We start from the raw sequence: 60,948 nt of genomic DNA, 5'->3' as shown, positions 1-60,948 counted from the left end.
AAGATAGGTAAAAAAAATTATAGTGTAGATGAGAGGATCAACGAATAAATAAATATTAAGTGAAAGAGATAAACAATTAAGATAGATGATACGTATGTAATATATAACGGAGTTATATTTCTCACATCTCACATCTCTAAAGGAGAGACCAGGCTCGGAGGCTCCTCAGGTGGCCAAAAAGATTACTAGCTGCTTCTCTTGCCCCCTCATCAACATCTGACTTTTTGGATCGCATAATTAGCAGCTTGTTTAGTTTAGTTACTAATCAATTGATAGCACATGGCTGCTGCCTCGCGCACAGGCCGCGCGCGCGCGAGATCAACTCAAAACACCCGCGTGCCCGGCGCCTCCTATATATTCTCAACCCCTCCGTCATCTTCCTCCAACCCACCAAGCCCAGCTTCTCCACTCCACCTCCATCTCCAACAACTAGCTAGCCGCTCCGAGTTGATCGGAAGGCGAAAGGGGAAGACACCAGGGATATATATGGCTCGGCAAGGTGTCGTGGCGTCCGCGTTGCTGGTGGCGGTTCTTCTCGGGGCCTGCCTGCCGCAGCCGACCGCCGCGGGGGTGCTCCTCTCCACGCTGCCCAAGGCGCTCGACGTCGCCGCCTCCGCCAAGCCCGGCCAAGGTGCGTATCTACATGCTACGACTTGGCTGCAGTTCGATCCGTTGGCCGGCCTGTTGATAGCTCCGATTAGCAGTTCTTTAGATTGTATATTTGTGCGGAGGAATACAGTATTTTTAAGGGCTAAGGCATAAAGTTGTAGGCTTCTATAGCTGGAACCATGAAGAACGGGAGATCATGTATGATCTCTTAGTAGTTACTCTTTTTTTCTTTCTAAATTTGGATGAAGTCTGATGGGAAGACCAAAATGAATCTGGAGTAACGTGCGAAATGGGAGAATATATATGTTCCAGCTCCGTCTCTCTTCTTTTTTTCTTTCTAGCTGACACAGGAAAACTATGTTCTTTTGTCGCTTACAATGCGGCCCAAAAAGAAGAACAGAAAAAGAGAAACATTTTAGGAGCTATATATATCTAGGACGGCCAATAGCAGAAGCTTTGGGGAAGAATAGATACACTTTTGTTTATCTCTTCAGCGTGCTCAAAGATCAAAAGTAAAATTTCTTGTTGCCAAAATACTGTCTTTAACAGTTGACTTGCCGCGAATTATGCTATTCTTAACGTAGTGTTCAAGTGAACCTCGGGTATGGTTTAGATCTATTTGTATTTTACAGTGTGCAGGATGGATGGTCAAATAGTACGTAGTATTTGTGCTTTGATTGTAGAGATAATTTGAAATTTTGCACTAATTATGTTTGGTACTACAACTACTACTTTTACCTCTGACGTTCATAACCAACTTCATGGCCATGGGCAGTTCTGCACGCCGGCGAGGACACGCTCACGGTGACATGGTCCCTGAACACGACGGAGCCGGCCGGCGCCGATGCCGCCTACAAGAACGTCAAGGTGAACCTGTGCTACGCGCCGATTAGCCAGAAGGACCGCGGGTGGCGCAAGTCCAACGACGACCTGAGCAAGGACAAGGCGTGCCAGTTCAAGGTCACACAGCAGGCGTACACCGCCGGCGCCGCCGGCAGCTTCGAATACCTCCTCGCCCGCGACATCCCCACGGGTTCCTACTACGTTCGCGCCTACGCGCTGGACGCGTCGGGGACGCAGGTGGCCTACGGACAGACGGGCCCCGCCGCCGCCTTCGACATCGCCGGCATCACGGGCATCCACGCTTCCATCAAGGTCGCCGCCGGCGTGTTCTCCGCGTTCTCCGTGGTCTCGCTCGCATTCTTCTTCGTCATTGAGAACCGCAAGAAGAACAATTAGAGCACGGACGAGCCAAGTGGTCCGCGCATGGATGTAATCCGTGTGTGAGTTCTTCCGGTGCTCCGTGCATGCATGTAATCGTGTACGTACGTGTGTGTATGTGTGTGTGTGAGAGAGAGAGAGAGAGAGAGTTAGTGCCGGTCTTAATCAGTTTGCTCTGTGCAACCGAGACAGTACGGTGCATAAGGAGTAGTGCTTCAAATTGAAAACAATGCCTAATTAATTAAAGAATGCATCATACCCTCAATAATTCAGTTTCGTTTTGTATATACAATTATGATCTGCGTATATAACTAGCTGTTGATCATTATATTCGTCCGAGGCCACCTATCACTCGCATGACATGCCAAAGTGTTGGAGCATCATTAGAGTCGATATAGTGGCGGCCGTCTCGGCCTTCTACTACTTGCACGGAACTGGAATGAACCTTCATGCTGAACACGGCTAACATAGTCCTCCTGGCCGATCGGCCTCATTCACTCCTTAGCGAAGATAATCTACAAAATCCTCGCTCTACGCTTGGCTCCACGCATGGACTCCTTGGTTTCACGGTGCCAAAGTGCCTTCATGAAACGCCGCAGGATCCATGATATGATAACTTCATGGCGGTAAGAGACATGGCAAGGCATTTCCACCGGAATGTCACGCCTACCCTATTTCTAAAACTGGATATCGCCAAAGCGTTCGATTTAATTAGTCCGTTGGGAGTATCTACTCACCCTGCTGCAACACCTTGGCTTCCTGACATGCTGGCTGAGACTGAAACGTATGGCTCTTCGCCACCTCCTCCTCAAGAGTCTTCCTGAATGGAATCTCCAATGAGCCGATTCAACACACGGGCAGGGCTTTAGGCAGGGTGACACACTATCTCTGTTGTTATTCGTCTTGGCTATTGACACACTACAATGCCTTCTTGCTCTGAAGGTTGAATAAGGGCTCCTAAGCCATTTCATGGGACATAACCCGACAACGCACATCTCCTTATATGCTGATGACGTGGACATTTTTATCTCTCCAAAGCGTGAAGAGGCTTCAGCTCTTGTGGGAATCTTAATTGGTTCCAGCAACGCAACTAGGCTACGAATGAATGTGCACAAGTCTTCAGTAGTGCCAATAAGATGTGCCGACCTACACTTGTCTGACGTTCTAGAGCTATGCTCCCTACTAAGATTACTTGCTTCCCAACAAGATACCTGTGAGTCTGTGACTCCCCCTCTCTGCGCGTAGGTTGAAACAGGTAGATTTCCAACCATTAGACCATCTCCAAAGGATTCCCGTTAGGGATAAAATTCTTTTCACAAAAGGATTTTCGTTCCCTTTAGCGTTCCAACAGTTTACTTTCACGGTTCTCATCACGAAAGGATTTTCAAAGTCATTCTCTTTAGGATAGGATTCTCTCATTTTTCTTCGCAAATCCTTTTGAAGAGAAACTGTTGAAGATGAGAGAAAATAAAGTGAATGGGAACGGAAAGAAAAATCAGAAAAGGAATAAAATGAAAAAAATATGGTTAAAAATAATCTTACTAAACAAAGCGTTGGCAACCCTTGCTAGTTTGAAAGGGAAGCTCATTGCCCCGAGTGGAAGACTGACCCTCGTCAAGTCTGTGTTGTCCTCACAGCCGGTCTTCCTACTCACCGCCCTCAAGCCTCCAAAGCAAATTATCAAAGCGATTGACAGCATCAGATTGCGATTCCTTTGGGCAGGAACAAAGGATTTGGCGGGTGGTAAGTGCAAGGTCAACTAGAAATGGGTCTGTGGACCAATGAATTTTGGCGGATTGGGCATTATTAACATTGAGAACTTTGCTATATCCCTTCGTCTCCAATGGCTTTGGCAGCAATGGAAGACTCAACCTTTGCCTGGGGTGGGGTCAGAGATCCCATGCAAAAACACTGGCAGGCTATTGTTTGCAGCACACTACCATCACCATCGAAAACGGTGAAAATACATCATTCTAGCACTTTGCTGGCTCCAGGGGCAATGGTCGAAAGATATTGCGCTGTCAGTTTTCATGACATCAAAAGCGAAGGGATGTACCCATCGTGAAGCCATTATCAATAACTGCTGGTTCCCCAACCTCGGCTCCCTGACAAGCTTGATAAGCCGATACGTTGCAGAACTCGTAGACCTCTGGAATGTTGTCCTTTAGATAGAACTGCGGACAAACAGTCAAGATGACATAACTTGGAAATTCATAGAGACCAGTGAATATTCGGCAGCATCTGCATACAAAGGGCAATTTCGAGGCTCCATGGAAACAGATTTTCAATCTCTCATCTGGAAGGCCTGGGCACCGCCAAAGTGCAAATTCTTCGAATGGCTTGTAGTGCAGAACAAACTTTGGACTGCAGACAAATTGGTTTCTAGAGGATGGCCTCACAATCCACTATGCTCGCTTTGCAGACGAGCCCCGGAATCACACCACCATCAGTTTGTGAAATGCAGGTTCACCAGATGTATCTAGGACTTCCTTGCACGATGGATCGTGCAGCCGACCTTACAACCAAACTCGTGGTCACCATCCATGACCACACACCAATGGTGGGCATATTTAGGAATCAGCCAAAATGTTCCAAAAAAGGGATTGAAATCTCTCATCATTCTAACCTGCTGGGAAGTTTGGAAGGAGCACAACGCTATAATTTTTTAGAAAATAGAATGACCTACACATTAAATTGCCAAAAGATTAAAGAGGAGGCATGTCTCCGGACAATTGCGGGGCGTAGCGCTTGGGACACCTTTTTAGAGAAGAGTAGGCTTGTCGTCTGGGTCTGACCACTCTCTCTGTCAAACGACTACTTTTTTTTTTCTCAAACATGTAATTAACTTATATTTTTAATATAACATGCAGTTCTCCTGTAGGTTGGTGTTATAAAAAAAATGTGTTTTTGCAATGACAGTGAGCAGAGGAACATACCATTATGGACGGAAACAGGATATGCTCTTTGGGAGCTCCCGTCACTGCTAAAGTGCTAATAATATAAATTCAATCAAGTACATAACACTACCTATAAGTTTGCGCTAGCATATGAAGTAATATGAGAAGGCATGAAAATATATATATTTGTAGTTATTCATGAACGAAAAGGAAAACAAAAGAAACACCGGAGTAGTAAAAGATATAGCAAGACCAGCTTTGCAACGGAAAGAAACACCACACCTTTGGAATCAAATACCAGCTGCTGGCTTTGCATTCAAATTCCATTTCTGGCAATTAATTATACAGTATAGGAGACTTGCACATAACGTTTCAGCAGTGAAAACAATATGTGGAAAGGTGTCATGATATTTTGATTAGTTTACATATTTGCTCGATTGAAACAATGAATATATAATAGGCGAACGATGTAGGAACCGTTATAATGCGCGGGCACTTTACCGATCAATATAAGTTGTCGGATCGATCAACGTCCATCAACTATTACTATTACTATCTCTGTTTTTTTACTTATCATTTAGGACATCGACACGGTCTCTAACAAGTACGTTTGATTATTATTTTTTACAACTATCTCTTATTAAAAATTAATAAAAATTAGATAATATTAAAGTATTTTTTATGACAAATTCATTACTATTATTTTATATACTAAATACTAATAGTTTTATGTATATTAGTGATCAAATTTTTTAAAATTTAACTACACTAAAATGATATGAACGAAAGCAGTAAATTGTTTTTTTAAGCAGCGCTAGTAGTATAGATAGAGAGGAGACGGCGCTAGCGCTAGCTGAGCAGATCAGAAGCAGACTTGCATCGCGTTGTGTGGATGGTTGTGCATTCCATGCATGTCATCTCCCTTGGGGTTTTGCACCGTCCAGGCCGACAGCGCCCGCCATGTTGAGCAACGCGCTGCGAGGTGCCGCGGCACGGGTGGGTGCGCTGTCAGAAATCTTATTCTGTGCGAATCCTTGGCCCCCGCACCCGATGCTAATCTCGCAGTACCGTCGGCCTACACCACCGGGGTCACCGCGCCGCTGCATGCCAGCACCACGCGACAGCCACCGCTGGATTCGTCCCGGCTGCTGGTGACTCCTCCAAAAAAAAAAAAAAAAAACCCGGGATGATTCGCAGTTGCCGCATCTCACCCGACCCGGCCCGATCCGACCCTTTGGGGCCCTCTAAAAGCAAATCAGGTCCCTCGAGTAGTCAAGTGGCCAAAAAGATTACTAACTGCTTCTGCTCTTGCCCCCATCAAGATCTGACTTTGGATCACATAGTTGACTAGCAGCTTGCTCCAGCCTCCGGTCTAAAAAATTATCGTTTTGAATTACGTATAATTAACTCTTTAAATTTTAGTTATAACTTATATTTATTGTATTGAATTTAAATACTGAAAAATGGCATAATAGATTTATTTAAAAAGTACTTTTATAATAACATATTTTTAGTATGTTTTATCGCTATATTAAAAAATAGTAGGCAAAATTATATTTTAATAACTACATCAATATATAAAATAATACTTATTTCGAGCTAGAGGAAGTATCGTTGTATTTTCGCCCATATTGCAGCAAGGTCAACTAAGCGCCCCTCGGCGAACCCGCGCCTATATATTCTCAACCGGGTCCGTACTCTTCCTCCAACCCAAGCACCAGATTCCTCGCCTCCGTCTCCGAGCGACAACAACCAGCGAGCAATCAAGCCACTCCTGGTAGTATAGATCGACCCATCAGCAGGCGAAGAGGGTACGATGGCTCGGCAGCAAGGTGTCGTGGCGCTTCCGTTGTTGTTGGCGGCGGTGCTTCTCGCCGGCTGCCTGCCGAGTCCAGCCGCCGCGGGGGTGCTCCTGTCCACGCTGACCAGGGCGCTCGCCGTCACCGCCTCCCCCAGTCCCGGCCAAGGTGCGTACATATATACCTACAGCGCGCGAACACGCAGCTGCGCGTGGCTCTGCACCTGCACTGCAGCTCAGCTCCGTTGCTTCGCCGGCGTGAAAAGCCAACCACCATGGCTCCAATTAGCAGCCTAGTACTCCTCACCTTAATTTTCGGTAAAGTTCGATGAGAAGATCAAAAATGGGAGAATATGTCCCAGCTCGTTCCGTCCTTTTCCTTTCTTGCTGAGACAGCTAAACTGTGCTCTTTTGTCGCTTAAAATACGGCCCAAAAAGAACGGACAGAATGAGAGACACACACACATATAGAGAGAGAGAGAGAGATGGATACCGGCCAATAGTAGAAGGCCTTTTGGGGAAGAATAGAGACACTTTTTTTAATCAAAAGTAAAATTTCTTTGACTTAATTACCACATTATTTATGTGAAAAAAAATGATGTCATTCTTAATGTAAAGTTTGGTTTAGATTTGTTTGCAGGATGGCCAAAATATCCAGGATTCGTGCTTTATTTTGTGGCCAAAATCTTTGTGTTTTGCATCTAGAGTGTACCACTTGAGCTGTAACGTTTATAACGAATTACTCCATGGCCATGCGCAGTTCTGCACGCCGGCGAGGACACGATCAAGGTGACCTGGTCCCTGAACACGACGGAGCCGGCCGGCAACGACGCCGCCTACAAGAACGTCAAGGTGAACCTGTGTTACGCGCCGGTGAGCCAGAAGGACCGCGGGTGGCGCAAGTCCAACGACGACCTGAGCAAGGACAAGGCGTGCCAGTTCAAGGTCACACAGCAGGCGTACACCGCCGGCGCCGCCGGCAGCTTCGAATACCTCCTCGCCCGCGACATCCCCACGGGTTCCTACTACGTTCGCGCCTACGCGCTGGACGCGTCGGGGACGCAGGTGGCCTACGGACAGACAGGCCCCGCCGCCGCCTTCGACATCGCCGGCATCACGGGCATCCACACGTCCATCAAGGTCGCCGCCGGCGTGTTCTCCGCGTTCTCCGTGGTCTCGCTCGCATTCTTCTTCGTCATTGAGAGCCGCAAGAAGAACAATTAGAGGACGGACGCGCCAGGTTGTCCGCGCATGTGTGTCACTTCTCCCGGTGTTACATGTGACGGAGCCATGACACCCACTGCACGAAAATATTAGGTGTGCCTATGACACTATATGTACTGGTATTTGTGAATTTTCACTCAACAGAAAACTCAGCTATAACAACATCTGAGATTTTTTTTGGTTCTGTGACACCAAAAACCCCCTTAGCTCCGCCTATGATTACATACTACTGAAAATTGTAGCCGTAATTGTCAGAGTTGCATCCATTGATGGATACATACATGGCTGTAACCATTTTGATGTGTGCACTTTTTTCCTTGTCGTGTCCGTGAAAAATATGAAATAATTCGTTTACGATAAATTTGTCTGGTCAGATGATCCGGTTTGGATATGTGATGCAAGCGCGAACAAGCACAAGAAAGACCTCCACACACCTATGGTCGACCTGATCCACTTTCATCCCTATGAATCACGCATATTTATTCTTCTGTTTAGATACAAAAAATGAAATATCCAGGCTTAAAAACTAGTATGGTCTGGTATAAAATTTGCCAAGCATGCCATTAACTTCCTAATATCCGGTGCTCATTGATTGAGCTGTTCTGACTATCAGGGGACGTGTTAACTTGAGTTTACAGCAATCGTGACGGAACGACTTAACCGAGATTATCGCCGCCTATTCCGCCGCAAAGTCAACTGTGCAAAGAAGCGCAAGCAAATACTCCTTCAAGCGTCATCAAGGGCCAAGAGGATAGTGCATAAACATTGTTTCTACAGGGGTTAGATTATTATCCATCAGCATCAGTTTAAAGAGCTAGTCAACAATGTCCAGCTGCATAGTTTGAAGAGCCAGTTAACAATGTCAACCGAGAAGAAAAGTAATGCTGGTTGATCAAGACAACTCGTATGTGCGATGCAGATGTCTGGTGAGTTGCAGCTAGAAAGCAACCCATTTGCGTCCACATTTTCAGTCCAGCTTAGGCTTCTTAGGCTTCCCTTCAAGATGTTTCCGAGACGGATGGAACTCGAAGTTTTTTTTGTTGGAGTTGCTTTACATATTAATAAAAGGATACGCATGACAGCGTAACCTATCCCATTGGGTGTGGAGTAAGCTGGCATGCTGCTCTATTCCATCCTAGGTACAAGACTAGGCACAGCAAAACTTGGCAGCCAATGGAGCCAAGAACAACAACATACAAAGAAATTAAGGACGCCATACAACAAGGGACATGTTTGGATACCTGGAGATTAGAGCCAATCTCCCTTCAGACTGGCGAGCAACATGAACTGATTTCCCTACTAATCTGATGAGATTTGGTCTATTTCCCACCTATCCAAAACAAGCCTTAAATAAGAATGCTAAAGCATAATTACGCAGGAAGCAAGAACAACAGTCAGTCTATGAAAGGCTGGTAGCACTTGTTTTAACATGGAAGAGGAGGCAAAAAGAAAAATTACGAAAAAAAAGGAAACAGATGAACAACCATAAGGGTGTTAATTAACAGCTTGGTGCAAATTCATTTGTATGGTCTGCGGTCAATCTCCCCTCTTCCAAGCCAAACAAAATAGGAGTCAAACAGCATCAAGAACATAACAACTTATTTGCCCACCGATTAAAAACAAAGAGAAACATCTGACTGACAGAGCCTCACCATCTCTGTCCTGCCGACGACCTGAAATATAGGTAGACGCAGAGTTTATACTTTATATGTAGAAACAACTAAAATTCCATGAACAAGATTGAGAAAAGTTTGTAGTAACAAAATTTCAAAATGTTGAATCACTATACATGAGTCACATTGTGGTTTCTGCTAGCTGCTGCACATCGAAAGCACATTTAAGACTAAGGGATCTACACAGTAAAAATGATGGATACAATGAGCAGTAACCTCACAGGTGTAGTATTCAAAATCCTAATAGGACATAATGTGGGGCAGAAGAATAGCAATGCTTACTTGGGTGCATCTCAGGTGAAAACACCTCAATTATTGAAAACGGTGCAAATTCATTAAAAAACATATCTAGAAGCTCTTAAAAATTCTCAAAAATTCCTGAGTTGTACGTGAGGTTATGTTATACATCCATGCAAAATTTCAAGTTCAAATTCGATTTTGTGAGATAACAAAAAGACAAATTTCAGATGCAATAGCACTACAGGACAAAAAAATTGTCTGTATTGATATTGCACCTAAAATTTGTCGGGCTTCCTCCTTGACCTTTGCTAGCAAGGAGAGCGCAGATGATAATCACAATTAACAAACCATGAAAGTCAAAAAGTATTCAACTAAGTTTATGTGCATGTGTAAGTGCACAAGAATTGCAGTGAGTAGAATTTTGGTTGGAATGGACCAAAATCATAACAACATCAAGCACAAGAAATGAACTGACCTGTCAGAAATTCTGTTGCCACCAAAAGAGCCTCTATCTCTGCTCCCCTGAAATCCCCATCTTTCTTCAGTTGGTTTTGGATATTGCTCCATGCTGCTGAAGGAACGTGGCCTTTCCATGGACTCTTTTATTTGGGATTCAACTGCAAAATTAATTGGCGGTGATGCTGTAACCCTGCCTTCTCCAGAACCAGGTCTTTGCGAAAATCTGATCTTGTCATCCAACTCAAGTGTAAGAAGCTCCAGCTGCTTTTCCATCTGAGTTATCTTCTCGGACAAACTTTTTGCATCATCATCACTTATCTTGGCTTCACTTTCATTTAGCTCCAACTCAAGTAGGTTGATCTCTTCTTTCAACACTCTCTCTTCATTTGTCTCTGGTCTGAAATATTTGTGTCCATGTCAAATAAAATGGAAAATTATGCCTAGAAACTTTGAAAAAGATATTTTTGTGTGTTTTGTGTGATACATGTACATGTATTTAAACAAGAAAAACTAGCAAATTCTATTTACTTCAGCAAAGCACGTTGTAAATTAATTGGATCACCTAGAAATAGGCAACTAACTAGGTTGAGTTTTTTTAAGGACCGTCTAACTTGAGTTGAGGAAATTTTGAGAAACCAAGTTGAGATGCGTCTTGGTTTATCGTTTGTGATGAGTAATTAACAATGTGTGGCTTTGGTTGAGTGTCCATCTGATTATAAATGCATAGCTATGTATGCAATGATTGATCTTGTCTAACCAAAGTAGCAAAGAATTGAAGATTATGTCATTGTCTCGGTGCAGAAAGTTTACACTCACCGGATAGTCTGGTATGTGGCAGTTGTGTGCACCAGAGTTTTTTTAGCACAGAGGCAGAGAAAAATTCATTCACCAGAAGGTCCGATGTGAGTGAGAGTGAGCACCGGACTAATTCTTACAGAGAAAATTTTTTAAGGCTAAATTTGGAGAGAGCATCGGATGGTCCGGTGTTGGCAATGGATGCACACCGTACTAATGTTTCCAAAAGGGCTAAAATGTGTGTACCAGGAGCAGTTGTGCTCACCAGATGATCCGATGTGTGCAATGTTGAACACCGAAAAAATTTCAATGCAAAGGGCAAGTTGAAAGCGCCGGATGGTCCGGTGTTGACAATATGAGCACCGAAAATGGTCACCGGACTAATTTTTCCAAAGAGGAATGCAAATCGGGTTCCAGTAGAATTATACTCACTGGATGGTCCGGTATTGCACTGGTGTGAATGTCGGACCATCCGGTGTTCACATTTTTGTTATGTCTGATATTTTTCAACTTGATTTTAATTTGGACTAACATGTGATGATGTTATATGATTTTAAAGATGCATGTTTGCTTATCTAATTATATGCAGGTGTTGGATGCAACTTAATGGTCGACGACGGGAGATCGGGACCAAACGGGGTGCTTGGTGCCAGACGATCAAGGAGGCCGGATGGAGTCAAGAGTGATCCTAGTTGTACACATAGATGTCAAGAAAAGCATGAGGTGAAGGATAAAAACGACATGTTGACAAAGTCAGGCGAAGAGAATACCAGTGCAAGTGACAAGACGGTCCGAGGAATTGGGAGCGGGAGAGACTTACCAGCGATCAAGATCGCAAGACAGAGGACACGCACCAACATCGAAAGACTTGCTTGAGGTCAAAGCAAGAAGCTATGAGTCACGCCTTAAGAAGCGTGTGAGTCGATTTCCCGGTTTAGCCAAAAAAAGCGGGCGGATGGAGTGCGCTTGGCATCATCGCAAAGCTTGCGTCGAGACGAAGCTAAGTCGTGAAAAGTTATCACGGTCGTCCAATGAATGGAGGAGAAAATAGACCAAAATACCCCTGATGGTAGGTAGGAATGTACTACAATAGATGTGTATTTTGGAAACAATCAAGAAAACTTAGAGGTTAAGTTTTCTAGACTATAAATAGAAAGGTATGGCTGGTTGGGGAGATGTCCCTTGAGCCATCTACATAAGAGTCTTGTACTAGGGTTTTAGAGGAGAGGAAGATGAGTGTTTAGCCTATGCAATAGGTGAGAGTTTTGAGAGATAAATCTTTGTAATCCGTCTAAAATAGGGTTGATTTCTTTGAGTAATGAAGTTTATATATTTGCATATGTTTAAATTCTCCTACTTCTAGTTTCCGTCTATTGGTTCCCTTGCAAGTTCGCAAGCTTTTTGGTTTCCGGTTTTAATTTTAATTTTGGTTTTTGGGCTGAAATTTTAGCATATTGTGAGATCATTCTTCTTGTTGCTAGAGGTATAAAATTCACATACACACGCTTATGTTTTTTATTATCTTGCCTCTAGACAATCAATTTGGAGAGTTTCGTTACTCGGTGCTCATCTTTTCTTGTTTCTTTGCAAGTTGTGATCTTTCGAATGCTAAGACACATGTATTGATCTTAAATGGAATCTATGGTTCATATACCATCTGTGGACTCGTGTTGCCTCGATCTTCTCCTGTTAAAACTCCTCTCTATTTTTGCTTCCGTTTGAGTTTGAGGTGCGTTGGGTGATCCAAATAGGAGAAGATCATCGATTTTGCAAGAAATTTGTTAAGGCGCCTATTCACTCCCTCTAGTTGCCAATCTAGTTCCTACAAAATCTATTTTGTTAAACTAGGTACCTAACCACATAATAAAATTGGTTCACCCTTGCGACAGGCTATGACACAAATTGACTTATTAATTCTTCCCAACACCAAAGCAACACTTGGTAACCAACTGATAGATTATTGAAACCAGAGATGTGAAAAGCAACACAGAAATCCAAATGAAAAGCAACAGGCCTCGGTATCTAAATTAAATGAAGTATGTCTAGTAAACCTCTCAAGATTAGTTACTGTGTACTGCAGTCTGCAAAGTTCTTTCTGGAGTGCAACATTATTCAAGACCCTCCACATCTTAATCTGAAGATCAGGAACTCAGGATACTGGCAAAGGGACAATGTGTTCCAAAAGATAGAAATAGAAGTGTCAACCAGAACATGCATGAATATATCCATATACTGTAGCATTTGTGTATGAACATGAATTGTATCATTCGTGATTCCGTGCTCGTTCCAACCAAGTGCATGGAAGGCAGACTACCTTCCAAATGGCCGAGTAATGTCAACTTGGCATCACAATGAGAGACCAGAACCTTGTCACCATTTTTTTTAAGAACACTTATGGACTGTCCGAGAACTTGCTAACCATGACGAATAATTTTTTTTACTATATCATGTTGAAACTTTTCTTTCAAAGAAAACGCTGTTGCAAGCACAAATGGCCCTCGTAATTAAACACAAGTGGCAGGAGTGCTAATACATTCTACATGATGAAATATTAGGACGATCAGCAGGGAGTACATATAGATGTTATTCCAAATTGCCGTTATTGACAGCACGGTTTCTTATGATGGGATAAAAGACACCATATTCGGACAGGGTAAACTACTGTACTTCTAGTAGATGATAACCGCTCAAAAAACGTGGGGCAAGTGGTCAACTGACAAGGTGACTCAACCAAATAGCATCATCATGTTTTCCAAAGTGAATTTTACACATATGAAACAGCACACTATAAAAACATATTACATGAGGATTTCAATTTGCACTTAGCAGAAGAACCAAAAACATTATGTGAGAAACCTCTTGCAATGGAGAATGGAAAAAACTAAAACATATTTCAATTTGCACTTAGCGGAAGAAACACAAACATTATATGAGAAACACAGGCCTTTTGCAATGGAGGAATGGCAAATGAGCTTAAAAGGATTTATTATCTTACTAGAAAAAGTCATGGGATTTCTAAAACTAAAACTAAAAAGATAATATCCGTACTGCTGGCTTAACAAGTGTGTGCTAAAGTATTGTTAAAGGGAAACAAAAGAAACATAATACAGTAACCTATCAGTATCGGTTGAGTAGAATGGTGTTACACAAACCCTACTCACGCTAAACATTAGGAGAAAAATTACAGCGATACAGCATGGTCAATTATGGGGTCTGTTACTCTCCATATGGTGAAATCCTTGCATATACTACTGCTGTTTTGGTGAAATGATCATGCTGATATTTTTTTCCCCCTTTTGTCAGAACATTTCACCAAATATGAAGGTCTGGGGTGTTGTAATTGAGGTTAACCCAAAAGAAGTGTAGTAAGTCTTCCTGGTGGAATGAGAGGGTTTGTTCGCTCAGAGGATGTGTGCGACATTGCTTCACATGCAAATCTTAAGGTAGGTGAAATTTCTTTTTGAAGTATTTCACAATTTGTTTTTTTATCAGCGAGTTGCCGTCTGGTCAATCCAACTGACATTGTTGTTTTTGCAGGATAGCGAGAACAGTATATGTGCTGAAGTTGTTCATGTTGGTCAGCTTGTTCCTTGCATTGTTCTACGAGTTGATGATGAAAAGAAAGAATGTAAAGTAAACAGACGGGTCTGGTTGTCATTGCGACTAAGCCTACTGTACAAGGGCCTTTCTCTGGATGCTCTGCACGAAGGAATGGTAGTTTTTATTAGCCCTAGTTCTGCATATGCTTCATATCACCTGAGCTCTTGGATGGATTTTACGACCATGTCAGTGTTTGGTTCTGGATTCAACTATTGATTATTCTAGCAAAATGATTAATTGAGCAGAATTTCATGTTTTCTGCAAATACTCTGTATTATTTTGGGAATAAAAGTTCACATGCAAAAATCATGACCACTGTTAGAGCAAGCACCCAAGCATGCAAATGTGTAAGAGCATATACCAAAGTGCCTACACCCAGGAAAAAACTATTTTTCTAGCGAAAAAATATAATACCCTCACATAGACACTACTGCCCCTTCTTTTTTCCCTTTTTTAGGGACATTCATCATTTTCCTTTGGAAAAAAAGTCTCATTGCCTCCCTCCCCCTCCCATGACACATGAACGAATGTGCCTCCCTCTCCCTCCATATAAGGAGAACAACAAAGCCTTTTTGTCCCAAGCAAGTTGGCGTATGCTAATCTCTCTTGTTTATCTGAATAATTTTTGTATAAATAAATAGGTTGTTTGTTTGATATCTTAACCAGCCTCTTCATCAGTGGAGAAGTTTGGCCAAAAAATAGCTGAGTTCTTGGTGGATCCACAGGGCTTAAAAAACTAGGAGCACCAGACTGGCAATGAACCAAAACAACATGTGCAAGATTGTACTTGCTTACCTTGGGGTTAAGTGTGACAGTGAACTAAACAGTCTTGCAAGAAAACAATGAGAAGTTTGACAGAACATGTATGGCGATATTAAGTTGTTTTTGCTCACCCAATTGCTTCTAATGATCAACAGTCTGCTAAATGAACTGTTCCTTATTTACATACCCCTGTTTTATAGTTCTCATATTAGATGGGTTGGATTCTGAGCTGACTCTTTTATGTGTAATGGATGTGCATGCATATGTTTCTTAGGTACTTACTGCCCAAGTGATAAGTGTTGAGGACCATGGTTACATTCTTCATTTCAGAGTATCCTCCTTTAGTGGATTTATGCAAAAGACTGACAAAGGTAGACGAAGGCAATAGCTCATTATATCATGATACAATTGGTGTTTGTTCTTATGCTAGACATATTTAAATAACTATGCATTTTGCTAGTTAGTGTTCTAATAGCTTCTGCTCAGATCAGTTATATTCCCCTATAATCAATGGCCCAGTGACAAATCCAGCAGTTCTGTTATTTTTTTAAGGAAATCACTCCACTGTTGTTGTAAGCTGCTTATTAGCTTATGAGCTTGTGGTTATGTAGTTATATGCAGTGTCAACACTTCAATCTCTAAGCACTTACATTTTGTGGGAAACACCAATGAATTGCTCCTTTTTCTCATTTAGTTATTTGGCGTACTTATGCGAAACATCAATTTTAGTTCTCAGAGTTTCTTTTTGTTGTTTTCATGTATGTAGTGCCTACACTTTTACAAGGCATAGTGTGAAGTACATAAAATGTAGTTATGTTACTTATGTAACCGTAAGCTTTGCTCTTTGTGGATTTACCATAATTGCTTTGCAAGTATAAATATTAGGGCATTTTGTCACACAACTGAATACAGCCCACATACTTGAAGTAACTCTCTTTGCTGTTTCTCCACTGCTGCCAATGCTGATCATCATATTCCTTCTTGGGAGGTAGTAAGGAGTTGATTAACTGGTATTTTCTTTTTACAGAAAATGTGAAGATTGAAAGCAGACAACTGATACAATGTATTGTGAAGGCCATCGATAAAACTCGGGCTATTGTTCACTTGAGTTCTGATGAAGACTTGCTTTCTAAATCTATTGTATGGTGAAACACTATAAATGCTCTTCAACATTCTCCTATTTTTTATTGTGGTATCAGTTATCTCTAATGTTTAATTATATTATTGTTTTTACCTAGATTAAAGATCTGAAAGGCCTTTCTATTGATCATTTGATTCCTGGCATGATGATTAATGCACGTGTTCATTCAGTGCTTGAAAATGGAGTCATGTTATCATTTCTTACTTATTTCAGTGGAACAGTAAGTGCTTCCTTGTCAGTTTAGTATTTTTGCTTTGAACTTTGCCATGCTTTTGTTTTTGCAGGAGTGCTTGTTTGGCATTTCACATTGTCTTCCTTTTCTTGTCAGGTTGATATTTTTAACTTGTCGAACTCCTTCCCCTCTGGTAGTTGGAAAGATGATTACAGTAAGAATAAGAAGGTATTTCGTAATTTCTTCTCTGTAATGCTTATAATTGTCGTGACAATGGTGTCTGCATTTTTGCAATGTAGCTGAAATTCTCCTTCTTTTCCTTTGTTGGAGTGTGAAGGAGAGCAATATCTGCACCTATCTTGTGGTTATTAGCTTAGTGATGACCTTTATAGAATTGTACTTTGTTGACCACTTATTTAGATTTTGGTTTAAAGTTTAGCTTTTTGTGATAAGTTTTTCTTTTCTTTTTGTTGAGAGTCCGGTGGTTGCCTAGTGGTTGGTATGCTCATCTGTTTCCATGGTTCTTCTTAATAGTCAAGAAACATATCTAGTTTTGAAAGAAAAACGAATGTAATAGTAAACTAAATTGTGGTTAGGTCATTGGTTGAAGCTATTACAAGGTAGCTACTAGAAGCGTTGGAAAAAAATGCTCTAACTAACTGCCACAAGCCAAAATAAGCCAAAGGTCTTAGCTTAACAGAAACCGAAATCTATCAAGTAGGGCAGCATTATTAATGTTAACTAGTATTGCATTCACAGGCAAATGCTAAGGGTGCATGCTTTGTGAGGTAAGTTAGATCAATATATGACATACCTATCAATACGCCGATGCTCCAGCTCTAGGTCGATCTTCCCCCAGTCCTTCCCTTTCTCCTGCAGAACCACCTCCCTTGGCTTCGCATCCCCAAAAGGATTCACCTTCGGCCGCACCCTCGGCGCGCCTTCACTACCCACAGCCGATACTTGTGACCCGGGGCTCCCTGGTCGTGACGAGTGGGCACTCTCTGGCCTGCTCGACTGTGAGCTGGTGGGACGGCTAGTCTTCTTCTGTTCAATCTCAGTGTCCATCTTCTTCCAGTCCAGCCCTTTATCGGCCAGCACGTCCTCCCGGGGCCTCGCGGCCCCAAATGGGCTCGGTCGGCTGCGCCCCGCCTCAGCGGGTGGCGTAGGGGTGGTCGAGACGTCGCGCTTGGGCGCATCAAGCATGAGGCGAGGCCTTTCGCGCTCGCCATTGCTCGGCGCGGCACGGGACCAGCGGTCGGAGTCGGTGGAGTCAGGCGAGTCGCGGAAGCCACCGCCGTAGCCTAGGCTCGGGTATCGCGATGGACCTGATGCCAGCGGCTTCTTCCCACGCGACCAGTCGCCGTCGTCGTCGGCGCGACCGACGGAGGCGGGAGCACCGCCCCCAAGGGATCCGTACCGATTCCGCTGGCCAGAGTCGGCGGGCGACGGCGAGAACGACTTCTTGTTCAACGACCAGTCGCGATCCTCGTCGGCGCGGGAGGGCATGTCGAGATCCGAGCCCCTGTCCGGCGGCCCGCGACGGCCGTCGTCGTCGAAGCCAACGCCGCCACGGCGGTCCCCGGAGCCGTAGGAGCGGAATCCCCCGCCAAGGCGGGACTGTTCGAGCTCGTCCGCGGACAGCTCCCTCGGTCTGGTGGGCAGCATCATCATCTCCTGCGTGGTCAGCCCCCTGGGCTCCGGCGCTGCCGCCGCCCGCCGCCCCGGGCCGTACCCGGCGAACTCCGAGAGCGAGAGCGTGGTCCCCTTGTTCTTCTTCTTCGACTTGCCGGCGCCAGCGCCAGCGCCCGCGGCAGCCTCGCGGAGGCTGGGGAAGCCCGCGGCGGGAGCCGGGATCGGGGCCGCGGCGGCCTCGCGCTCCTCCTCCTCGGCGCGCTCGGCGTCCAGAGCCCAGGCGCCGGCGCCGCCGAGGTCGCCCCAGGCCTTGGACATGGCAGGGATCTAGGGTTGGCGAGATCGCAACGGGAGGCGAGTGTGTCGAGGAGGGAGGCGGAGGCTGGAGAATGGCGATGCGGAGGCGTGCCGAGCCGATCGAGTGGGATAAAAGGCGGAGGCGGGTGCGGAACGGCTAGCTAAAAGGCGGGGGTCGCAGTGGCGGGCGCGCGGTGGAGACGGACGGGGATGATGCGCGCGCGGTGCGTGGGAGGCGTGCCGTGGTGGGTGCTGGCCTTGCCTCCTTTCTGGGGCGTGCGCCGTTGGGCGGACGACGACATTGGTCGCCACCACGGCACGCTGGATCGCATCACTTTGGCGGCGTTTGCTAGGCTGCGGCGGCTGGACGCGGACGAGCGCAGCTACTAAGCGAGTGTTTTGGTTGGGCTGCTCCCGCCGGCCTGCATCCGTCCAGCCGTATAAGATGCAGTAGTCAAGAGTTTGGATGTTTAGACAAGCTTTCAGCGCTTAAACATGCTCGTGCACCTGCAGGACGAGTGAGACGTGGGAATCGGCTGTAGGTGAGATGCAGGTCGGGCCGATGCAGCCGATTATGTGTTGGTCTACTCGTCAAGACAGTGAGTTCTCTCGTACAGTTTTAGATTTAATTTATCAAATATAAACTCAAATTTAACCTGTATCCACTTATCCAATCAACCAAACGTTTTTCTTTTCTAAAATACAACTCTCCATCCTACTTTCCCTCAATCAAAATATACGATATAGCTATACAAGACCTCGTACAGATAACCAAACATACTCTTAAGATGAACATACAGACAACACATGCCTTAGTGTAACTAGTTTATTTGGATGGTCCATATTTCTCGTCTGATATTTATTTATCAATAAAATTTTCTTATATTTTTTATTTACTATCTTTAGTTTAAAATAAATATAATTTTTTTATTCTCAAAATATAATTTTACTGTTATTTTTATTATAATATATTGATAAAATATAGTAAAATATATTGTTATAAAATATTTTTAAGATATATCTATTTGTGTCATTTTTAAATATCTAAACTCAATATATAAAAAGTAAATTGTAACTAAAATTTAAATTAATTAAATACACCTAACTAAAAATAATATTTGTTTTGGACGAAAGAAGTGAACACTTTTGACACGAATATCAACACAAGTCCCGATAGGAAGCGCGATCGGTTTTGGCTGACGTGATTCCATTGCCACGTTTGCTAGGCTCCACAGCCAGAAAGGAATGGCCGCATTGCGGTCGCAGCGGCACGGCGGCATCGGAGTAAACGAACCATATACATTGCTGCTGCTTTTAAAAAAAGCAGTGGCTTTCGCAAAAGAGAAGGGAAATAAAAAAAAAAGGAGCACGCACGCAACAAAAGCCGTGGTGTTTTGGTGACGGCGGCGGCTGACGATGGACACGTGGACACGTTGCGAGGCGGCCACCTCATCTCACCGGGTTCACTCTCTCCATGGAGCACGCTGCACCCTCTTTTGCCCAGGGAAATTTCTGCCTTTTGGTTAAGGGATAAAGGCAGCCTTGGCGAATAATCATTTCCTCGTCACCGGATTCCTCGATAATCTTTGGTTCGTACCAGCCACACGACTTCCAACGTGCATACTTCGATGATGAATTATACAAGTAGCCAACTGCTCATTTCAAATTTCCAGTCATGTGTGACACATGACACAGCTCCGGCGAGCTTGTGAAGTTCTGGGCTTGGAGACTTCAGTTCAATGCCCGAGCAGGTCAGCATCTTTGGTTGGGGAATTTTGGTTGCATTTCGTGTTGAGATTCCGTTTTACCCTTTTTCTTCTCCAAAGAAGCCAACGTTTCTGATCTAGTTTATTGGTCAAGAAAAGAAGGTTTAATGAGAACTCCGGTTGGCTTCTCAGCAACACCAGCAGCAGCTGCTGGAGTGAGCATCTCATCGTGGTGAAGTAATCAAGTAAACATGCCAAGAATCTGACCAGATCAAAAGAGAACTAAATACCAGCATGGAGCAGAGGTTTCGATCGACTTCCGCGTCTAGTTTTCAGTTTGTGGCGCATTACTTCAGACACGATGACAGAAGAGCCCCAGCAGCAGTGCCCAGCAACGACGAGCAGCGGAGCAGGCAAGTGAAAAATTCAAGAGAGATGCTTCCAGAAAGCGGCTGACACTGACAGTAGTGTAAATAGCTCAAACCAAGGCTAAACCTCTCATGATAACAGTGCTTTCACAACTGCAACGATGTAATAACCTCTGAGGAAAATATGTGACGAATAAAGATGAGAAGCAACTTCACGGAAATCTCCCAGTTATATACAAGAATGTCAATTCCACTCCATGCTCATCCTGGTCTGCTGCTCAAAGAGCCAATTCTGAAAGAAATACTCAGCTACTGTCTCCTGAACCAGTGATCTTCTCCATAGTGATAAACCAGCTTCAGAGCCACAAAACTTGTAATAAACATTGAACAAGGCGAATAGAGTTCATGCTCATGATGCGAATGCCAGAAGAGGTGAAGTAGCATCATCAAACAGAGCAAACCGTTAGAGAAGAAAGGGCTTGAGCTCAGAACAGAACAACAGGGAGCTAGATGAGCAACACTTGGTCCGACATGAGAACTGCAGCAAGCATTTATATGTGGAAGACCCAACAGAACACAACGGACAGCTTCAGAGAGCAGCAATCTGCTAGAACACTTAGCACAATGGATTAATGTGGTTGGCATCCATATATTAATTGGGATAACAACCTTAAAGAGATAATACATTTGCGACACATAAAACGTACTAAATTCCAACATCAAATGAAGCAAGCTCAGCGACAAACATTCCATGAAAACAATCAAGTGACCCGTATAAAGAGATGCAAGAAAAAGCAGAGACATGATGGCTGCAGCTGCAGGTACGTCATTCATTTGCTGAAAGTTGATGCAATCGCTAAGCATTATAATGCATCAAGATAGGTCTGTGCCAAGAAAGCCTAGCAAAGCAAAATCGTGTCCCGCTTAGTGCTGCTTGTACTCCCAAGCAGCAGATAAGCTACAATCTTATGCCTGTGGCATCATCCTAAAAAGAAGATTCATCTAACAGTATCAATAATAGGGCAAGCAATCAGCAAACAATTGATGTATTCAACACGTAGCAGTAGACAACACCTCTTAGCTACAGATGTATCTTTGTTGTGTTTGTGACAAAGTATGCAAATTCACTTGAAGAAAGAAGTGCTATACTACAATGTCACATGAGCAACCCCTAAAACTCAACACATAATAATAACTACAGAGCATTTCTTAGCCAAATCAATTGTACAAAGTATGCAATAGGGCAACAACTACAGAACATTTGGCAAGTATCTATTAAGCATACCAACAATAGGCAACACAATCAACAAACATTTGAACATGTGACAGTAGACAGCACCTTTTAGACAAATCAATTGCAAACAGATGTATCTTTACCGTGAATGTCACAAAATATGCAAATTCACTTGAAGAAAAAGGTGTCATACTACAATTTCACATGAGCAACCCCTAAAACTCAACACATAATAACAACTACAGAGCATTTCTCAGAGAGTAAACAAGGAAAATTCTCATGGTGGATATGCTCCATCCAGTTTACTGAATGATATTGTTGATGACACCGGCACCGACAGTCTTGCCACCCTCACGGATAGCAAACCTCATTCCCTGCTCACAAGCGACGGGCTGGATGAGCTCAACAACCATCTTGATACGGTCACCGGGCATGCACATCTTCGCCTCCTCATCCTTGTCATTCATAATCTTTGTCACATTCCCCGTCACGTCAGTTGTCCGCATGTAGAACTGCGGGCGGTAACCAGGGAAAAAGGGTGAATGCCGGCCACCCTCCTCCTTCTTAAGCACATACACAACAGCCTCAAACTTAGTGTGTGGTGTGATAGAACCAGGCTTCGCCAGAACCATGCCTCTCTCAATGTCCTCCTTCTGAATACCACGGAGCAGCAGCCCGACATTGTCCCCAGCTATGGCATCATCCATGGTCTTTTGGAACATCTCAACACCGGTCACTGTGGTGTTCCTTGTATCCCGGATACCGACAATATCGACCGTGTCCCCAATCTTGACGGTGCCACGCTCTATACGGCCAGTGGCGACTGTACCACGACCAGTGATGGAGAACACATCCTCAATAGCAAGCAAGAATGGGAGGTCGGTCTGCCGCTGCGGGACAGGGATGTACGAATCCACGGAATCAACCAATGAGAAGATGCCGTCCACCCACTCGTCGTCGCCGCGCTTAATGGCAGGGTTTGCCATCAGGGCCTCGAGCGCCTTGAGGGCGGAGCCGGAGATGATTGGCACGTCATCTCCGTCGTACTCGTAGTTGCTGAGCAGCTCTCGGACCTCGAGCTCGACGAGCTGGAGCAGCTCCTCGTCGTCGACCTGGTCCTTCTTGTTGAGGAAAACAACAATCTGGGGGACACCGACCTGCTTGGCGAGGAGGATGTGCTCCTTGGTCTGCGGCATGGGACCATCGGCGCCGGAGACGACGAGGATGGCGCCGTCCATCTGCGCAGCGCCGGTGATCATGTTCTTGACGTAGTCGGCGTGGCCGGGGCAGTCGACGTGCGCGTAGTGGCGGGTCTCCGTCTCGTACTCGACGGTGGCGGTGTTGATGGTGATGCCGCGGGCGCGCTCCTCGGGGGCAGCGTCGATCTCGTCGTACTTCTTGGGCGCGCTGCCGCCGACGGAGGCGAGCACCATGGTGAGCGCGGCGGTGAGGGTGGTCTTGCCGTGGTCGACGTGGCCGATGGTGCCGATGTTGACGTGCGGCTTGGTGCGCTCGAACTTGCCCCTCGCCGCGCGCACCACCAGCAGCCTCCCGTGCCTCTGTCCCGCCGCCGCCGCCGCGGCTCCCGCGCGGCTCCGGAGCCGCGCGGCCGAGGAGAAGCCCAGGGAGGTGGAGAGCCGGAGCCGGCTCTTGGAGGAGGAGGCGGCGCTGGCCTGCGGGAACAGGAGGGAGGTGGATGCTGAGGCGAGGGAGGCCATGGCGGACGGCGGGGGCGGGCGGGAGGTGGGGATTATCTGGGGGTGGAATGGATAGGGCAGAGGCGAGCGAAGGGAGCTAGGGGTTTGCGCTGCTTATCTAGAAGAGACGGAGGGGGGGGGGGGTAAGGGATGGCCACGGATTAGGCGAGGCAGGGGGCGCAATTGTGAGCCGCTCGATGGGTGGGCGTCTCGGGGCCGTGTCGGAGAGTGAAGCTTTTCACGTCCGGGCCGGAAGAATGGGGGTGAGGCCCCGGATCCGCCTCGTCGCCGCCAGACTTTTTGGCCTTTTGTGCTGCTCTGCATCTGCACCACTTGCTCCTCCATCTACCGTGTCACATGAAGCCACGTAAATGCTCGATGGGACTCCGGGTTTGTGAACCGCTGCGCTCGAAAGAGGGGGGCGAACGCCTCGGGAACCACTTGAACACAGGGCGGAAGAGAGACAGGTTTTCAGAGGGGGGGGGGGGGGGGGGGCAGCGAGTTCTATGGATGGGGAAGCCCCGCGAGATGAATATACCTCGACAGTGAAGCGATTTCTGGTGTGCTGTAGACGGTGACGACAACTATGTGCACACTGTCATCAACAACCTGTTGGAGATTGTGAAAAAAAATGCTAATAAGAGATTGAAATTTAGGTTACCTGTGATTTATGTATTTATCTGTCATTAAGAGCACACATCTAAGCTAACATGTTTAGAGATTACGATAAAACTTGCTAAAGGACCATTATGAATTTCATGAGCTCTGCCCATCTAAATTGATGATGTAGAGCCACTAAAACAACCCGACGACAATCGATCATTATACCATCATATCACATTCTAACTATACGGTTACAAACTGATAGGAGACTTAGAGCATGTTGGTATAAAATTGGGGCAAAAACATGAAACTTTCAACTTAATCCGAAAATGAGTATAAAACCAATATTCAGATAAATTCGAGACTAAAAGTGGTTTCCATCGACTTTCTGAATCTTTGCAGTTTTCACTTGTGAGTTTCACAACAGTTTAAAGCAAACTCCACTAGAACCGCACAAAGTTTAGCCATGATTAAAGCGCATTAAAAATCCAATAAATTCTAAGTTTCGCAAGTGTCGGGTGATAATTCCTGACAATTAATTCTGGATACACCAAATGATGGGCATGTTGATCTATGTCTCCTATGGATATATACCAAACTGGACTCAAAAATATCATGATTTATCTAGATTCAGACCTTCCGTCGGATAATAATCCTATATCATGTATATTTTCTTATAGAGTGTGTTAAACAAGTACAGAGTGTCCTCCCTTTCCATCCCGTCTCCACCCCTTTATATACGAGAGGAGAAGATGGTGACACAAACGGACCATGCCAAACCAGACGACAGAGCTATACCAGGCGACTCATGGTATTGATATGACTCGCACCGTTTCACCAGCTGGCAAGCATCCTGGAAGGCTATGGTCCAATAAAATTCTTACAGGAACGCTTTTTCGACCAGAGTGTGATATGAAGCGTGGCTACTACATTTGCCTCTATGAATATCAGAGAGCATCGTGCCCTGCTCTTCCCGAGTGATGCATTTCAGTAAAAGGTCGTTGCCCCTGCGTTAAAGGCGTCCCTCTACCAGGGAATATCTGCGGACTTGACACATGACCCTTTTCTGCTGATGATCATTGTCAGGGATCTCTCAATTATGAAGGCATGCTAAGATATGATCCATCTAGGTCATACCCGAATTAAGCTAGGTGACTACATGATGACCGCCCGAGGACTGCACCAAGGGAGATGTTGCCTCTAAAGGTGTTACCTCGAGTGCTCCATTTTTTAGAAGAGTATCCCTTTCAGGTTAGCCCGAGACTACTGTGGATGGTCATATAAGTCTTTCTTCAAAGACTCTGACTGGGACAGGTTCGTAAGAAAAAGCTAGACATGTCAACTCATCGGTGAGGAAGTTGTCCCTGCGGAGGACATGCTTAACCTCAAATCCGATAAAGCGTCGCTCCAGCTTTCTCACTTCAGCGAGGTATGCCGCCATTATCGGGTCAGAACACTGAAACTCTTTTTGCACTTGATTTACAACCAGTAGTGAGTCCCCTTTCGCTAGCAAACGTTTTATACTAGGTACGAAGGTTGCTCTCATTCTTAACAAGAGGCTATCATATTTTGCAATATTGTTAGTGGTCTAAAAACATAATTGAACTATGCACCTGAGGGTGTTGCCGGTTGGTGATATCAAGACCACTCTTGCCCCCACTCCCTTTAGCATGAACGACCCATCGAAGTGCATGGTCTAGTGCTCGTTCGCCTCTGGTCAATGTTCATGCTCGGGCTCAAAAGACGACTACTCGACCACGAAATTAACCAGCGCCTGGGACTTGAGAGCCGTTCAAGAGACAAACTGAATATCAAACTCCCTAAGCACTACTGTCCACTTCGCTGTTCTCCCTGATACATCCCTGCTGTGGAGAATTTCCCTAATCGGGAGCAAGGATATTACCTTTGATTTTGTGGGCCTTGAAATAGTGCATGAGCTTGCGAGCGTATAACAGCTTCTATGCATATGGGTACCGAGCCTTCGCATCATATAGGACTTCACTGACATAGTATACTAGTCAATGAAGACCTTCTCGTTCGATGAGCAAGACCGCACTCGTGACTTGTGGGGTAGCTACAACATAGAGCATGATCTCCTCGTCTGGTTGAGGAGCGGTTAGTACAAGAGGTGAAGAGAGGTACCTTTTGAGATCTTGGAAGGTTGCCTCCGCTTCTGGCGCCCACAAGAAGTGGTCGTTCTTCTTCTTCTCGTAGTAACTCGTCGTACCGCTGCTTAACCTGATATAAGTCGTCCTTGACTTCTGGTCGAGTGTAGGTTCTTTAGAAGTTGGCGATGAACTAGTCGCACAAGTCTTTCCAGGAACAGATCGACCCGCAAGGGAGGTTCATAAGCCAAGATCGGGCCGAACCAGTCAAGGTGGTTGGGAAATAATTCGCCATGACATTCCTATCACCTCCCTCAACCTGCTTCATGGTGGTGTAGATCTACAGGAACTCCTCCAGGTTGGACAAGATGTCATATTTCTCATCTAGGATCAGTCGAAACTTATCCGGCTAGCGCACCTCTCGTAGTCGCGTTGATAAAGTGTTGCACCCCATCCCGTAACAGGAGCCGCTCAATGATGGGAGGTCGCACATGATCGGGGAGAGAGCTGACGGTCTTGCAGCCCAAGCAATGGGATGGAGAAGTCCGACACCTCCGCACCCTCTTTCTATTCCTGGGTGGCCCTCTAGCTTTGGATTACGTTGTGGATCTCACGGGTGTGAAGAGAGTTACACAGGTCGATAGGTTGACTGTCTTGACACAGTGGGGGTATCCACGTACTCCTTGTTACTAAGGGAGCATGATATATCTCATGATACAGGGCCCGTTGTGAACCCTGGCGGTCGCACCCTTCATCAGTCCTTGCGACGGATGTGGTGGTTGCCACCACGGTTTAGTGTCGGGTGGTCTCTACCAAGAGTGCAAGGTCACACAACTACAGTGCTACTGGCGAACCCTCTAGTACCGTCACCGACGGGTAGCTAAGAAGCACTCGTGCATTCTGTAGGTTCTACGCAAGCGTCATGGCCTCATAGTTGAGCCGCTGGTCGTGGAGTGGCGAAACATCGTGAGGGGGAGCCCCGAGCGCTCATGTTTGGTGCATGGTGCACGTCCGAGTCGTGGTGTGACGGCCTAGATGCCGCTGCCAAGGACTACACCCAAGGTGGACGCTCTTTTGGGTGGTGCTATAGTTGTTGGGGCAATATTTGAGCGCCTTCATGTCAAGTGTCGGGTTAGTTTCCCTCAGGGCGCATGGCCTGGGGATCACCACTAGTTCCTGTGACATGAGGATCTCTACTGCCCTCTGTTGCATGGTCACCATGAAAACCTCATGTTGGGTCTTAGAGTCTTCGGACTCTGTCTCGGTGTCCCAAACTTAGAGCACATCGAGCTCGTATAGGTCATACCTTATGATGAAAACCTCGCGACGGCTGAGGTCCTCGAAACAGGACTCAGTGGTCATCGTGGGTCTAGTCATGATTAGCCCAACCATAATATCAAGATTTGCAGAAATGTGAAAAAATGTCCTCTACCTGGTGCACCAACTGTTGGAGGATAATCTCTGACAATGAATCCTAGGTATACCGGACGCCTGGCGCGTTGATCTACATTTTTTATGGTATCCTCCTCACCCATGCCCAGAGCTGTCTCTAGGAATTTGAGGCCACGGTGTGAAATGTAAAATGGGGCCCTAAAATTAAAAAATTCATATAACTAAAGCATACTTTCGTTTAATTATATAACTTCAATACATATTTTCTTACAATACTTAGGAATATCAAATATTAATGCTAAAAGAGTAAATGTAGTACTCAAGCAATAAACTGACCTCATGTTCTACTAAAAAAATATCATACTTTTAGTATTTCTTGAAATGATATATTTAAGTATATATTCATACTTAATATTCTCTAATACATTATTTTCAAGTACTATTATCGCTAATCTATTGAGTCTTTCTTGTGTCATAGTAGAACGCAAGTAGGACTTCAACAATTTGAGTCTAGAAAAGCCCATTTCTACAAATGCAGCAGTCACATCAATGATTAACAAAATTGTGCGTGTAATAACAGTTTGCTAGGTTTTTTTCTAATTAATTAAATAATTAAGTAAGTTAATTAGAATTTGGAGCTCAATTATTTGGAGGCACTGTGTGAGTTCCCACCTTGCCCCTGCTAGTGGATAGCCCTACCCATGCTTATGTGAGGACTACTTAGCCAATTGTTGGACCCACATCCTCTTCTCTATCCTTTCCTTGCTATCTATTTACATCATACCTTGCACATGTTCTTTTTTGTTTCTACGTCTCATCGAACTTTAAATCTGTGCTTTTTATCGAGTCATGATGTAGAGAGGATGAGAGAATAATGTAGGTGCTATGTGGTGAGATTTTTCATTACTATCGGTAAAATCATTGTTAATATCATTCGATTTTAGTCGAGGGATGTTAAATCATGTGTTAGCTTTTTTAAAGAAGAGATGAAAAGGTAGAGAAAAGTGTGTTGATGTAGAAGGTGAACGAGTGGAATCATAAGGCTATAAAGATGTACCATCTTTGGTGTTTCCTATGTTAAATCATGGAGTAAATTTTATTTTGCACTATGTATTAGTATATTTGATGCATTTTGAACACCTTTAACAATATATTCCACGTATATATGCACAATATATGCACACTGCCATCAACAACCAGTTGGGGATTGTAAAAAAATGCCAATAAGAGATTGAAATTCCATATGATTTATGCATTTATCGGTCATCAAGGGCACACATCTAAGCTAACATGCTTACAGGTTGTGACGGAACTTGCTAAAGGACCATTATTAATTTTCATGGCTCTGACCATCCAAAATGATGGTATAGAGCCACTAAAATAACGAGACGACAACTAGTCATTCCACCGTCCTAGCATATTTCGATGATACAGTATGGTTACAAACTAAAAGTAGACTTAGAGCACGTTGGTATAAAATTCGGGCGAACATGAAATTTTCAACTTAACTGTCCTCAAATTCCAAAAATAAGTCTAAAACTAAGATTTTGATAAATTCAAGACTAAAAGTGGTTTCAAGCGATTTTATAAATGTTTGCAGTTTTAACTTACTAGTTTCACGATAATTTAAAGCAAACTCCATGAGAACTGTACAAAGTTCGGCCATGATTAAAACACATTAAAAATCTAATAAATTCTAAGTTTCACAATGAACCATCTGTTAGCTATGGAACCAGCTCACCATCCTCCTCACACATGCCTATGCGAGGACTACTTAGCCAATCGTTGGACCCATGTCCTCTTCTCTGTATTTTCCTTGCTAGCTATTTACATCATACCCTGCACATGTTCTTGCTTGTTTCTATGTCTAGTTGAACATTAAGTCTATGCTTTTTATCAAGTCATAATGTAGAGAGGATAATGTAGGCGCTATGTGGTGAGATCTTTCATTAACATAGGCAAAAGCATTGTTAATATCGTTCGATTTTAGTCGAGGATGTTAAATCACGCGCTAGCTTTTCTCAATGACGGATCTAGAAAACTTCCCAAGGGTGTGCACATTCCAAAGCCAGTTGTACACAAGTTTATTTTCCGGTGCATCTGCATTATATCATAAATTTAATGAATTAAGTATAAAATTTGGCTAATTGCAATACAATTTACTTAATTTAGAGTATCTAATGGTCTTACATGAACCGAAGTTCCAAAATATCTAAGTTTAGGACGAACTTCTCTCATCTTAGGAAGTGCTCCGTTACTCCTAACATATACACTATATCATAGGTTGGATCTTTTTGTGCTTTCCCAAAGAATGATAGAACAAAATTTTCTATTTCTTAGTCTAGTTTAAAACTCTTCACTCAAATAGGCAAGTTCCCATATCCTGAAGTCCAAATCAAAAGAGGCCAAGAATGGGAGGGCTGGAGGTGGAGGGGATACCTGGCGAGTGGCTTCTTGGCCGCTAGCCGCCCAGTCGTGCTACCTTGTACCCTTGTCCTATTGCTAGGGTTGTTAGTGTCGCACGTCACATCGTTGCGTCAAGCCGAGGAGTGGAGGGATCGAAGCAGAAATAAATAACATGTCGTTGTATGCGTGCAATCGTGCTTGGGAGGCCATGAGCCTAGGACGAACAACAACGACACTTGAGCCAAACGGTGGGAGCGCTCCTAGGCCGCTACTTATATGGGCCTGATTTGGGTGTCGCAAGAAGGAAGCAGCCATGTAGTCTATCATTACTAATATTATACTTAGACTACACATAATACTAGTTCAAGTCTTAATTCTTTTTTTTTTTTTTGCCTGGACACACCCGGAGACTCTGCTGGATCTGTCTCTAGCTTTTCTAAAGAAGTGGGGAAATATAGAGAAAACTGTGTTGATATAGAAGATGAATGAATGGAATCATAAGACTATAAAGTTATTCTGTCTTTTTTGTTTCACATAATAAATCATGTCTTAGCTTTTCTCAACTAAAGTGATCAAGGATGTGAAAAGAAAAATTATTAGACGACAGTTATAGAAAAGTTATTAGACAAACTACGAAGAACATTCGCCTATAGTAGGTTAGTTTAGGTTGACATAGTTGATAATTTTTATGGCTTTATGAGATGACTGGTACTTGATTATATAGTTTGCTTTGTTGATTGGAACAGCCCAAGGGCAGGAAAAAGGTAAAAAACCTCCAGGCCCTTTTCCCCCACAGCCTCCTCGAGTCCTCTTCCTCCCTCCCGATCGCATCCGCCCCGAAACCCTAGCCCCGGTCATGGCGCGGCGATCCACCCCTCTCCTACGCCGCCTCCTCTCCCCGTCCCTTCCCCCTTCACCATCCCCGTCCACTCCGCTCGCCGGCGCCGTCTCCCGCCGCACCGTCACCTACATGCCCCGCCCGGGGGACGGCGCCCCGCGCGGCGTCACGCTCATCCCGGGCGACGGCATCGGGCCCCTCGTCACTGGCGCCGTGCGGCAGGTGATGGAGGCGATGCACGCGCCGGTCTACTTCGAGACCTACGAGGTCCACGGTGACATGCCCACGGTGCCCGCCGAGGTCATCGAGTCCATCCGCCGCAACAAGGTATGCCTCAAGGGCGGCCTCGCCACGCCCGTCGGCGGGGGTGTCTCCTCCCTCAACGTGCAGTTGCGCAAGGAGCTCGACCTCTACGCCTCACTCGTCAACTGCTTCAACCTCCCCGGGTTGCCCACCAGGCACGACAACGTCGACATCGTCGTCATCAGGGAGAACACCGAGGGCGAGTACTCGGGGCTCGAGCATGAGGTCGTACCCGGCGTCGTGGAGAGCCTCAAGGTATGGTGAATTTCGCGTCGCTCTCTCTAGGAGAATTATTCAGCTTGTTGATGCAGTGTATAATAGTTAATGTGTGTATGTGCTAAGCTGCTAGCTAATGTAAACTATGCATGAATCTATCCGTCTAATTTCTGGAATAGATATCCATTTTCCAGATTTACTGCTGAACCCATGCATGATGAGGGAATCCCATGGGAGAACTGAATTTGTAATCTTATCGTTTTGCCCTGTATGTTAGATCACTTACCATCTATTTCTGGGTTGATAGGCGCATTCCTCGTCCCAGGAACATTGTCCCAGTTCCGGGAACGCGTCAACTGGTGACTATGGCTGAAACATAATTACTGGTGCATTCGGTTCAGACACTGTAGAATAGAGTTATCAGAAAAACCATATGCATTGGATCAGTTTACCTTTTCTTCTTCTATTGCTAGCTGGACTGCTTGCTATGAGGTTTAGATTTTGGTATCAGGGGAATAGTCCATACATAAGTATGTGCTTCAAAGTATCCCAAATTGAGTGATGTTCACTTAGTTTGTAGGGTCTTGTAGAATTCATAAGAGGCTCATCGATGGTCCACAAGGATGTATGTTGTTCCTGTCATTCTTGGTAGTAATGAAACAGTGACAGTGAATAGGTGATATATATTTGTTCAAGGATTGACAGTCTTCATCATTACTGTTCTTTTAATTTAAACCGTATATAACAAAGTATCAGCATTGAGGATGTTGTAGTCATGTTGTTACCAAAGCAAGCCTTTGTTGTTCTCTTTTAATATACACTCAACAGTAACTAGCAAAATTGAACATAACAACTGATTTGTAATCAATGACTTTTGGACAAGTGAGCACTGAGTGTGCATTCTAGAGTTTACAAGTCATTCTCATCAACTCGTGGTTAAAGTGAAACTTTTCCTTCATAAAGTATATTAGTTCATCATGTTGAGTAATGAATTTGCATTGCCTTGTTATTTTTTATTATTCTACATGTTTACTAATTGAAAAACCTATGTGAAGAAGTGAATGTAAACATTCACCAAAATAGCATTGTTGTACAACCCATTTTGATTTGGTTAACTTGATTTTTTATTTGTTCTGCAACATTTATCTGGGACATCACAAAGAGTGTGTTAAAGTTCCAGCTATTTCGTTTCATTGGTTAGATTCTTCTATCACTCGTATTGAGACCATGGCACGTGTTACCATTTGACTTGGTAGCAGGACACTTTCTTAGGGTGATTGGTGCGCAATATGTACCACCTTAACTATCTAGAAATCCTAGTCTTGTCAATGCTTCTTCCTACATGAGTGCCTTGTCAATGGAAATGTATTTGTTGTCATATTTGAAGTCCTTCACTACACATTTTCTTATGGTAATCTGTGGGTTTGCTCAAGATGCCCTTTCTTGTTCTGCCATCTAAAGGATCCTTTCTCCATATTACTCTTAATGGATTTGCTAGGTGATAACAAAGTTCTGCTCAGAAAGGATTGCCAAGTATGCTTTTGAGTATGCTTACCTTAACAATCGAAAGAAAGTGACAGCAGTACATAAAGCAAACATCATGAAGCTTGCTGATGGTTTGTTCTTGGAGTCTTGCCGTGAGGTTGCAAAGAAGTACCCTGGAATTCAATATAGTGAAATCATTGTGGACAACTGTTGTATGCAGCTTGTTTCGAAGCCTGAACAATTTGATGTTATGGTATGTATACACTTATCACTTAAATGCCACTCTATTTCTCACCTAGCTGCTAGTTGATGTGGTTTTCTCATGTCACAAAGGCAAAGTACAATGCTTTCTGTCTTGCTAATGTTGGATCTGCTGCTTGACGTATACCCACAGTCGTATATTGATCTTGTGTTGACTATTGGAGTACCAAAGTGGTTAACTGAATTTCTGCAGATGTGATATCAAAGCATGTTGGTTGTATTGTTTCCAAGCTCATGTTTTCCTTTGTTTTCTCCTGATGTAAAGAACCTTTTTCCTGATTAACCCAAAGTCTTCAAATGAATTTTCTTAGATTATCTGGAATTTTAACTTAGTTTTGTTTGGTTCCTTTCATAGGTCACCCCAAATCTTTATGGCAATCTGGTGTCTAACGTAGCTGCAGGTATTGCTGGAGGCGCTGGTGTCATGCCTGGAGGTATAATTTCAACTCTTAGTTACAAACATTACCTATGCAAATAGCCAACATTGTTGTGCATAAAGTTACATTGGCATCTGTCCATAATTTGATGGTTTCTTGCTAGTGTATTACATCCTCTGATGTGTTTATTTTTGATACAGTAGTTAACCTTTTCCATGGTTTTTGAACACCAAGCTTGTGCATGTTTCATTATTGAGTACATGCCGTATATGAAATTAGAAAGCCCGTAAATCTTTGTGTGCTGCATCATTGCAGGTAATGCTGGTCAGGACCACGCCGTCTTCGAGCAAGGTGCTTCTGCAGGAAATGTTGGAAACGAGAAGCTTGTGGAGCAGAAGAAAGCTAACCCTGTTGCGCTGCTGCTCTCATCGGCCATGATGTTGAGGCATTTGCAGTTCCCATCATTTGCCGACCGGCTGGAGACCGCAGTGAAGCGTGTCATTGCAGAAGGCAAATACAGAACCAAAGATTTGGGCGGCACCAGCACTACCCAGGAAGTCACAGATGCAGTCATTGCCAAACTGGGTTGACGACCAACCTTGTGCTTTCGAAACCTTCTTTTTGCTTGGACTAGGTGACTAGTCCTGACTAAATATTTTTTCCCGATAGATTTAGATCACCATTTTGTTCGGCAGATCCTTGTACAATCTTCGATATCCTGTTTCTGCTTTTGGTTTGGAATAACTGAGTAAATCCATTATTAAGTTTCAAGCATTACTTTTGTTATTCTAACTGGAAATAAGAGAATTGAAACCATTATCGGCTATTTGATGTGTCCTTTGTAGTAATTTTGTGGTATTAGCGTGAAAGATTCGTTCCCTTTCACTTGCTGGTGTGGCCATTGACCTCATAGTTTATCGGGTCCAACTGGCAACTGCTGACACGCTGACGAAGATGTAGTAGATGACATGCTTACGATGTGTCGGCAGTATCTATTGTTTATTAGAAGTTTGTGCCTGTTCTTTTTGTAAGTACTCTGAAAAGTTTAACTGTTTGTGAATACTAGTAATCGTGTACGTGTTACACACGTGTGCTGCTCTATGACCACTGCATTTTTCTATGGTTGTACATTTATAACAGTACAAGCTTACTATCACTCAATATGTCCAGATAGAACTTGTGTGCAGGAGTCTTTGCTGATGTGAATCTCAGGTCTCTGCACCATTGAGGGATCCAAGTGTTTGGTTCCTATGAAAAGAGACCTACGTATTGGTTCACGACAACATTTCTTGTGTGAACAATAGCGTTCAAGTAAACTTTTAGATAATAATTGTTGTCTTCATTATTGTCTGTTGGGTTCTTCAATAATGTCTAGCGATCGTCTCCAGCAACCATTAACACCGTCAAATCCTCCGAGGATATGGCGACAACCATGTATCTATCTTGGTGCGCCAGTATCTGGCAAAGAACGACAAGTTGGAAATGACGTCTAATGGGCACATTTTGTGACATAGAGCTCGAAGTACATATCCACTTTGACTCGAGGGATGGTGGTGAAGCATAACAGGGGATCTGGACACTGGTTATGGGGTCACATGAGTAAGTAAAAAATGTATAATGTTACAACAATTTCTACAAATTACTTTTAATATCCATGTTATCTCTCTAATACAACTTATAGTATAAAAAATAATGAATATGTAAGTACATAGAAAATTAATTTATCTTGAATTGCATAATATGATGCACCAATGTTCCTATGTTTAGTATAAATTTACTATTATTTTACACATCATAAAACCACTTACCAAAATATACTCATAGCAGTACAAGTAGAATGCCTCAAGCATTCCCCAATAACATTAAAGCAAGATGCATAGGCTTAAAATGCCTTACAACTAATAAATGACTTAAATTTCAGTCGATGTTTGTCCAACATTGAATCATGATCTAACAATCCAAGAGTTGTCCTTCATCTCCCGCTTCTCTCTCTCAATGATAGTCTGTTTCTTTCACCCAACGCCACTCGTCGACTGGCTCCCCTATCCCATCTTCCTACACCATCCCATCTCCAGTAGCTCTCCTATCGTCTCTACCCTCCCAATTTTAATGACCCCGTCACCAACCTCACCCGGCTGCCACTCGCGGCATTGCAGCACCACTGCATCGTCGTCATACCACCACACTGCTGCCCGCCACCGGTAGAGCAATCACCTGTGCCTCTCTATAACTTAGCACCCTCATGGAGCACCCAAACCCCTAACCTTAATCTCTCCGCCAGTGCCATCGATCGAAGACTTCATAGATTTCAGTCAACTAAAATCTGGGAGGTATGAAAACAAGAAGAAAAGCATAAGTTATTAACATATAAGAACAGAGAAAAGATAACAAATGTGATGTTATTTATACTAAAAATTAAAACATAGAAATCGTTATAAAAAAACATGATGGATCCAAAGGAGGTCCCAAATGTGGTAATCGTATTACTTAAAAATGTGGTAAACACTAATTAGCTATTTTTCAGAGATATAAGGTCATGATTTGATGAGAGCAAATGATTTAACAATTGAGCTAGGAAAGTTCCATGAAACAAATAGATAGTATGTCAAATCTAGATTGGAAAGTCATACTACAAATAGGGATGTGAAAATTTACCAGTAATGATCCAATGATCCACCATGTTACACATCCATGCTTACGACAATACATGCATGACACAACAAAGAATGAGACCAAGAGTCAAACAATAATAATCATATGCTACCCGAAAAAAAACCAAAGGAACCATATGAAGGTAGTCGGGCATGAAATTAAGGTTCTTAGGAAAGAGAGTTGATCGAATCGTGTAAACAAAACTGAGATATCAGCTCCTCAATGGACATGGATTGATGAATATGATTTAGGGAGTAAAAATAGGGTGAAGATCACATTGAGGAAGAACCTGACTTGGGGCATACTGGCAGGGAAGAGAGGCAGTAGCCAGCAACATGGGAGGAAGGAGGCCAACACAACAGGGTGGGACGAAGACAAACTCTAGCATGTGATTGTGCTCATAGAGTGCAATAGCGACACAGCGTGAGAGGCATGTTTTATGAGTGTCTAGGAGGAGGAAGAGGCAGCACCAACAGGAGAGCCAAGGAAAAGCTAGGTTGGGTGCCGCCCCTGACTCATGATGGGCCGCACACTGACGTCTACGAGTGATGGTGCAACATGTGTTGATCGAGCTCTGTCAGTTGATGCTGGGTTGCGCTGTGCCCCCTAGATACTATTGCGCCATAGCAGCGCCCCTGGTCGTGAGGGAATGCACCAATGTCCAGAAGAAATGGGGGAAACATCGGGGACTAAGACCCATGCACCGTCGAACCAATCCTAATAGTTGTGACCACACTGAGAAGAGCATGTCACGTTTCTCCTAGAGGCACTTGCGCTCACAAGTGGGAGGCAGACGCGGGAGGAGGACGATGCGAGTGGAGGCTAGCTCGTGCGGAGTGCGGGGAATGTTGGAGTGTGCGATGCAACCAAGGTCAACGAAGTGGCGGCAACCTCCCTCAAGCACGACCCATGGCTTGTTAGCGGCAACCTCTTGTCGGGTGGTGAGACGATGGTGGTCTCGTCAAGGCGGGTGAGGCGGGTGGCAACGCAAACGTGAGGAAACAAGGCGTGACAGGTCGCGGTAAGATGGTAGAATTGGGAGCGTGCGGGATTCAATCCAGTGAGGATGAACGTTCCAAATTGATTGCGACTAATTGGTTCAGAATGTTGGGTTGGCTATGAGGGATTTGATAGGGAAGATAATTACACTAATTGAGAAATTAATTGACTTATAGGTAGGGGAAGCATACCGCAATTAGGGGTTAACGGAGGAATTAATTGATTGGGTGATTTGGAATTTGATCTCTAGGTGATTTCACCATCTTTTTGGAAGAAAATGTGTAGACGATATTATAGTGAGCAAATTATGATGAGCAATTTAATGATTTCGATATCAATCATGATTAGTTGTTGAGGCCGCATAGGAGGCGAAGCGATGTCTACGCTAGTGGGGGAGGTGGAACAATTGACGCGCCGGCCAGGAGGAGGAGCGTATGCATATGGTAGGGAGAAGAGGAGCGGACACAAACACTATGAATGAGTACTGTTGGAGTCAACGTTGCTTGGAAAGAGACTAATCAAAACTCGTGATTTGTGGGTGGAGAGACTATGAAAGGAATAGACATTATTTTGAAGGAGATTAATCACATCCCATAATTTGTGGGTGGGGAGCGTGATTCGTGGGTGGAGGGACAATATAATCTCGGTCATTGATTGTAAATCCTTTTTTGGAAGGAAATATGCAGCTGTGATTATGAGAAGCAAATTAATGAAAATTAATGATTTTCAACAGAATAAGGGGATGGTGAGGGATAACGTAATCTCGATCATTGGATTTAGAATTGAGGATTCAAGTAGTTTCGTGGACACTTGTTGGGGGTGGACATAAGATTTTCAACGGTTGATGACAACTTATTCTCAGCCATTGGATTCAGTAAAACACCATCAAACGAATCCCGGTTGTTGTATTTGTTGGTTGTTGATAGATCTAAGGGTGCTGATTGTTCTGTGTACATTTTTTGGGGTGAGTGTATGATTGTTTCAACTCGTGTTATAGTTTAGACTTGCGCTTCTAACCAATATTTTCTTCCATATATAACTTTTTGGGACTATGTATTCCAAACTACTAATGCTCTATTGACTACCTATACGCGCTCTGATACTTACAATTAAGTCATTCTGAGCTCATAAATTTCTCTTTAAATATTCCATTCTACATCTAATATATATTTCAACAGAAAACACATCAAAGATAAAACTACCTCATTCCCTGATAGTATACCATAATGCTCAAATCTCTACTAATATAAAGTACAAGTTTCCTAGTGCATCGTTTATCCTCAGTTCCCCCTGTTTCTAATAAAAAACCAGAAAAAAAACCCACCTTCAAATAAATCGGAGCAAAACCGACGTCTCTCTCTAGAGGATCGAAACTGCCTCATGTTACCTTGTCCGCTCCTGAATAGATCTCAAACGTCCCCAAAAGCGTCAACCACCGTCTCACTTAGCTCAACCACTGCCCCCATCGCGACTGTGCCCGCCGCGACGCCCTCATCCCCACACTGCGGCTCGAGGAGCGGGTCGACCTCCTTTCCCTACTCACCACCTTGGCCAGCCCGCTCGCCGATGTTGTCGCTGACTTCCTCACGAGATTCCCCACGAGCACCGACGTCCTCGAAGCAAACCACGCCCCCTTCCCCCCGAACTCCTCCCTTCCCACGGTAGCCCCGCTAGACGCCTCCCTTCCCATGACGCACCATGCCTGCTGGCACTACCCTATTTTTGTGGTGCATCACCCCTCCCGGCCACCGCCACGGGCTCCCTCTTCCTCCTACCGCCACTGCCCCACTGCGTCATCGGCACCACCACCTAGCTCCACGCGTACCCGCCACTACACCTGGCTTCTCCTCCACTATCTTCCTCTTGCCGCCGCTGCCCTGCTGTGTCATCGCCGCCCCCGCCTAGCTCTACGCGCACCCGCCACTACTAATGCTATATTTGATGCTATATAGTGGCCTTCTCTGTAAAAACTGGTGCTATCATATTAATGGATTATACTGAGTGTTGATTTTTTTAGAACTGAGTATTTTTCTTTACATACTTGTCTTGAATTGTTTCTGCAGTTTAATTAACATGCATGCTGAATCCAAATGGAAATTATAATGCTTTGGCAGCAACAAATCCTCAGGTGCCCTAACTACACCTCTTGCGATTTTGAGAAAATGAAGCAGCATTGTGCTAAAATTCATCAGGTTCCTTCCAATATCATTTTTTTTCTACAATATAAATACCACACCCATTCAAGATTTCTTTTCAGGTTGTACTAATTGAATCCAAGTGAATTGAAGAGCCCCATCAGCTCAATTTTAGTCCATGCTTTGCTGCATAGGTTTTGACATTACCCCCTTTAAGTAGTTTGGTCCTATTTTGTGGGAATATATACGTGTCTAATGTTGACGTATTGTTGAGTATCTCTTTTTTAGCATATATCATATCAGCTCAAGTACTAAGTGACTTTGCATATTGGGTATTTCTCCTTTTTAGCCCATACCATATCAGCTCAAGTATTAAGTGAATATGTACATGTGTGGTGTCATTTTGCATGTGCTTCACCCAGCCAGTTATTTTATCGTGAAAAATTTCGGCTTATGTTACCATATTATTGATTTTTTTTGCAATGTGGATTCCATGTGCACATATTATTGGAAAGTTTCAGCTTGCGTTGTAATATTATCGAATTTATTTTGTTAGACACATGGATTCCACGTATGCACACTTCATTACATGGTATTGGATATCCGACTTTTTAAGTTCCAATAGCACATTGGGTGTAATAATTAATATTAGATTACATATTTGAAGGAGCTAAGCCATTGACATATATACAAGACAAGAAATCAAGAGTCGTGATATTATTCTAATGTTGGATCTTAGGCATTAGTAGTGCACTATTATTCTATGAATTAAGTATTATCTTTAACATCATATTTTGTTTTCTTCATATAGGAAATAAAATAATATTATGTGTGAGATTTAAGAACCATTACAACGTAAGAATGTTAGATTTAGGATCTATTGTAACACAGGCGCATAATACTAGTTAGGATAAAAAAGAGTTTTTTTCTCTAAACCTCTCTCCCCTTGTCATACTTTTGGACGTCAGGAGGCAGTCAACTTTGGTCAGATTTTTATCATAAAAATCATTACCTTTGCTGGCATGAATCTTTTATTCTTCTAATCAATCTTCTCTACTATATAAAATATAAGTTAATTTTCGTATCATTTCTTACTCTACTCTCTCACATCTAATAAAAATCTCTAAAATTCAAACAATTTACACATTTTTGCCAACCATATTCGGCCTTCCCACCTCGTTACCAGATACAGATATAAGACATATTTTATTAATAAAAATAAATAAATTAAGTAAGAGAAAATTAATAGATAATCTCCTTATTTTTTCTAGATCCTATCTGAACTCAAATTACGACATCACTTTCGATATATTCTTGTGACGGCACTCTCATAAAATATCCGCGTATACATACATTGAATTTGTGATTGATGTTTCTGTGTCTAATATTCATATTTTTGTTACAACACATATACACTTAGCTAGTAAGAAGAAAAGAAAAGAAAAAACGGTGACAGATGTCAATAGCTCATGGATAAAGCCCAGCCTCATCTCGGGAAAAAGGCCCTGCCAAACTGGGCTTCGTAACAGTACTCGTCCCAGCCCGGCCCATTCTATCCGCCGCCGCTTCACGCAAACCCTAATAAACCCGCCGCCGCGGCCTCAGCCTTCCTCTCTCCCAAACCCGCGCCCCCAGCACCCGACCGATTCTCCCATGGCCTCCCACCTCGACTTCCGCTACCTCGACGAGGGCCTCGGCGGCGAGCGCGGCAAGCGCAAGCGCCGCGAGGAAGAGGCCGAGGAGGCCGCCGCTGCCGGTGACTCCATGGACCTCGACGCCGACGCTCCCCGGCCGTCGAAGCTCCGCGCCGTGCCCTCCCTGTCCGACCCCTCGAGGCCGGCCTCCTTCGGGCAGCCGACCTACGACGGCGTCATCGCGGGGCGCGTGTCGGGCCGCCGCTGGAAGGAGCCCCGCACCCGGCGCGCCTCGGCCGTGGTGGCGTCGCGGAAGCCGATCCCGTTGGAGCAGCGCACGCGGGAGAAATCTCTGAAGCGCGCCTACCAGGCCCGCGTCGCGGAGCTCAAGGAGGAGATCCGGCAGAACAAGGTGGCGAAGCGGAAGGCGCGCGAGGAGCGGGAGAAACGGAAGGCGGAGAACATTCTGCGCACGGGCACGAAGCTGCAGCGGGTCACCAACCCTAAGACCATCCAGAAGATCGCCAAGTCCAAGAAGCGCAAGCAGCTCAAGGTCGTCCCCGACGAGCTCCTCGGCGGCAAGAAATCCGAGGCCAGCCGCCGCATGCAGGTACCCGGACTCGAGAGCTGAATCTGGCAGGCCTCTCAATCTTTGTATCTTTTACATTGTTCAACGAGAATTTTGTACTGCTTTTGGATAAGTATGCGTTCGAAGTGTTCTATTGGATCATAATATTATGGCATATGAAATTACGAAAGCTGTGATGGCAGATTTTACTGATACATTGCTAGTTTGGCTGATCATGAAATCGTTACCAAGTTGGTGCACACTGTACCCGGCGACATGTGGTTGCTTGCTCTTGATCGATGTTAGATTACAGGTTCCAGTTTGTGTGTTGCAAAGGCTGGTGAGTATAAGCCTGAATCCAATCTAATTTTTGAAGCCTCGAACCTGCGCTGTTCGATTTGACCTTATGAATTTATTATTTGTTCGATTTGGTACTGCTTTTGGATAACTTTGCGTTTTAAATATGACCAATTCAGCATTATAATGGTATGCCATATAAAATTATCAAGTTCTGATCGGAGATTTTATCGTGACATGGCTGAATTGGGGGCATTTGAGGATCCATATGTCATTCTCTGCCACTCCTTCGCAAAAAGTTAAATATTCCTTGGTTTAAATGTTGTCGATGCATATATACAGTTAGCCAGTTGCAATATCAGACCTGTGTACTTACTCCAGTGTGGTTTCGTGCTCTCGAGCATGGTAGATTACAAGTCAGTGTTACCTGACACGAATATGCATGTCAGAGTCTGAATCCAATCTAATTTTGTGAAGGATCTGCGGTGTTTGATTTGAGCCTATAAACTTATTATTTGTTCGATTTGAGCTCACAAACAGGATACTTTCCCCAATGAAAAATGTGTGTGTTTTGTTGTGATATATGTTGTGTAATAAACCGACCTTGTGTTTGAAAACATGCTTGTAGCATTTGCAATCAGCCTTAATTGGACTTATTACCTATGCCCCTTGCACAAACGATATGAATTTGAGTTGGACATAGCATTTGCAATCTAATTTTGTGAAGGTTCTAATCTGCTGTGTTCGATGTGATCAATCCTGATCTCACCTATCTATGGTATGGTTGACAAGCCTAGCTGTTTTTTTTTACCTTTTCGGGTTAGTTCTGATTCTTTGATCCTGCAAAAGCAGCCTACCAACCTTCGAAATCGTGTCTTTCAGGTTCCACTTGTTAGTACGTCACTCGCATAGAGCTCTAACTGTAGTTATTCGTTTGATTTGAGCTCACAACCAGATCACATTCCTCAATGAAAAATGTGTGCGCACGCTCGGATTTGCAATCAGCGTTAGGCTTTATTACCCGTGTCCCTTGCACAAACGATGTGAATTTGAGCTGAACAGAAGCATGAAGTGATGAACATGTCAAGCTCCCGCGTTTCCCAGTTGTTGAGTAGACAGGCGTTTGGATGTGCATGATACAGACAAGGTGATGTCGTCAAAATCTGCACAGGCGAGAGTTGTGTGATATTCTTTGCAGCTAAGCACCAACCGGATTTGACATATTGATTTTTTTTTTTGAGAGGGTACAAGGACGAACACACTTCATAAGCATATACATGTCTACACGTCCACACACTACAGGGGATTAGGAGGATGCATGCGTGTATACTCTATCTTAGCTTAACCCGGCTCGCTCTCAGATTTAACATACTGATGTTGTCCCGTCAAATACTTTCACCATGGTAATTGGTGGTCGTCAATAAGAGCCCGTTTGGATCCCATCATTTGGGCTGAATTGGAATTTTAAGTCTTGGGCTAGGCTATTTGGATGCACCATGAAAATTGAATGTGAAGATTCAGCCTTTTTCCAGATGTGAAATGGAGGCCTCCTTCTGATTTCTCGGGTAAAAGAAGGAAACCACGATTCCATCGGCTCCAAATAGCGCCGATGGCACACTACGCCTCCATCGCTACATCTCGCCCCTGACACTAACGGCGGAGCTATGTGGAGACCAAACGGGGTTCTGCCCCCTTGCCATCCAAATCTTTCTTATTTACTTCTAAGCACATATATTAAAAAGACAAATTTACTTGTTAATCAGTTTGTGTATTGCATGACCAATATCATTATATCTATCTCTCGTACTTCTGTATCTATAACTTCTCATATTTCTTTCTTAATGTTATGTTTCTTATATATTATAGAGTAATATATATCTACCTATCGTGTTTTCTAAAGTTCTCATGCTTCTTCTTTATACATTATAGAGTACTATATATACTTCAAATTTGCAATTGCTCTAGTATAATAGATAGTTTTTGGGATCGAAATATGAGCAAAATTATTATTTTTCTTACTACTTTGTTGATTTAGCATATGTAGACACGTAGTGATTAGTATGATAACTTACTCCTTTGCCCCTTTGCTCAAGCTCCGCCACTGCTAACTCCCCACTAGACTCTCCCAACGTTGCCGCTGTTGTTCGGTGCGTGAGCCATGATTGTCCACCATTGATGGATATCATCAGAACAGTGCCCTGCCGTTGGCTGGAGCAAAAGGTTGCGTAGTCCAATCCCCGATAAAAGACCATACACGTTTGGTTAATTTGTATTCCGCGAAGTGATGGAGCTCTGAAACAACTACAGTTGGTTCTTGATTATGTCTAAACCAACTAGTTTTTGTGTCTAAAACTACTCTACGCTAGCTTTCCTTCCCCAGTAGAAGTAGAAGCTCCCTTCGCCAAAACAGGAATAGCTTGATCTACTTTTCAGTGAAGCACGAGTGATGTTATAACAAGTGGAATATGAAAGACATTATTATAGGTCTATTTAGTAGAGCTCTTTCTGATTTAAATTTTTTATAAGCTTAAATCAAATAAATAACTACAGTTGGAGCTCTATATGAGTGACTGCACTAACAAGTGAAGCCTGAAAGATACGATTACGAAGGTTGGTAGGCTGCTTTTGCAGGATCAAAGAATCAGAACTAACCCGAAAAGGTTAAAAAAAAAACAGCTAGGCTTGTCAACCACACCATAGCTAGGTGAGACCAGGATTGGCCCTTTTTCATCCAAAGGTCAAGAAGCGCCCAATGGCGCAACTCTAGCCTGATTGCACTCCATCTGTGTCATTTGGATGACTGTGCCTCCAAGCCCCAGTGTTCATGCTTTCTCTAGTCTTGGTGCACGTTCGATAAAAATAAAAGGGTCTCGGTGCAGGTTGCTAGCATGTAACTGCTCTCGTGGATTTATCCCTTTTACAGACGTGGTCAGTGGACGTTTTTCCTCTTTAGTGCAATTGTGCTCGCATCTCCCAGGTGACAGGATGATGAGCGATTTGACATTAAAATCCAATTTGTATCAATCCGCACTCAACATTGCTCTAAAGATAAGGAAGAGGTCGAGTCGTGGGATTTTATAGGTGTGTGGCGTTTAGGGCATCTAATGCGAAAATAATATATTTATTTTTTTAGCCTTCGACTATTTTTTTTAATGTTTTTTAACCCGTCGGGTACTTCTTTTTAATTAATACAAAAGGCAACTATCCTACCCTTTCTCACAGCCATGCTCTGTGCATCACCGGCGCTCAGCTATGACATCGTGAAACTCCAAGGATGCTTCAATGGCGCCGATTTCTTGATTCTCACGAGCAGCAGACTTTACATTTCTCTTCGGCGGTTGCAACATTGTAATATTGACTTCTTGTATGTCTAATGTTTTTGGTTAAATAGTGCTAGTAGGAGTAGTCCTCTCGAATAATGTTAATACCATAAATGGTTTCAAAGGAGAGTACTTGTGCTTTAAAGAGCAAATGTCCAAATATCTTCGAAGATGGTATGGATTAAAGTGCACTAACCTTTCCGCACACTTAGGTGCCCATCAAATGACTCCAAACATTTGGAACCTTGAGTTCTAATTTCAAACGTTTCTTTAGAAGTATAGATCTAACCCTAATTTGGCTGAATAGGACAGACAAGCTTGCCAGTACTCACTACCATAGTTTCCATAGTTTAAAACCCAAACTGCTTTTACCGATTAAACCAGAAAAATTGGAGCCAACTATCTCATTGGTATGGTTCGCCTAAAAGACCACCATGAAATCGAACCGGTTAAAAACTAGTTGAACCACTAATTTTTGACCAAAACCGCTACAAGAACCGTATGTTGGAAAGGTAGGGTGAGAAAAGAATTAAATATTGTAGGAGCAACAAAATTGAGGCCTCAAACTCACAACAACGTGGTTGAAAACCGTGATGCCTACCACTCTTCTAGCATTGTATTTATGAATATGTTGAGTAAAGATCATTTAATTACCTTATAAAACGATGGTTTACTGGTTCGACTAAAGAAGCGTGAACAAGAGAATTGATCGGTTCATTAGCCAGTCCAGTTTTTAGAACTATGTTTACTATTAATTATCATTTTTATTGAGTGAGTGATAACAGATTTGTCACTGTTCTATTTTTAATAACTCAGATCAGATAGTCCTAAGAGCATCTCTAACCGGCTACTCATATTTGACCCCCTATTCCTCTTATTTAGGGACTCCTCATCCAGATTCCATCCCCTATTTCTCAACGCGTTCCAACCGACCCCTCATATTTGACCCCCTATATTCGAATCACCTCTATTTTATTAATATTTGGTAACTCTCTCTCCTCTCTCTCCCCTCTCTCCCTCTCTCTCTCTCCCCTCTCTCCCTCTCTCTCTCCCCTCTCTCCCAAATGAGGGGTTGGATGAGGAGTCCCTAGATGTAGGGGGTGAGGGATGAGATTTGAGGGTTTCTCAAATAAAGGGGATCGGATAGGGGGTCGGTTGGAGACCGTTTTTTATCGTTTTTTCCTCAAATATAGGATAGGGGGTGAGAAGAGGGCTCGGTTGGAGATGCTCTAACTATCAGTAAAAAAAGTAAATTAATACACCATAAAAATAGCGAATAGTTAAATATCTCGTGCAAGTGCACTCCGAGCGTGCAACACATTAGCCGAGCCGAGCGGACGGCGGCCACAATTTTGACCTACCGCGCTCCTGCCTCCCAAACCCAATTCCAAATTCGAAACTCGCCACCAGCCCCCGTGCACCAGATGCCCGGATCCCCACGGCCGCCGGGACCCCCTCCTCCGGAGGCCGCACCCGCGCTCGGTCCGTCCCAGCCGATGGCCGCGCCCAGCGGCGGCGACGAGGATGACGAGGAGTTCGAGATCTGCAACTATGACGGCTTCGTCTTCAAGCGCGCCCGCGGGCTCTACCCCGATGTCGCGCCCTCCTCCATCCAGGCGACGGGCCCCGACCCTGAGGCAGCCCGCCGCCGCGCGCTCCTCCGCCTCCGCGCCAAGCGCCTCCGCGAGCTCTCCCGCTGGGAAGCCATCGCCTCCAACCTCCTCGTCCCGCTCCCCGCTCCCCGGCAACTTCCTCCCCAGGCTCCTCCCGCTTCACCCCGTCCAGCACCCGCCGCCGCCGCCTCGGCTTCCGTCCTCGACGACCTCATAGCCCAGGTTACTTACCTCACGGGCGGCCTAGCTTGCTCAGCTGCTCTACTTATTCTTCCAGCTTCCGAGCCTTCTTATTTCGGGTTAGTGATGCTCCTCCAATTTGGGTGGCTGTGCAGGCAGAGGTGCAGGCGGAGCTGCTCAAGAAGGTATCCCAGTGCTGCGATGAGATCCAAAATCTCTGCGACGCGCAGGAGGCGGCCGTCGTGGACGTCATCGCCGCGCTGCCTGTATGGGGCAACCCGAAGGACCTTATCAACTCGTTGTGCAACAGTCCAGATGAGCAGACTGCCCCCGGTACCATTTAGGCACTTCACAGCTCTATTGCTCTATTAGTTGTTTCTGTACTTGTCTAGATAGTTTGTGTTGGTTGTAGTGGATGCAAATTGCTCACCGTTGGTGTGCCTGTAGGATGGCAGGTATTTCTTCTTGATGTGCCCCAGAGTTAGGAAATTGACATCGTGTAACTAGCTTAGGTATCTTGAATTGGAATATGTTAAACTTACTTCCTCAGAGATGTCATGGTAAATGTTGGCATGGTAGTACCAATGTATGAAAGTATTCTTGTGGCTGTTATGCTCATGTAATTGTTTCTTTCTGAACTAAATTAGTAAGCATTGGAACTTGGAATTCAGCACATATCGGCATAAGTTACATATACAATATGTCATAATCACAATTTTGATTTAGTAAAACCCATCTTGTCTTTTTGGAATTTGGCTTGTCACTTATCTAGTAGGCAAAGTAGATAGTCTTCAAATATTTTAACTTCTGCTGAGGAGATTTTTCAACTAAATTGCCAAATTGGGGAAGTTTTAGCTTTCCATTGCCACATGTTTAACTTCTGGTACCACTGGGTATTGATGTAGTGCCATCTCAGTTGTTTATGATCTTTTTGCTTACCTACTCAGCTACTCCTCGGGTGTAGGGGGGAGGAACTGAAAGTCCCTGAAGTAATGTGTTGTGTCTTTAAGGATTGATGAAGTTCTGAACTGGAAAATTTGGTTATTTACCACTGAAAAATCACCCAGTTAGGATTTTACCACCAAAAAATGCCAATTCATTCAATACCACCCAAAGGCTGCACCATTCCAGAAATTACCATTTTGTTACCTCCATTAGCTTTTTCCAATTTTCCTTCTTCATTAGCCTTTTTCCGTTTTTCCTTCTTTTGGCATTGGAGTCAAAGGTAAAGTGTCTGGAAGGTTGTGTACTATTGCTGGCAAGCTACTAAGAGCCATATTCTTGGTATGTTGGGAACGACAATCACACAATTATACTCTCCACTGATCAAGAGCTTCTAATTGCTTCAAAGCATGTGAAGTTTGTGATGGCTGTTGATAGGCGTGAGCATGTGAATCAAATTGAGAACCAGCTGATAAATGAGGAAAATGAGCTGCAGGTTCGAGCCATAATTGAGGGAAATGAGCTCCTGGTTGAAGGGCTAAATGAAAAGCACAACAGGCATGCGGCAGATTTTGGTCCTGTCTGGGTGGTGGAACTACAGTTTGTGGACACAGCATTTGGCCCCTCTAGATTAGAGAAGGTAGAGAAGGAACATGACATGGATCCGTATTTTGACCCTGTTGGAGATGATCCAACTGGATCTAATGAATAATGGAGGTATTTCAAGAAGCATTATGAAGGAAAAGGGAGGCATACAGACAGACCAGAATGAGGATGGGCAGCATCACCAAAGGGAAAGGCAGGATGGTGAGGTTACAGATTTTGATCCTGATATTGTTCCAGGTGCTAAGCTACTGTACTTGATGCTGTATATCCTCCTCACACCACATATGACCAAGTCAATCCAGAAATAGAGAAGGGCTCTACATTTGCTGATATTTCATGCTATCTGTCGGGCAATGTGCCATCAAAAGAGAGTTTGAGTCCAAAATATTGCATAAAATTCATGCAAAGAAACCACGTGGTGGCAGCACATTCATGGTGAACGTAGGCTTTTTTGCTCGTCCTGCAATATTCACTGTTAGTTTTCTTATGATATTTACCTCGAGTTTTTTTCCTTGTTTTGACAAATTCATCTTGTTCTTTTGGTAGGTGATTTGGATTTCAGAGAAGACATGTGGCAGCACAAGCAGAATGAAGAGAGTGGAGGCTTCCAAAGGTCTCATAGCAGACAGGACAGAAGAGCTATTGAGGCCGGAAGCTACAATGGGTGCAAAGAAGCTGCAGTTCAAAGGATAAAAAATAATGCTGAGGCACGAAAAAAGGGTCCTTACCAATGCAAAAGATGCTCCCAATTTGACCATACTGAGAAGACCTGCCGTGAAACCCCTGCTGAACTAGGTGATGAGCTGCCTCCACCCATTCTCGCTGAGAATAGGTAATTTGAAACTTATTTCGCTCAATAATTTGGTCCCTTACTGCCACAATTTGTTATATTGCTCATTGCTTATATGCAGGAAGATGAAAGTGGTAGCTAGCCCTTCAGGCTCCAATAGTGCTGCAGCACAAGCCTCTAACAAAGAGGTTTCACCAATCATCATTTCCAAATCCTTTTGATTTTTCCCTTACGCAATGCACACCACAAAATGCCTTACAGAAGAACTTTTTCCTTGGCAGGAAGAAGGCATCAGGGAGCACATCTACTCCCTCAGGCATTCAATCAACTGTAAGTCCAGGACTGTAAGTCCAGGACGGACAGCAAGGAAGGCAGCTTCTACTCCAAGAGCTCCAGACACATTTTGTAGTCCAGGGCCTACAACCAGGAGAAGGGCAGCAGCACAAAATGTGCCATAAGGAGGCTGTGATAAATGCGTGGTGTAAGCGACATGTTCTTCGCTGATTGATTTATGGTTCATTGATGTATGTTGTAAATATTGGCATCCATGTGTTGCGCAAACTTTGCGCCCTAATTTCCAATTGCTACCGAAGTGTCCTGTTATGTTAGCTTATCTTCACTGTGATGTGATCTCTTTAGCCATTAACTGTCATGTTGTGCTATTTGTGAAATTCCAACTCCAAATTCCATTCACTGTGCAATCACATATTGCTGACGATGTTCACATAAATGCATGACTCCTGCGAATATCGATCATGCAAGTGTCTGTTCATTTTCTGAACTTACTTTATGCTCAGCATGTTGTGCTCTGTTTGAACTGGAAGCAAACTGTTGGGGTTGTCATTAAAGACCCTGATGCTCCTGGCCCTATGAGCCCATGCTTGCGGACAAATGGGTTCTCAGAGCCCTATGAATTCAGGCTCTGGAACCCTTCGAGGCCCTGTCCTTTTGAATCCCTAGTTTTTGGAATCTTTGCCCTTCGAAGTTTAGACAAGTTTTTTGAAGCTCCAGGGGTGAGTTGTCAGACCTCGTGGAAAGATCAATCAGAGGGGGTCTATCAGTCGTCCTTCACCCGCAAGGAAGTGACATACATTTAATGCAACGTAAGTGGAGGCAATCCTGACATTCCCTGCGCAAGTGGAGGCTGTCCTGACATCTTGGCAGTGCGGTGCCGTAATAGGCGACCGGCTACACACCACGTCCCGGCTACTTGCACCACTGTGGTTCCGTATGTAAGACCCTGTTCTCAGGATCTCCTGTACCTTATGTATCAATCCTTGAATCAAGTAGTTGATATGCATAATATAATAGTTGTAGTATCACAATCAAACTTCGCACATGATTATTAAGGTTACAGAGTGTAAAAGGTTACAAACCATAGCGCATACATTACAAACCTAGCCGAAAGGTCAACAAAACACAGCAGAGAGCAGAGACCCAAGCCACAAGCAGTTAGGGTGCGAACGTGACTTATGCGACTACTTTTTATCCTCGCCTTCGCCTCCGACAAAGTCTGCATCGGCTTTCTTATCTGAAAGACAGCAAGAGTGAGTATGGAAGGTACTCAGCGGGTCATATACTCTTTCAAGGTGTTTGATAGATGCATAAATGGGTAACTCAAGGGTAAGGCTTTACGGTTTAGTTTTACGTGTAAAATAGTTTACGCAAGTATTTAATTGTATCATCTAGATTGACTTGAAAACAGTTTGAATAGTTCAAACTAGGCAATAGACTATATCTGAGGGTTTTTTCGGTCCTGGGAGGGGCTACACCTCGCTCCATAGTCCCTATTATCACATCTGGTGTACCTCTAGTATCACACAATTTTTGACGGATTGCGCTACGAACCTCATCACACGGATATCTAGTCCATACACTCTCTCATCAAGACACACGCACTCTAATACTAATCAAGTGAGGTCAATGCTTCACATATCCATATCCGCGGACACGACTATTCGAATAGATTTACACTCTGCAGAGGTTGTACATTGTACCCACACGATATGCTCGACCTCCATCTGTTGTAAGCAGAGGAGCGAATCATACCGAGAAACTTCAATCACTTTTCCTGCCGGGCTTTTCTACGTGATCCATTAAGTTCTTCAGGTCTCGTATAGAGGGCAGACCCCCGATGATCGACTGGGGTAGAAACTCCTTCGCGCAGAACCTGAAGACACTTGGCTCAACGTTGCCTCTCAGGCCTCCTAGTATTATGCTCAACCCAGTCCGGTGAATTTGTGCTTTCCACTGGATCTACTTGGTTGTGTGTATTTATGAGTGCAAGTGCTTTGTGGATCTGCTAGTGGATACCTCAAGACTCATATCACCAAGTTTGGTTTGAGTTAGAGCTCATTAGATGTAGTTTACATTCAAGTTTCCTCTATTTTTGCAGAAGGTCCACAAAAGTGCGGAGACTCTACAAAATTTGCAGAGACTCCACTTTTAACTAATCCGATGCAAGTTTGTTTGAATTACAAGGAATCACCTATTCACCCCCCTTCTAGGCGACATCTCGATCCTTTCAATTTGGTATCAGAGCAAAGGCTCTCAATTTTAGGCTTAACCGATTTGAGAGAAGATGTCGACTATCGGTGATGTATGTTTAGAACCTCTTTTGTTAGATAGTTCAAATTACTCTTTGTGGTCCGCTCATGTGCTTAGTATTTTTCGGGCCATGGGTCATCAATTCGAGCAGATTGTAGGTGTGAACATTTCTCCTCCTAGTGTTGATTGGTCCAACTTATTCAAAGAGGAAGAGAAATGCCTACATCTCAATGCTCAAGCTGCTAATGTTTTAATTCATATTTTGAGTGAAGATGTGTTTGACTCCATAATTCTTGAAAATGGTAGTATGCTTGAGGATACTAATATCATTTGGACAACTCTTAAAGAAAGATATGACAAATCCAGAAGTGATGATGAAGTGCTCTCCGATGGTGAAGTTGACTTTGCCACATTCACCTCCTCACCAACATATGATTATTACCAAGGTAATAAAATGGTGACTAGGAACAATGACCTTAGTTATGGTACTTCTACTTCTCTAGTTCTTGTGAAACTAACCTTTTGAAGGAAGAAGAAGGGGTTGTGGCTGCCACCGGCCAAGTGAAGAATCAATCTCACCTAGATTCTCACTTTCCTTTGCCGAAGCCCACATGTGCTATATGGCAAGAAACAAGAAGAGGCTGACCAAAGAGGTGAAAAGTGAGGGTGAAGATGAGAGTGAGGATGGTAGTGATGATAAGATTGAGGATGAAGACTTTGAATTTGATCACTTGAGCAAGAAGGACAAGCTAAAAGTGATGAAGCTCTTGAAGATCATCAAGAGATAAGAGGAAGACCATGAGAAGAAAAAAAGAGTGCCTCATTAAGAAGATTAAAGAGTTGAAGACTTTGACCAAAGAGCATGAAGAGCTTAAGTGCTCTCATGCATCCTTGGTCAATAGTTATGAAAAATTATCAATTAAGTATATTTATGCTACTAACTCTACTTCTTGTGTAGCTCAATTGGAGAAAGCAAATTGTGAGGTAAAGGCTAAACTTGAATACTCACTAGCAAACATGTGGCTTTGCAAGAAAATTATGATGAACTTGTGTGCTCTCATGAAAAACTTGTGGACTTATATGCCATACTACAAATAGCTCATGAGGTTATGTTAACAACGGTAAAATCCTACGAACCTTACATGTACAAGTGCACATACTCACTAGTTCATATTGAATTGCTTTGTGCTAACCTTGTTTCTCTCAAGAAAAAATTTCTCCGAGCACTACATGTGACTTAGATCATGTAGGTAAATATGAGAAGCACAAAGATCATGGACTTGAAGAAAAATCCAACAAGAAGAATAAGTCCAACACTGTCAAGATCAAGGGGTAAGAACAAAAGAAGAACAAGGCTCTCATCACTTCAAGTGCAAGAAGGAGGGTCACCATGTGAGAGATTGATGTTTGAAGAAGGAAGAGAAGGACATGAGCAAGAGCCAAGATAAGAACAAGGCTCGTTTTTATCCCTGCAAGTTTGTTTGAATTGCAAGAAAATCACCTATTCACCCCCTCTAGATGACAAATCGATCCTTTCAGTTCCCCATCACAACAACCTCTACTAAAGGTTCTTGGACCCTAGGGACTAATCTCCCTCCAGGGCGACCAAGACTTAGCAAGGCGCATTGAGTACGGGCACCCTGCCCCTCTCAATGGACGCCACATCCATAACATGGCCACAGAGAGCTCCGAAGACCCCCCTTCGGTATACTCTGGGCACCGTGGCCCTTCGAAGCCACGATCGGAGGGGGAAGTTAAATTTGTTCCAGCATGTTTGGACCATCACGACCGAACCTTTCAAATCGTGGAAGACCTCAGTTCGGAGCGGGAAGCCTAGCTCCTGACCACCCTTCGGGTAACCTAGATATCTTTGCATGGTTCCCGCAGGACCTCCCTGGGATCGATCACTGCATCATCGAGCATGACCTCTGAGTTGACCTAAAGGCCAGGCCGGTGCGCCAGGGGCTCCGCAAACTCTCCCTTGAGTGTGAGGAGGCTGCAAAGGAGGAAGTCCAGAAACTGTTGAAGGCTGATGTTGTCCAAGAGGGCATACACTCCAAGTGGCTCTCGAACCCCGTCCTAGTCAAGAAACACAGTGGAAAATGGCGCATGTGCATCGACTTTACCTCACTTAACAAAGCATGCCCTCGAGATCCATAACACCTTCCTCGCATCGACCAACTGGTAGATTCTACCACCGGATGCGAGTTGCTGAGCTTTCTGGACACATACTCCGGATACCACCAAGTGTGGATGGCTACGAAGGATGAGAGCAAGACTAGCTTCATCACCCCTTTTGGGGTATATTTCTATATTCGGATGCCCTTTGGCCTCCAGAACACCAGAGCCACCTTCTGCCACTTGATACACAAGATTCTGGAGCAGCAATTAGGCCGCAACATCGAGGCTTACATCGACGACATTATCGTAAGGAGCAAGCTCGAGGCCGACCACGTCACTGACCTCCAAGAAACATTCGATAGACTCCGGGCAGCAGGCGTGTGGCTTAATCCTGAGAAATGCGTATTTGGCACCAAGGCTGGCAGGCTACTGAGATACCTCGTCTCCCAGAGGGGTATTGAGGCCAACCCTGACAAGATTCGTGCCATCAAGGAAATGTCACCCCCCGCCAATACGAAGGAAGTCTAGCACCTGGTCGGGCACCTCGCAGCCCTTAATCGTTTCCTCGCCAAATCCGCTAAGCACAACCTTCCATTTTTCAAGACGCTAAGGAGCTCCGAGCCTTTCAGATGGATCCTGGAGTGCCAAGACACTTTTGATGCCCCTATGCCCCAAGACACTTGCGATACCCCTTCCTGGTGAAGGGCTCCTTCTATACTTATCCGCCTCTACCTCCGCTAACACGGGAGGACGACAACGAAGGTCATTCTGTACAACGACCCGTGTACTATGTATCGAAGGACCTGGCGGGGGCATGACATGCTACACAGAGCTTGAGAAGATGTCATATGCCCTCCTAATGGCCTCATGCAAGCTCCGCCACTACTTCCTCTCCCACGACATTACAGTCCCAACCTCATGTCCGCTTGGTGACATGTTTCACAATCAGGAGGCAACTAGACACATCGGTAAGTGGGTTGTGGAACTAGCCCACTTCATGATAAAATTTGTAGCTCAGATGTCCATCAAGTCGCAGGTTTTGACCGACTTCATTGCTGAATGGACGTCAACATCCACTGGACCTCCCATGACCCCTCCTCAAGATGTGTGGACAATATGCACTAATGAAGCGTATGGCTCCACTAGCGCAAGGCTAGGGCAGTCCTCATCTCCCCTACAGGCCAGCGGGCCATGTTTGCTGCCAGCTTAGAGTTCAAGACAACCAACAACATTGCTGATTACAAAGCCGCCCTCTTAGGCCTCTAGAAGGCCCGGGCCTTAGGAGCCGCCAGAATCATTATCAAGACCGACTCTCAGGTTGTTATGGGGCATATAGACAAGAGCTTTCAGGTTCAGCATCCGGACCTAGCTAGATACCTCGAGACCATCCGCATGGCCGAAGGGTTGTTTCGTGGTATATCAGTATAAAGCATACCGCGAAAACAGCGAACAGGAAGACACCCTGGCAAAAGCTACTGCTGGGAATGGAGACATGCCATTAGGCACCTTCTTCGAGGTCCTCCACCGGCTAGCAGCTGACACCCAAACGAGATGACAGTCGCCATTCTTCCTATCAGAGCCCCAGCTGGAGGATCCTCTCCTTTCCTTCTTAAATGGAGCAGAGGAACCAAACGACCCTATCGTGCTCTGTCGCATTGAACACCACACCAGGGGCTATCTCCTTGTAGATGACACCCTTTATAAAGCAGGGGTATATGCTCCCTTCCTTCGCCGTGTCACCAAGCAAGAAGGGGCCGACCTCCTCCGAGAAATTCACAAAGGACTCTGCGGCAATCACCTAGCACCCCGTGCCTTGACCGGCAAAGCACTACACTAGGGGCTCTATTTACCCACAGTTATGTTTGACGCGGAGGAACTCGTCTGCACCTACCAAGGATGCAAATGGATGGGGTGCCAGAGCCACCGACCCTCAGCTCCCTTACAACCAATTGCCCCCGTTTGGCCTCTGGCGCACTGGGAAATGAATCTTATCAGACCGTTCCCTCGCACCAAGGAAAACCTTCGGTACACAATAGTAGCATTGGAGTACTTCTCAAAATGGGTCAAGGATGACCCCCAAACGACAATCACATCAAAGAACGTCTAGAGTTTCTTCAGGAAAAATAAAGTATGCCACTTCGGCGTTTCGCGACAACTCACAGTTGACAACGGAACGCAATTCAACTCTGGACCATTCAAAGAATTCTGTGTTGAACTCAGCATCGAACTGTGCTTCACCGCTGTCCGTCATCCTTAGTCCAATGGGGTCGTCGAGCGCACCAATGGCAACATTTTCTCAGGCTTAAATCGTCACCTCGTAGGCCTGACTAGAGGCCTATGGGTTGAGGAGCTTCCAAAAGTCTTGTGGTCCCTCCAAACCACGGTCACACGACCCACATGCTTCACCCCCTTTCGACTCCTATACGGTGATGAAGCTATGACTTTGACTGAAATCATAGGACGCTCACTCCAGGTATAGCTACCATAGAATGCTGGGGAAAGAGAGCTCTCCCTTGACCTCTCTGAAGGCATGTGACTCCATGGTGTCTGGAATCTCGACCACTACTCATCGAAACCAAGATCTGGTACAATCCCAAGGTTGTACCACGAAGCTTCGAACCCGGAGACCTGGTGCTTCAACGCGCCCTAGCTCTAGGAAAACTGTGCAACAAATGAGAAGTCCCTTACCTAGTCCTTGAGTCCAACATGCCTGGCTCCTACCATTTGGTAGACACAGAAGGGACCCCTCTAGAGCACAGTTTGAACGCGAAGATCCTCCACAAGTACTATGTGTAGGAGTTCTCCGCACTCCTCACCTTTTTCGGCAAACCAGCCACCGGATCATCTAGGGGCCCACTGGCTTAGGATGCCCCAAAGGGACCCTACCCTATAAGGTACGCCATACCATCCACCCCTCCGATCCAGTTTCGGCACGACAGTTAACCTTCAGCCATTTACATGGCCTACAAAATAGCCTTAGGTTAACGCATGTTGGGGATACCCAACCGAGTTAGGAAGGGTCTATTCTGTAAATTAGCGATTCATTTATAACAGTACACGCAAACCTACATAGAGTTATATTCTTCCTTAAAATGCCCTCCGGCATCGAGTCAGAGGTGGATGGACCCTCCTGCATCGAGCCATAGGGGTATGAACATTCTAACATCTTTAAGGCCTAGCCTACGTGCCGGAACACTATGGACCCACCGGCATATTGAAGGCCTACCTAGCTTCCGTGCCAGTGTGGACATGAACCCTCCTATGTCTTGAAGGCATAGCCTCCGCACCGGAGTAGCATTGGACCCTCTGTTATCTTGAAGGCACAACCTCTGTGATGACTGTGGCATGCAACATTGGACTCTCAGTCATCTTGAAGGCCTAGCTAGCCTCCATGACGGCTATGGTATGCACCCTCCAGTGTATTGGAGGCGTAGCCTCACGCCGGAGCAGTATTGGATCCTCCGTCATCTTCAAGGCATAGCCTCCATGACAGTTGTGGCATGCAACATTAGACCATCTGTCATCTTGAAGGCATAGCCTCCATGACGGCTATGCATGCACCCTCTGGCGCTGTGAAGGCGTAGCCTCTACGCTAGAGCAGCATTAGATCCTTCGTCATCTTGATGACATAGCCTCCATGACGGCTGTGTCATGCAGCATGGCCCCCTGGTCATCTTGAAGGCCTAGCCAGCCTTCGTGATGGTGGCGGCATGCACCCCCATCATCTTATAGCCAACGAAGCATTTAGCTCTACTCAAACCTAACACAACTAACCTCCCTAAAAATCGCACCCTTCGGTCGCTACGCACTCACAGGATGCGAGGGGGCCGAGAAGGGGGAGATAAACGTAGCGTCAGTACGACCAAAATCAAAAGGCAAAAAGAGTAAATCCAAACACAAGTACAAATTCAAGATTCATTCATACACGACATACACAAATGTTATGCTAGGCTAGCTGCCATACATAGAATCTAGGTCTAGCCAGTGCGCTAGCCTCCTGTGCCTGCCCAAAGTACTATGGGATGATGGGGGCACTAGACCGCTACGCCTTCCAGAAGTCCCCCGAGATGTGGAGGGTCAACTCCTGCAATGATGCACCATGTGGCGACGCGGGTATTCCCTGTGCAAAGACCTCCTGCCAAAAATAGGGTTCCCCCGGACTCAGGAAGGTGAAGGTTCTGCCGTGGAGGGGTACACATGAAAGGCCGAAAAATCCAACTCTTCTCTAACGACGCCTCTGCCGAAGCCTCCGCTGGATCTGCATCCTCTGCCTTGACTTCGGCCATGACGAACTGAAGGATCTCTAATGTCAACCTTCCATCAGGGCCCCGTGGAAGAACAAAATGATGAGAGACAGGCGGACCAGTAGCCTCCCAAGCTGTCCACCAGTCGTCCTTCTCAATGAAGCACACTTCTGAGGCTGTGGCAGAAGCGGAAGCATTGAGGTCCTCCAGCTCTTCCTTAACCAGGATGTCGGTGGCCACCTTCGGATCCAAGTGCCCGTGAGAGTCGGGCATAATGAAGCGATCCCACCATCGCCTTTTAAAAGGTAAGGTATCCCCAGATGCCAGAGATGCAGTAGACCCTTCCTCGAAAGTGGTGTCCCAGACATGGGTGTGGCCCCACCTGGCCTCGGGTCGCCATGCCTGTATGTACAAATCCTACTCAAGTTAGCCACATAGCGCAAACACCCCAACAACAACACAAACGCAGATAATTACAAGCAGGAGGCAAACATTCCCCCAGGGGACAAACAAAGTCAAAAGTCCAAAAAAAAGGAGAATGTGATCAAAATACTAGGACCCTAACCTTCAGCGGGAAGAAGAAGAAAAACAAAAAAGGAGCCTACTGAGAGCTACACCTCCAGAGGCAGATCCCGAGAAGCATCATCCGCGCATGGAGATTGCTCCCACAGAGCAACAACCAGGTTTGAGGGATGTCCATATGACGTTGGTACGTCCGAGAGTTCCTGGCGAGAAGTCTGGACCCCTGCAGAAAAGTTAGGGCAATGGATCTAGAAGGGATCTAATGACCTCGGAGCTCCGAAATCTCCTCTTCCCCTCCTCGACCATCCAATAAAGCGTGGCATCGTCAATAACAGATTTCCTCAACACGCTGGTCTGCTAGGGATACTTCTTGCTGGCGTGGTGGAGCTCCACGCCTGGCGGCGGCCCAGACAATGGCAAAGGAATCAGCGCTGCCTAAGTACCAGCTGCCCCGCATGCCTTGTAGGCCCCACCCATCGATGACATGTCGACCCCGTCTTGAGCGTTGGAACTGGCCATGAGAGACCCAAGGAGGTGGCGAGAAATGCTGAATGATGGTGGAGGCTATAAGCGCTGCGATAGAACAAGCGAGTGGATGCGGAGGCAGATGAAGATAAGAACAAGGTGCTGAGCAAAACCGTCGCTTGACCTAGACCCTCTCCTTATAAAGATAAGGGGGAGCTATTTACTCCTGGGAGACCCGTGCACGTCCCGTCCTTTCACCCACGAGGTCGCAATTATGGGGGACCAGAACCGCTCTCCATGACCCTCCTACGATGAGGAGCCACGTGCACCCCCCATCACCTAACAAAGCACCACCTCCTACTAACCACATGTCGCATTTAATACCCCTTCCACAGGTGTCGTCGGACGATCAAATTCCAAACCAGTTGGGTAGTATCTTCCAAACGATTTACATGAAGACAAAGAGCCACAAGCCATTGACGATAGAGGCAGGGACTGCCAGGGGCCCTACTCCCAAAAAATCATGGGGCCGATCACTTTTCTAGCCATCCTCTCGAGGGGCTACTACTGGGGTCGTCATTAAGGATCACCAATGCTCCTGGCCCCACCAACCCACGCTTGTGAACAAACAGGTCCTCGGAGGCCTTGCGGATCATCAGTGTCCGGAACCCTCCGGGGCCCTGGCCTTCCGGAGCCCCAGTCTCTGGAGCCCCTCCCCTCCGGAGTCTGGATGGGCTTTTCGAAGCCACGGGGGTGAGTCATCAGACCTTGGGGAAAGATCAACCAAAGGGGGTCCACCAGTCGTCCTCCACCTGTAAGGAAGTGACCTACATTTAATGCAACGCAAGTGGGCAATCCTGACATCCCCGCACAAGTAGAGATCGTCCTGACATCTTAGCAGTGCGACGCCTCAATAAGCGACCAGCTGGGCACCACGTCCCGACCAAATGCATCACTGTGTTGTCGTAATAGAAGAATATCTTCTGATTAGGAGTGAGCACATCCCACCTAGACCCATGTTGTGTGATTCGACCGGTTCTAGACCCATGCGATATGGCGATATTTGTATCACCATCTCTGCAAAGGCATACTTGTACATTTCACACCCTGCTGGTACTATAAATAAAGACCCCTGGCTATCAGGCTAAGGATGGATCCTTTTTACCCTCAACATATTTGCTGTTCCTTCCTCTCCACTTCTTCTCTAAGCTTGAGCCACTCGCCGTACTTGTTCGTGCAAGATATCTTCTTGCGCCAACACAAGTTGTGCTGCTATGCTATTCCAACTCCAATCGAATTGCTTGTGCACCCATCACATGAAAGGCGTGATGCAAAATGTGATCCTGAAAATGTGTTCCAGCCTTACCATTTTGACTGGCCATTCATAACATAAGACACAATCGGGAGGCATTAAGATTACAGAACGTTAAGGCTACTATTGGAGTATTGAGAGACATTTCAGAACATAAAGGTTTACCAAAATAGCAATACATCTTTCAGGCATGTGGAGCTTGAGCAAGCGAAACAGCAAGTGACGGGGCGGGGACGAGCGAGAAGGGCGGCCACTGACTGAGGGCAAGCAGCGTAGTTCTCGACCTCGGGCTGGGGTGAGGAACACACATGGTGGGGAGAGAGAGGCAAACTGGGATTTTTTATTTCTATTTTTTAAATCCAAATTTTGAAATATATATGCTCGTTTTGGAAAATTGCATATCTATACTCCTGTCGTGTAGGTGGACAGGTCTACGAGGCTCCGACTAGGGATAGAAATGGATAGGAAGGTTCGAAAACCCCCTAAC

At 44.9% G+C, this 60,948-nt stretch overlaps 7 protein-coding genes across 7 annotated transcripts; 5 read left to right on the top strand and 2 right to left on the bottom strand.

Moving 5' to 3' along the window:
* The first annotated feature begins 264 nt into the window (after window positions 1-264).
* On the top strand, window positions 265-1,911 carry LOC133917581 (high-affinity nitrate transporter-activating protein 2.1-like). Its single transcript, XM_062361463.1, has 2 exons — window positions 265-631; window positions 1,385-1,911. The coding sequence occupies exons 1-2, from the start codon at window positions 280-282 to the stop codon at window positions 1,846-1,848; spliced, it is 816 nt and encodes a 271-aa protein (XP_062217447.1). The 5' UTR covers window positions 265-279; the 3' UTR covers window positions 1,849-1,911.
* A 4,511-nt stretch (window positions 1,912-6,422) lies between these two features.
* On the top strand, window positions 6,423-8,110 carry LOC133919216 (high-affinity nitrate transporter-activating protein 2.1-like). The gene is made up of 2 exons (XM_062363538.1): window positions 6,423-6,694; window positions 7,286-8,110. The coding sequence occupies exons 1-2, from the start codon at window positions 6,544-6,546 to the stop codon at window positions 7,747-7,749; spliced, it is 615 nt and encodes a 204-aa protein (XP_062219522.1). The 5' UTR covers window positions 6,423-6,543; the 3' UTR covers window positions 7,750-8,110.
* Window positions 8,111-9,119: 1,009 nt separating this feature from the next.
* LOC133919215 (eukaryotic translation initiation factor 4B1-like) lies at window positions 9,120-18,951 on the bottom strand. The gene is made up of 3 exons (XM_062363537.1): window positions 17,406-18,951; window positions 10,138-10,518; window positions 9,120-9,422 (listed from the first exon to the last, which is right to left on the bottom strand). Exons 1-3 carry the CDS (start codon window positions 18,542-18,544, stop codon window positions 9,398-9,400), a joined length of 1,545 nt encoding a protein of 514 aa, XP_062219521.1. The 5' UTR covers window positions 18,545-18,951; the 3' UTR covers window positions 9,120-9,397.
* A 3,001-nt stretch (window positions 18,952-21,952) lies between these two features.
* LOC133919214 (elongation factor Tu, chloroplastic-like) lies at window positions 21,953-23,641 on the bottom strand. Its single transcript, XM_062363536.1, has one exon. The coding sequence runs from the start codon at window positions 23,547-23,549 to the stop codon at window positions 22,134-22,136; it is 1,416 nt and encodes a 471-aa protein (XP_062219520.1). The 5' UTR covers window positions 23,550-23,641; the 3' UTR covers window positions 21,953-22,133.
* A 7,135-nt stretch (window positions 23,642-30,776) lies between these two features.
* On the top strand, window positions 30,777-34,340 carry LOC133919213 (isocitrate dehydrogenase [NAD] regulatory subunit 1, mitochondrial-like). The gene is made up of 4 exons (XM_062363535.1): window positions 30,777-31,430; window positions 32,890-33,129; window positions 33,493-33,571; window positions 33,830-34,340. The coding sequence occupies exons 1-4, from the start codon at window positions 30,891-30,893 to the stop codon at window positions 34,102-34,104; spliced, it is 1,134 nt and encodes a 377-aa protein (XP_062219519.1). The 5' UTR covers window positions 30,777-30,890; the 3' UTR covers window positions 34,105-34,340.
* Window positions 34,341-40,898: 6,558 nt separating this feature from the next.
* LOC133919212 (uncharacterized) lies at window positions 40,899-41,717 on the top strand. The gene has a single exon (XM_062363534.1). The coding sequence runs from the start codon at window positions 40,954-40,956 to the stop codon at window positions 41,563-41,565; it is 612 nt and encodes a 203-aa protein (XP_062219518.1). The 5' UTR covers window positions 40,899-40,953; the 3' UTR covers window positions 41,566-41,717.
* Window positions 41,718-46,433: 4,716 nt separating this feature from the next.
* On the top strand, window positions 46,434-49,943 carry LOC133919211 (uncharacterized). Its single transcript, XM_062363532.1, has 5 exons — window positions 46,434-46,954; window positions 47,068-47,245; window positions 49,007-49,292; window positions 49,372-49,438; window positions 49,532-49,943. The coding sequence occupies exons 1-5, from the start codon at window positions 46,544-46,546 to the stop codon at window positions 49,706-49,708; spliced, it is 1,119 nt and encodes a 372-aa protein (XP_062219516.1). The 5' UTR covers window positions 46,434-46,543; the 3' UTR covers window positions 49,709-49,943.
* Window positions 49,944-60,948: the final 11,005 nt, after the last annotated feature.

The sequence above is a fragment of the Phragmites australis genome, chromosome 5 (assembly GCF_958298935.1).
Source record: "Phragmites australis chromosome 5, lpPhrAust1.1, whole genome shotgun sequence".
NCBI lineage: Eukaryota > Viridiplantae > Streptophyta > Magnoliopsida > Poales > Poaceae > Phragmites > Phragmites australis.
Note: the sequence above shows the minus strand (reverse complement) of the source record. Positions and strands in the feature narration are given on the sequence as shown.

Coding starts and splice junctions, on each gene's coding strand:
- LOC133919211 (XM_062363532.1), top strand. CDS start 46,544: ATGCCCGGATCCCCACGGCCGCCGGGACCCCCTCCTCCGGAGGCCGCA. Junction 46,955..47,067: donor TCGACGACCTCATAGCCCAG/GTTACTTACCTC, acceptor GTGGCTGTGCAG/GCAGAGGTGCAGGCGGAGCT. Junction 47,246..49,006: donor AGATGAGCAGACTGCCCCCG/GTACCATTTAGG, acceptor TTCTTTTGGTAG/GTGATTTGGATTTCAGAGAA.
- LOC133919216 (XM_062363538.1), top strand. CDS start 6,544: ATGGCTCGGCAGCAAGGTGTCGTGGCGCTTCCGTTGTTGTTGGCGGCG. Junction 6,695..7,285: donor CTCCCCCAGTCCCGGCCAAG/GTGCGTACATAT, acceptor GGCCATGCGCAG/TTCTGCACGCCGGCGAGGAC.
- LOC133919213 (XM_062363535.1), top strand. CDS start 30,891: ATGGCGCGGCGATCCACCCCTCTCCTACGCCGCCTCCTCTCCCCGTCC. Junction 33,130..33,492: donor CTGAACAATTTGATGTTATG/GTATGTATACAC, acceptor TTCCTTTCATAG/GTCACCCCAAATCTTTATGG. Junction 33,572..33,829: donor CGCTGGTGTCATGCCTGGAG/GTATAATTTCAA, acceptor GCATCATTGCAG/GTAATGCTGGTCAGGACCAC.
- LOC133919214 (XM_062363536.1), bottom strand. CDS start 23,549: ATGGCCTCCCTCGCCTCAGCATCCACCTCCCTCCTGTTCCCGCAGGCC.
- LOC133919212 (XM_062363534.1), top strand. CDS start 40,954: ATGGCCTCCCACCTCGACTTCCGCTACCTCGACGAGGGCCTCGGCGGC.
- LOC133919215 (XM_062363537.1), bottom strand. CDS start 18,544: ATGTCCAAGGCCTGGGGCGACCTCGGCGGCGCCGGCGCCTGGGCTCTG. Junction 10,519..17,405: donor GAGCATCGGCGTATTGATAG/GTATGTCATATA, acceptor CAAATATTTCAG/ACCAGAGACAAATGAAGAGA. Junction 9,423..10,137: donor GGCAACAGAATTTCTGACAG/GTCAGTTCATTT, acceptor CCTATATTTCAG/GTCGTCGGCAGGACAGAGAT.
- LOC133917581 (XM_062361463.1), top strand. CDS start 280: ATGGCTGCTGCCTCGCGCACAGGCCGCGCGCGCGCGAGATCAACTCAA. Junction 632..1,384: donor CTCCGCCAAGCCCGGCCAAG/GTGCGTATCTAC, acceptor GGCCATGGGCAG/TTCTGCACGCCGGCGAGGAC.